This window comes from Vigna umbellata, chromosome 3 (genome assembly GCF_029865625.1).
Source record: "Vigna umbellata cultivar VRB3 chromosome 3, Vumbellata_1.0, whole genome shotgun sequence".
Taxonomy (NCBI): domain Eukaryota; kingdom Viridiplantae; phylum Streptophyta; class Magnoliopsida; order Fabales; family Fabaceae; genus Vigna; species Vigna umbellata.
Genome location: NC_142167.1, coordinates 4,224,262 through 4,278,075, shown reverse-complemented (window position 1 = coordinate 4,278,075; position 53,814 = coordinate 4,224,262). Strand labels below are relative to the sequence as shown.

The 53,814-nt window shown below is 35.6% G+C and overlaps 3 protein-coding genes, 1 long non-coding RNA gene and 1 pseudogene across 4 annotated transcripts; 3 read left to right on the top strand and 2 right to left on the bottom strand.

Annotated features, from left to right (window-relative positions):
- Positions 1-3,811: 3,811 nt before the first annotated feature.
- On the bottom strand, positions 3,812-7,768 carry LOC124848710 (S-adenosyl-L-methionine-dependent methyltransferases superfamily protein). The gene is made up of 6 exons (XM_047326468.2): positions 7,492-7,768; positions 7,319-7,382; positions 6,183-6,375; positions 5,887-5,960; positions 4,810-4,965; positions 3,812-4,057 (listed from the first exon to the last, which is right to left on the bottom strand). Exons 1-6 carry the CDS (start codon positions 7,724-7,726, stop codon positions 3,934-3,936), a joined length of 846 nt encoding a protein of 281 aa, XP_047182424.1. The 5' UTR covers positions 7,727-7,768; the 3' UTR covers positions 3,812-3,933.
- Positions 7,769-13,891: 6,123 nt separating this feature from the next.
- Positions 13,892-27,171, top strand: LOC124848712 (RAF-like serine/threonine-protein kinase 20). The gene is made up of 9 exons (XM_047326472.2): positions 13,892-14,147; positions 15,011-17,987; positions 18,064-18,144; positions 22,211-22,363; positions 22,845-23,008; positions 23,255-23,402; positions 23,500-23,622; positions 26,353-26,440; positions 26,820-27,171. The coding sequence occupies exons 2-9, from the start codon at positions 15,237-15,239 to the stop codon at positions 27,002-27,004; spliced, it is 3,693 nt and encodes a 1,230-aa protein (XP_047182428.1). The 5' UTR covers positions 13,892-14,147; positions 15,011-15,236; the 3' UTR covers positions 27,005-27,171.
- A 3,437-nt stretch (positions 27,172-30,608) lies between these two features.
- LOC148201445 (uncharacterized) lies at positions 30,609-33,562 on the bottom strand. The gene is made up of 4 exons (XM_088108900.1): positions 33,508-33,562; positions 32,997-33,105; positions 31,234-31,513; positions 30,609-30,997 (listed from the first exon to the last, which is right to left on the bottom strand). The coding sequence occupies exons 1-4, from the start codon at positions 33,560-33,562 to the stop codon at positions 30,794-30,796; spliced, it is 648 nt and encodes a 215-aa protein (XP_087965026.1). The 3' UTR covers positions 30,609-30,793.
- LOC148201444 (pentatricopeptide repeat-containing protein At4g14820 pseudogene) lies at positions 33,375-36,297 on the top strand (annotated as a pseudogene).
- A 16,377-nt stretch (positions 36,298-52,674) lies between these two features.
- Positions 52,675-53,379, top strand: LOC148201443 (uncharacterized). Its single transcript, XR_015784725.1, has 3 exons — positions 52,675-52,954; positions 53,038-53,080; positions 53,298-53,379. It is a non-coding gene; the product is annotated as an uncharacterized LOC148201443 (long non-coding RNA).
- The last annotated feature ends 435 nt before the right edge of the window (positions 53,380-53,814 follow it).

Below are 53,814 nucleotides of genomic sequence, written 5' to 3'. Positions count from 1 at the left end.
ATATTTTAAATTTGTCTAATATGTTTCTGTTCACATCCAAATATAAAGACTACATATATATTTAACTTTTTTTTAAGCAAAACTCATATTAGATATGTACTTTGATATCTTAGATAGGCTCATGTCTTAAAATACATCTTATCATTTCTCATCACATAAAAGTTTATTAAAATGAAATAAAATAAGAAAATAAACATAAGCATGGGAACCAAACCATCCATGGTTAATAATTCATCATGAGTAACCAGTTCAACAAGCCAACTCGCCTCTAAAACAGCTATATAGTCAGCATTTCTGATTAGACGATGCCTACAAACAATTATTATCGTAGAGCGTCCAAACATAAGCAAATCCAGAGCCCAATGAACAGGGCATAAAATGGAGTGGAGTTTTATGCACATCCAGATTGAGCAATGTTCTTCCTCCTTTGCAATTTAATATACCGAATTACACGTTTTGAAACACTCCCTGGATTGATCAATCTGAAATATACTTATAGATTTGAAGATACATCCCATATTGAATATTCTGGAAAATATGTTAGTGTTCTAGAATGATCAATCCAAAATTTCTCACCAGATTTGGAAGTGCATTTCGGACTACTCAATTCGAAATGCATTCTTACAGAGAATGTTCCGAAATGTTTAATCTGAAGCATAGCTTTCAGATCCAATAACATTCAAAATTGTACCATCCGTAATTTATTTAAAACTCCCAAACACCGGAGACACATCGTACAACAGTGAAACAAAACGGAAATAAAGTTATGTACCTCTATTCAATCGGTGAAGAAGGTGTTGCCTATGGCCAAACCTTTAAAAGATTCAACGATGAACCACTAGAGAGGAGTGAAAATGACTGAAGGAATCCTGAAGGTGAAGAAAGGGGGGTTTGGGGACAATAATATGTGTGTATGTTTCAATTTTTATCCTAAGTTATAACCAATGAAATTCAAATGAGCTAAATAAACATAAAAATAATATTAACATTTAAATTAAATACAATATTAATATCTCTACTATATATTAATAAATATATCAAATTTAAATTTTTTTATGATGAAAATATCAGAAAAAAAACTAATGTTTAAGTTACTAAAAAAAATGTAGTAATTAATCATCTTATATGAATTTTAAAAACATTATTTTTTTTCTTCTATTTTAATAACTTTTGATGTCATCTTAAAATGATTTTCCTCTTCCACCTTTCTATAATTATAATAGTTTTCATTATCATTGGGATGCATTTAAACAATAATAACGAATGAATTTAAAAAGAAAATTGTACAATAAAAATATATTCAATTACATTATTTAAATCATTCTTAAGAAATTCATGCTTCATGTAAGATTCCTATTTTTAATAAAATATATTATTTTTTTATTTTTATTTAAAAAATAGAAAATCTTTTATTTTTATTAATGCTTAAAAGCCTCTTCGTTCATGTCTTTCATGTTTTTCATTTTCATCTTTCATGTTTGTGGGTGTGTGGTTGTAGCTATCCTCACATTAAACGCTTAAGGTTTTTTTCATGTTCCTAAAGTTGGCATACGAGTGTTTTACACAAAATCTTTGGTCAATTCCAAGAAACAGTTCGTGTAAAGCTGGAAGTAGGCCTTGTGATTTTAATACAATAAAGACCAGTTAGCGGTTCTAATTAATGAATGAATGTACAAAAATTACAAATTGTAGATCATTATTACCTTTTGTTAGTCTAACATAAAAGTAAATGATGAACATACTTCAACACCACCAAGGTCATCAATCAATAACTCCAGAAACTAGGTCCATGAATCCTTCGTTCTCCACTTCAACCACAACATATGCAATAGGCAACATTTGGTCATTGGCATCTTGTCCAACAACCGTTAACAACTTCCCACCATACTTCCCTTTCAAGAAAGCTTCGTCTAATCCAATTATTGGTCTGCATGACACAAAATTGTCTTTGCATGCCTTCCAACATGCATAAAATCTCTTAAAAATTTATGCACATTACTATCTTCTTCAATGATGGACCTCTTCCTGTATGCCAGGCTTACCTTCCACTTCACCATCACAATCACCTATCTCTTATGTTCCAGTATCACCTTCAAATTCACCACCAAATTTATCTACACACTAAATGGTCTCATGCGACACAGGTTCAAGTTCTCCTTCATCATCATGAACATATTCCAGCATGTGTATGACTTGGGGTTTAGAAACCGTGTGTACCACAAATACATGAACCTGACCATTAAGCATAACTAAGTTAACCATATACATGCCACCAATGTCATCACACAAAGGCTCCCACCTGTCTTCCAACACTGAATCCCCTCCTAGAGAGTACCATAGATCTTTAAAACTAACATATCTCAAACCTTTGACTACACTTACAACAACAAAGTAACTCCACATATCTAGGTCAAATGATAACGTAAAAGTCTCTCATTCATACTTCAACATCCCATCATTAACAAACTTCCCTTTGTGGAAAATAACCTTAATATTATCGTCCATTATGCACAACACTATAAATATTTCTACACCTATAATATAATCATATCTCAACAAAAAATAAACATATTAAAACCATAACCATAACACGCTCAAACAAACATTGTAAAACAACTTTAAACATGGGGGCCACCACATCGCAATCAACAATACAAAGCATTTCAATCATGGGAGACCACCATTCAATATTCAGCTTTCCCAAAACAAACACAATACAACATATAACCATAAAAAAGCATAACAAAAAGCACACTTACTGACCTTCGTTGCGATTGAGCTCCAATGACCACGTGATTCAGCCTCGCTGTTCCAACAAAACAAGGTCCCACAGATCACTAAAATTACCAAAGCCCTAAAATTGCTCAATTTGAAATTTGTATAAACCCTAAATTCCCAAAATCAATCTCTAATTTCTCTTATTGATTCCCATTTTTTTGCCAATGAACCCTAATTCAAAGAAAGAACTCTCACTCTCTTTTCACAATCCCTAATTCGAAAAAAGTACTAAGTTTAATTAACTTTTTTCCAATTTCTTTAATTAAAAAATAGATAAATACATGTCAGAATCACCTTTAGTGAATAAGTGAACCACGTTATTTAAAAAACCAACATCAGCATGTGTCTAACATCATTGGTCCAATTTAATAATAAGAGTCTAATTAGAATAATTTTACAAAAATTAAGACCAATTTTCCAACCCAAATAAGGACGTAGAGAATGAATAAACATTTTCTTAATTAAATCAACTTTATTTAACTCATCAATCTGTGCTAGATCAGATCGACTCAAATTCCTTAAATTCACAATAAATAAATTAGGTTAAGTTTGACTTACTAAGTGACTAATTCCTTTGATGGATCAATTAGATTGACTAACCCGTTTTAATAACTCTTAAGTACAAGAAACAATGATCCGAAAGATGAAACTAGGAAAAGAAAGAAAAACAAATTTGGACCTTGGCTGGACTCTAACAAAACCTCTCAAAGTTTATAATTTTTAATAAATTTCGGTCACTAATTAAAATTATTAAAATAATGTTGCTAACGTTCTCTCAATTTTAAAATGTTTTTATATATACGGTGTTATGAACAAAAGAAACTATATAATTAATAGCTTTGCTGATCTACGTGTAACCTCTTCTGAAAAATATTGAAACATTTTAAAAATAAGTTGTTCCTTTTCTGGAAATGAAAGTACATAGTTAACAGTTATTATAAACAAATTTAAATATTTTTTCTCAAGAAAATAAACAAACAAATCCACGAGCCACATTATTTTCCATAACTAATTACTTTATTTGGATAATAAGTAATAGATAAATTTCTAATTAGGAATATAAAAAAATAATAATTCAACCAGAAATAATTAGCATAATCATCATAATAGGGTGAATACAACTCAGAAACAAGAGCAGTATTAAATTAATTAGCATCATCTTCGGTACAAGAAAATTGGTATTGGACCAAATGGACGGTTTAACATCTGGAGCTTGCAGCAGATCCAATTCTCAACACACAATTTAGTAGCAAAAGATTCAACAGCTTCCAATTCTTCACTGGAAATAAACCATAAATATTAAATAATTAAACATGTGGATGAACACTATCTTTTTTTCAAGATAATATGTCTTATAATTAGGGAAGTAATTGAAATATTTTAACTAATTCACACATTAAAAAAATTTGGTTAATTTAGTTAATAGCAATAAACTTGTCTCTATTTATAATGCTTTTTCCTAAAATACCCTAAAGAGTTTTGGGATTATCCATATAATTTTTTAAAACTTAATTACTTTCACCTTTATAATTAATTAAAGAATAATAATAGTGGCTTATTCATCTGCTTCACTTTTCATGAGAATGAGAAGCAGGCAATTGACAGTATTCATTATTTTATACTAAAATAAGGGTATTTTGGTCAAAAATAATTATTACAGCACCCAATTAGAACAAAGTCTACTAAAAAGGGACTGTAGTTTCAAGACAGTCGTATCATTAGAAATGAAAAGAGTAATAGCAATACTCAAGTCTTCACTGAAGCAAGTGAAGCTTCAAAAAGTCATAGATTATTCAAAACATTGATGGAAAATTGTGAATTTGAATTTTCTGCTGAGTTTTTGGTGCTTTGGTGTTATTCTTTTGCTGTCTTCAAAATACATTGGTGGATACTGATTTTGATGCTGACATCAGTGTATTTTAAAGGCTCAACAGAAAACCAGCATCAAAAGACCAACAAAGAATCTGGACTTAAAATTAGCATATTTCAAAGATCTCTTAATGACACAAGGTAAAGGGTCAGAAATATCACCGTCCTCCAGGGTGCCCCACATACACCACTATGCTGATGAGACCACCTGGCATCAGAATTCTCTTGGCAGCTTCCAATGCCAGTGATGTTGTTTCTGATACTGTTATTATCTCTTTGTCACCTCCAGGAAGATAGCCCAAGTTGAATGCAACGAGCCTATACAGAATATTAAGATAGATAAGCATGTTTCATCGAAGTGTAAGAAGCAGCTCACCATGACATATAGTTTAATAATAAGAAATACATTAATGCAATCATTATTCAGGGTTGCAGCTAATATTGATTATCTTTAAAATGACGGTTGCATCAAAATTTATGAAATCTACATTCAAAATTAGTTATCTTAGGCTATCTTATTATTTGAAAATAGTTTTGATAGTATACATCCAAAAATCTCATATGGTTAAGGAGTTGAAGTAAATGCTAACTTTTATTTACTTTCTTTCCTTAACTCTATTGACACATTTTAAAGACAAAACCGTGATAAAACATTAGGAATTTCAAACAAGACAATATTTTAAGGAAAAATTGTGGCACTTGCGATTTTAGTGGACTTGAGACCAAGTCCTAAGTCTATAATCAAACCAGCCCTTGGTGCCTGACTGTGCATATGGAATGGCATGTTAATATATTGTTTTGAAATCTAGAGAAATTTCTCTTCAGCCTCATAAAAGATTCATGCAATGAGACCAAGTAGGAATAAAGACTGAAATTATAATTCTTTTTTCAAGAAATCTATAAAAATAAAGAATGAAACAGATTTCATTTCAGTGAATATAGTTAAATTACACCTCAATCCTATCTCCAACGTTATCAGTATTAATCAATCACAAAAGTAATTTTTTTAGTCCTTTTCTCACCTTTGCTTTCCACTTTTATTTCGTATAAGTAAAGATGTAAAGGGAATGATGCTTTGCAAAGTTAGGAACTAAAGCAATAATTTTATAAACTGAAGAGCTAAAGTGATGAACGGTTACAATTTCAAAGACGAGTTTACTATGAAAATAACTACACCAGTTATTTATTGTCATCAGCTTCTGAACAAGGAGTAGGAACAGGGGATCATGAAACAAGTACCTAACTGATGCATTCCTTGCAACAACATTCTCCATTTTACTATGGCAGATATTGAAGAGCTTGACAAGTTGTCGCTGCATGTATTTTGAAATTGTAGTTGGTGACATGAAAGTTCTTAATTGTTGTCAAATTAACTACACCAAAACTAAAAGGATCAAGGCCAGTTCAAATTCTCAGACTATAGCAGGATCTATCTATCATCCAAGAACTTTTTTCAGTGGCTACATAACATAGACTATTTTATGCAATATTTTGGCAATTCAAAGTTGAAACTATTTGGTCATATGTAGTCTAACCTCATTAGAACTAAGTGACTTTTCCAACAAGAGGGAAGTGTTATTCAAAGCATCTTCTTGAATGTCTAATGCATAGACATAACCGTCATGTGAATCATCAGCGACTAAATTAAGCATTGCTAAGGTGTCAAAACCATTGCCACAAGTAGCATCAATGACAATGTCTCCTTTCTGGACAACCTGTTTCCACACCCTGGTAAGTATAAGAAATATACTTAGTTATTATCAAGGCTTTACTACCATAACAATTTATATATAGTGTACTAGGACAAGTTTCACGAAAAGCACTTCTAAGGAAAAAATGAAATCAGTTTCTCCATTAACTAAAATTTACTTCTGCATAATGTATATGAATTTTCTAATATAATATTTCTAAATTCGTATTATTAACTTATGCATAAGCTAAATTTAGTTGATCTACAAGTTCATTTCATTTTTACCTTATTTTTCTATTTTAGAAAAAGTAAAAGGGTGCCAAATAGTCTTCTGTAACAAGCATAAAACATGTTCACTTTTAACTTGTTCTTTTAGAAGCATGGAAACTGAAATAAATATGTAAGAGAAGCTCCCCAAATTATCTGACAGAATCAGAGAATTTTGCTACAAATTATTAGGATTTAGGAGTTCCCAAAAAAATTAATAGCTTAGCCTTTGTCTGGGTGAAACAAATGTAGCATGGGATCAATTCCAAGTGTAACATCCATGTAAATAATATATCATATGCAATGTAATTTTCTACTATCGTAATCATAAAATATATGCCCATGCGTACCTTAAAAAAAACTGTCTCTGTTACTATTGGACGCAACAAATAAAGTTGACAAAACAGTTCTAGATTAGAATATCAGCATACATGAGAGAAAAACAGAATTTTGAAATTTCAATCTGCCATTTTATAAGACGAAACAATAGCAACTCAAAATTGAAAAGTTAAAGGCCGCAAACATGAGAGTACGTTTTTGTAGAGAATTAAAAGTAGAAGATTCAGTCACTGAGGTATTAAGAACACAAATCCTGCAGAAAAACTAAGTAATCCCTCAAATACTAAGCTAAAAATGGAAAAAGCAAGCAGAAATCTTGGAAACAGAAGTATTTTCATTTTCAGGACATAATATGATAAAACCAGTTGTACGTACATGTGAGCAATGTCGGTTGCCCTCTTCTTCCCAAAGAGATAACTTACCAAGGCATCCTCCAAACCTGAAAACAAAGGTAGGGGCATTTCAACATTCGTAATAGATTATGCACACAGGTTCACGATACTGTCACAAAGACAACATTATCGAGGCTGACAAAAGGGAAATGGTACCTGAAAAGGGGGAATCTTTCGGGCAGGAAGAAGAAGATTGGAGGTCACTGGCAACTGAGAAAAACCCATTTTTCTTATTAGGTTCCCCAGAGTAGCAACTAACATTTTTTTTGGAACTGTTGCATAGGGTGTTCTTGAGTATCAGAGGAGGAACCAAAAACAAGGTTATTCGGGAAGAACATGAAAGGCTGCTGTGAGTGGCTAAAGGAAAGAACCACCGCCTGAGAGACAACATTGCTAATCAGAATACTACAACATCATGGGTTGGAAAAAGGCATATACAAAGGTGTTTTTGTTGGGTAAGGCTTAATTAAATTTTGAAGGAAATGATAAATTTAGGTATTTTTAATTAGAATTTTATTAATTGGTTGATGTGGTTATAATATTGTTTTCTTATTTTTCTTATTTGTTAATTTATAATTTTATAATTTTGTAACTATAAGTTATTTTATATTTTATAATTTTGTAACCCTTATTTATTTTATATTTTTTTTGTCACTAATCTCAACTAAGATCTTTTCTTTTCTCTTTTATCTCTCATAAAAAGAATTATCAATTTGTATAATAGTTCTAAAGTTTATGCTTAATTAATTACTTGGTTAATGATCAACTATGATGAAGAGATCAATTGTCATGTGGACAACTCATTTAACATGTGCTAAAGATGTGTTAACATTGCAGTAGATTATTTTAGGTTGAGAACGTTGAGCGTTTAACCTAGCTTGCTTAGCGCATGGTTGTGAAGCGTTTTATGTTTTCCAAGTGAAAATGTTATGAGATAATCCTCTTATATTTGGTGTCTTCATATATTCATCTTTTCTTCATTATCATCATCTTCTTCTTTTTATCTTCTATTTATAGTGGTTTTGACGATGCTTGTCTTGAGACTTAATAATATGACCGTTTGACGAAGCTTGTCTCAAGATTTGATCTCTTTTGGCTATTGTTGTAGATGTTTATTAGGATGGAGCCTTTTTGTCAGAGCAGACGTGCTTTTCGGAATTTTATCAAAAACATATTTGACTTCTCATTTGACACAACTTTTGATGAACAGTTCATTCTTCTTTTATCTTCTTTCAACGTTCATTTTGATTCTTATAAGATGAAGCATATGAACGTTTGTAGTAATCATCCTACACAAGATAGAACAAAAGTTTGTATTGTATGTATGTCCTATTTACTGTTGGCTTTGATGTTTTCAAATGCTTTCAACGTTTGTTCAAGATTCTATGATTTCTTTTGTTTTGTTTGTAGTTGATATCGTTTAGTTTGTAAGAGACTCTTTCTTGGTTAGTGTTTTACTTGTTGTTTTCATGATTTATTTAGACGTAGGTACTGTGTCATGATTTCCTAAGACATGAACATTCCGTGAATGCCTTTCTTGTTACTGACACCTATTATTGGTTTGTTTAGGGTTTTGATGTATAGTTCATTCATCAGATGTTACTTTTGTTGTTTTTGAACGTTGAGCATTTAATATCATTTAATGTTTGCTCAGAACAACAAAGTGATTTTCATTTTCTACAGTTGAGGTAGCGTTTAACAAATGAGCTTTTCTTCTAAGGATACTGGGCGTTGAATAGGAACTTCATCATTGGACGAAGTAATAGTTTAGCTCATGGTATCATTTAGATTGATGCAAACACTTTTTATGATTTTTCCTTTTAAGAGTAATGGCGTTTAACATGTTATGTTTTCTTTGGTGTTTTAGATTTAGGCTTTTAAAATGTTTTCGTTGTCTTGACACTTTTTCTTCCCAAGAGTTCAACCGAATATCCTTTGGGTATAGTAAGCTTACATGTCTAGCTTAAACTCTCTTAGACGCTTTTGACTTAACAGTAGTTTAGCATTGCATTTGAGTGTTTTGTTTTAGGTGTTTTTATGTTTTCTTCAATCCTAAAGGTTTTCCTAAGTTGCCCTACTTCTAATGCTTTGTTCGTGTTTTTCTACAATCCTATTGTTTTTTAAGTGTTTTCTTAAACTTTTCTTTAGCTAGTCTAATTATGTTTTTCTTATGTTGTATCCAGCTAGTGTTTACGTTTTTGCTTATCCTATGTTTCTAGTGTCATAGCCTAGTTTGACCTTACTGTGATTTTATGTGTGTTAGACTTCTTTTTGAAAAGACCGTTTACATCTTTTCTTCTTGGTGATTTAGACTTGTTGTGTGGATACCTATTTTTTCTAACTTGGAGTTTCTGTCTGTCCTAGGGCTTAATATTTGTTTTCTATTCTATAAGACTTCCTATTGTGTGTATACACGTTCTTCCTAACTTTGAACTTTCGTCCTAGTGTTTGGTGTTGTTTTCCATTCTTCGAGACTTCTTTGTTTCATGTTGTTTAGTTAAACTTCAACAAGGGTTCTATAGACGAGCTTGTCTTGTTTTAACAATGATCAAGTATAAGAGCAACCCAGTGTTCCAAACACCAAGGTAGACAAACTTAATGTGCTGAGTATAAATAAACATGGCATCCAAGCGTCCAGATACAAGAATGAACTCGACAATTTGTTGCCTAAAGCACAATATCAACTCGACGTTCTAAGGCTAAGTACAAGAGGAATTTAGCAATTATAGACAAGAACCTGACTTTTCACTGTCCGAGAGTGAGTGACTTGGCGTTGTAGTACCGAATTGCAATAGCATATTATAATCCAGCATTGTAATACCCAGATTCAAGAAAGAGCGGTGTAGAAGGTACATATAGTCTAAGCCTGACTACAACGCTAATCTAAGTCATGTTAAGATAAGCCTCAAGCATAAGGACAAACCTCCACTAATAGAACACTTAAAGATGACACTATAATAACACATCCAAGAGATAAGCAAAAATCCGATTCCTACAACTTTTACTTGGAATTCCTTATGTTGTTCACTTAGTTGCTTTTGTCTTTTATGGTAATGATTACAGAAAAACTTTACTTTTGTCCTTTTGTTGTTTATTTTAGGATTTGTACTAACACTTATTCTTGTAATCATTACATAGTATATGTAGATGAATCGTGCCCACACTTTCATGCTGTGTTCGCATGAACGGAAAATACTGTTTATGCTGAAATGCGAGCGATGAATTCATTCAATTGTCATGTTCGTTTCAACTGATAAGGATGGATGAGCGAAGACGGATTTGTGGGATTCATCCGATTTTGGTCACTCGCATGAACGAGGAGATTTGCGTGGATTCTTACGGAAATGTCATGTATGCCCTCCACTTATTAGTTAAATTCCAGTCTGTACATCATGTATAACTTATTCTGTTTGTGTATTTAAGTTGCAAACGCGTAACCGGTTACTCAATATATATTTTTCAGTTTTTTTTATAATTATTTTAATATTATAATTTAAAAAGATGTACATTTTAATAAAATTAGATATATTATATTTTCTAATTTATTAAAAATAAGTTGATTATTTAATTTTTATAATTTTTAAACATTAATTTTATAAATTATTCATAATTTTTTTTTTCTTTATAAACATTTTTACAATTAAATATAACATTTTATATTATTTTTATAACTAGGGGCATTTTGGTAATCTTTAATTTCTACCAATTAAACTAATTTTTAAAATCTATCACATCAATCAAATCCTACACTAATTCTCACAAACTTTACTTCCAAATCCACTCTCAATTACCCACAAATCCACTCAAAAAAACAACTAAAAAATTACTCTCAAATCCACTCAAATCCATTCAAATCATCTCCCCCAAATCTACCCAAAAGAACACAGCCTCAAGGATGATTAATTGTGATCACAGGTTTAAAGGATCTTGTATATGAGAAAAAACTCAAATTGCACTTCAACTAGCTTATGAAATGATTAAGTAGTGTACAAAAGAAGGTCACATGTTGTACATGGATCAACTATCTAAATTTATTTAAATTGACATTTCAAGATATTTATTTATTTAATAGTTTTAGTTCCTTTCACGAGACACATGTAATAGTTTTAATTAAATTCATGATTTATTTAATTTGTGTGATAGGTTATCTCATTGGTTATTGTAAGTTTAACTTGCAATTGTTTCATTTTTAGGTTATAACTACAAGTAACAAATACAATTAACCAAAAAAATGTCATTGTTTACAATATTAATCCATAACCTGCTTTTTATAACAATTTCACCTATTTGTAAGACTAACATAATGATGTATAATCCCTGATGATTGTGAAAAAAAACTTGCATGCAATGGTCATGACTAACATCTAAATAATTGAGTACACTAAATAACGTTTGTAATAGGCACGACAAAACCATTTTTCATGTGTTTTAATATGAATATTGTGATAATACTAGTTGGTTAGTTTTATCCTCATGGTCTTCTTCTAGTTTTTCCTTGCTTTATTTTGAATCTCATATAGTATACAGTGTCTTATTTGGTTTAGATTTCTTTATTTACTTTTTCTAATTTGTTTTTAAATTCTTTATAGTTTTGTCATTTGCTTTGTCTCTTTACAATTGTCATAAGTGTTTGATGATTTTTTTCCTATTCACATTAAAGGATGCTCTTATGATTTAATATTTTGAAAGTTTTACATATTATTTTAGTGCTTGAGTGAATCAATCAACCCTTTTATAAATTTTGTGTTGTTTTTAAAGAAAAGTCTAAACACTTTTCGAGTGAAAAAACTTAGGCTGTGTTCACTTGGGAGAGAGGATTTTGAGGAGAGTGAGTGCATGAATTTGAGGGGATTTGAGAGTAAATTTTTTTGTTGTTTATTTGAGTGGATTTAGAGATAATTGAAAGTGAATTTAGAAGTAAAATTTGTAAGAATTAGCGTAGGATTTGATTGATGTGACAGATAAAAAAAATTTGTTTAATTGGTAGAAATTAAATATTACTAAAATGTTTCTAGTTATAAAAGTAATATAAAATTATAATTATTAATGTTGTATTTAATTAAAAATGTTTATAAAGAAAAAAAAATTAAAATTAATTTTTAAAATGTAAAAAAGAAATAATTTAGTAAAACAATTCAGATGTCGAACAAATGATAGTAAAAAAGTTTACACTGGTCATTCACAAAACTTTACGTCCTATCCCAATTTAAAATAAGAAAGCAAATGAAAAAAAAAAAAAAAGAGATTATACTCATAAATCATAAATGGACTTGTCTAATACAATATAACCAAGCACATTTTGCTTTAGGAGTCAGGTTAAAAGAATGGTGAGGGGGAACCGAATAAATGTGAGGGGGAATCGAATACATGTGAGGTGAAGCGAATAAAACCCAACGAGAATCGAATACAACCAAGAAGCACGTTTCTTCTCATAGTTGGAACCAAATACTTTACGTGTTATTTCTTCAAGGGCAAATATGAGATTTCAGACCAAATCACTCCAAATCTCAGCTTCTTGTGACCGAAAATGTGAATATCCTACAAATCCACTTGAATCAATCTTCGCATATCCACCCAAACGAACATATTTCATCTTGCAAATCCGTACTTTCCTTTTTTTCGTAAATAGTTAATTCATCTCAACTGAACATAGTGTTAATGAGAGAGTGATAAAAACTTTTTATCTAACCATATAATTAGATCAAATTTCAACAAACCTTATATTACCATATGTGTTTTTATAAGATAATATGAAACATAGAAAATACAGAAGGTTAGTATCATATCTCATTAGTCTAATAACCATCACTTATACACATAATTTTTTTCCTAACAGTGCATTACAATAAAATATATAATTTTCAACATTATATAATACAACAAGTAAAAACATATGAATATTTATACGTGCTATATTTTTATAGAAGATATTCTTTTGTCTTACCTCTTAAAAGATCTTACTAGAAACATATATGAAGAATTAATGATGTCAAATATAACCTAATGAATTATTGTTATGTTTAACTACAAAATAATATAAGAAAAATCTCAAATAATAAAATATTACAAATAATTCAATAAGAATTGAGGTTAGGAAAAGGCAAAAATGATAAAGTAAGAAGTTAGGAAAATAATTGTACAAATCTAATAAAAAGTGTTGGCAAAAGGAAAAACAAAATTTATAAAGTTAAATAACTTTATAATAAATAACTTTATTATATATTAATGTGATTAGAAATAACTCTATATACGTTTAAATATAATAACAAATTTTTTATTATATATATTATTATCATAAAAGAGAATGTACTACCACCAAGTATTATATATAAAAATCAATCCATTTTGAATCATGTAAGTCTAATATATTTTAGAACATCAACACACATGATTGAACAAAAAGAAGTTGGTTGCAGAGAATTGGTCACGTTGTCCCTTCTGTATTTATCTGTAAGGAAGGAGCTAGATTGGTCACGTTTTCTAGTTTGACTAAATGCAGAAATAAATATAAATCAATAAAAGAATAATTATAAAACTATTTCGGCATAAACGAAAACGGAAAGGACGGTGGGTGCAACTGGTAGAGAGAGAAAAGAAGTCTTTTTCTGCATAAAGGAGTTCAACAACTTGAAGTACAAGTTGGTTCACGCTCTGGTGTGAAACCAACGTTACTGCTGTGACATTCAGAGGAGAAAAATACAAGTGGTTTCATCTCATTTTGCTCTCAAACCTCTGTTTTCGAATGCAAATTTTGGTGTTTACTGTGATCCCTTCTTGGCCCGTAGCTGCATCTTTTGAGCTGAGAGCAATGGGTAAGATAAAGTTTTTGTTTTCTATTAGCTTTTTTTCTCGTCATTGGGTGTCTAGATTCAGTTTCATATCCTGTCTGTATTATGCTGCTTTTCAGATTCTCTTTGTTTGTTGTTTTTTTTTTCTAGTTGTTTTTTTTTGTGCCTCATTGTGAAGCTCAAGTATTGTAGGCAGAACCCTAGATTGGTTAACTTGGGTTTGGGGATTGAGATGGAGTTGAAGGGTTCTGACTGTGTTCCGTTGTTGTCTAGTTATGTTTTTGTTTATTAGTGTTTCATTTTCTTTTTTGATTGGTGATGGTGATGGGCTCTGGCTTAGCTGCTACATGCAACTGTGTTTGAATACTAGATGCTTTACACTCTGAATGCAATCGTTTTGCCAGTTTTTATGCTTACAAGATGACCAAAAGCTTAGGGGAATTCAGTACCTAAACATTTTATACTAGTTGACAGAAGAGCTTATATAAGATGTCAATGTCAGTGTCATCTTTGCAGTATATTTGAGAACTTACTGAGACATTTGCGAGCTTGCCTGGTCTCTTTAATTTGTAGTCATTGAAGTCATGCTCCAGTGACATAACAGCTTTCAGGCATGGAAATGCAGTTAAAGTTGTCCACTAAATTCATTCTCTTTTTATTGCCCTAAATTCATCATTAGTACCAAAGTTAGTTATTGCATCCGAATTTGTTAATGTTAATTTAGCAAAAGGTACGCCAATGTGCTGATCCTTTTTTATGGTTATTCTATTTTTTTGCTTAGCATATATTGTATGCAGGCAGGTCATGTATTTGTTTCCATATATTGTGACATCTTATTTCATGTTAATTAATTTCTGGAACTTGTCTTGATTCAATTTTGTTTTCAGGGAGTTTGCTTTATATTTAATTTGCGATTTGGGAGAAAAAGTACAACAGTTCTTGACAGTTTTCAAGATTGCAGATGCTTCAAATATTTATACGGTGTTTAAAACAGCCCAGTTACTAAAATTGTAGTGCCTCAATTTTCAACAATTTTGTAATGCATTTTTCTAGTATAAAGAGGAAAAAAATGGCGTGACTGAACAATTAAGATTTGATAATACGTACAGTAACATGGAATCTAGAGTTGATGAATGGCACCAGTCTCGATCACAGCCAGTGGTGCAGGACCATTTGGATGGCACACATACCCATAGAAGACTAGTTGACTTTAATACATCAGAAGTTAAACCTGTACTTAATTACTCTATACAGACAGGTGAAGAATTTGCTCTTGAGTTTATGAGAGATAAGGTGAATATGAGTAAGCCTGTATTATCAAATGTTAGTGATTCGAATTATACCCCAGGTTATATGGAACTAAAAGGCATTTTAGGTATCAAACATGCAGGATCTGAAAGTGGATCTGATATCTCTATGTTCTCAATGGCTGAGAAATATCCAAAAGAATTTGATACAACGAGTACATCTTTACCTGGAGACAGAATCAACTATGGGTCTATTCAATCAATGCCAAGAACTTCATTGAATCAGGATAATAGACAATTTGTGCCTGGGTATGGCTCTTTTGGAGCTTATGATAGATCAATGATCATTAAGTTTCTTTGCAGCTTTGGCGGTAAAATATTGCCACGACCATGCGATGGAAATCTAAGGTATGTTGGAGGCCAAACACGTATTCTTCGACTAAGAAAGGACATATCTTGGCTGGAGCTCATGCAGACAGCATTTCAAATCTATAGTCAGGTTTATGCAATCAAGTATCAGCTTCCTGGGGAAGATCTTGATGCTTTGGTATCTGTGTCATCTGATGAGGATTTGCAGAATATGATGGAGGAATGTAATCATCTACAAGATAGGGAAGGATCACAAAAACCTAGGATGTTTTTGTTCTCAATGAGTGATTTGGAGGATGCTCAATTTGGTCTCAGCAGTATGGGTGATGATTCTGAGATTCAGTATGTTGTTGCCGTTAATGGCATGGACTTGGGATCAAGAAAAAACACTACAATGATTGGTGTCAGCGTTTCTGCAAATGACATAAATGAATTGAACAGGCAAAGTATTGACAGGGAGACTAATAATAGAGTTGGTATAGAATGTATTGTACAAGGAAATCCTCCCCCAACTAACAATTTTGACTCATCATTGGCTTCTCAATTTTCACCATCAGTGCTACCAACTTCCTCAAATTCATATGAAAAGTATCCACTGTTTTATAGTGATCAAATGATGTGCCATGGCAAACTTAGTGATCAATACTTTATTAATGAAGGCCTTGATCTTTGTCATAAACCTGTTATTGGAGAGACCCCGATGATTATGCCTCCCCATATGCTTGTCAATCAACAAGGGATTTTAAATGAAGGCCTTCCTCCTCGAGGAATACAAGTACAAAATTCAGAAATACCAACAACATTGGCAAACAAGATGGTTACTAGTTCAATTCCACAAGTAAGTGACCCTGGGAAAGTTTTGGCATCAGAATTACCATCACCCGCTCCTGCTCAACTGCTTAATGGTTACATGAAAAATAATTTTCCTGAAGCATCTGTTGTAGTTACTGTGTCAGAGGGGTTTCCATTGCATCCACCAAGCGTGAACAAGGGCCAAGATTATGAAGAAACTTCTTCTACAAGCAGTGCATTTGGTCCTACTTATGTTGATTCCCACTCCAATGCTTCTGACTTGAGTTCCCTTCATCCTCCTCCTCTTCCTAAGAGAGTTTACTATTCAGAGAGAATTCCACGCGAACAAGTAGAGTTGCTGAACCGGTCCTCAAAATCTGATGATACACACAGCTCTCAGTTTCATGTTCCAGATTTACTCTCTGATATCAACCCACCACATTCAGTTACAGAATCTGTTGACAAGTTGCATGATGGAAATCTGTCTGATCTAAATGAGGAATTAAGCATCATAGGAAATCCGTTGCATGCAAATGTATTTGCAGTTGAAAATGGGATTGTCAATAATCAAATCTACAAACAGCCGCCTGATGCAAACACTCAGATAAAATCAAAGCTAACTGAGCATGTGAATCCTGAGCTGAGGCAGGTATTATTGGACAATGAAGGACACACAGATGTGTTAAATAAAGATAATGTTGTTGGGTTGGAAATGAAAATTAATGGTAACAATAGCTATAACAAACCCCTGATTGATGAGACAAAAGCCAGTAAACCTGACTTGCAGAATTTGCACCAGGTTTCTTCTGGTAAGATTCTTAATGATCCTGCATCCACTCTTCCAGAGGTTGACTGGGGTGATACCTCTGTGAAAGAGTCTAATGACAATGTTAATGTGCAAGCCTTACCTGTATCTCTAAATGGGAATATTGATGATGATTCTGAAGAATTTCCTTCTGATGTCATTATGAACCAAGCACATGGTGACATCCTTATTGATATTAATGATCGGTTTCCCCGTGAATTTTTCACTGATATATTCTCTAAAGCAGTACTTGAAGAAGACCCCTCTAGTTTCCATCAATTAACTTCAAATGGAGTGGGCTTAAGCGTAAACATGGAAAATTGTGATCCTAAACGATGGTCGTATTTTCAAAAATTGGCTCAAGCAGGCACTGATAATGTGTCTCTTATTGACCAAGATCATCTTGGGTTTGCACCTGCAATAGGAAAAGTGGTTGGAGATGATAGAGCTCAACATGTTACACCTTTAACAACTGATGAAGTTTCTCTGAACCATGCAGAGTCCCACCTTGATTTTGTTGAAGAAAATTTGCTTGGAAGAACTGGAGGAGAAAGAAAGTCTAACTATGATCATTCCCAAGTGAATGACATTGAAAGCATGCAATTTGATGCCATGATGGAAAACATAAGAGCTCAAGAGTCAGAATGCGAGGTATGATTTTAACTATTTTTGGTTTTGAAGTATTTATAAATATGTGTATATGCTTACAAAAGTTCTTATTACTTAGGTTGGGATGTTTGAAAAAAGGAATAACAATCTACATCCTCCTGATCCTTCTTTGGAAGAGATTGATACGAGTTCTTTGCAGGTAAGATGCTTATTCATGAGTGCATTCTTGTGTTTGCAATTGTGGGTACGGGAATTAAAGAGATTTTGCTGAAGAAAGTTCATCACTGGTTATCCGACATCTGTAGTTTATAAAATAGATGCTAATTAGAATAATATTGAGAATGCAAATTTTCCTGGTGTGGTTCTTAATTATTCATTTAATTATCAAGAGTTGATTAGGTTGTGGTTGAAAATTTTAGTTTGCACTTTGCAGTAGATTAGGAGGCTTGTATTTTATTCATAAACATGACCTGATCATGTTAATCCACTCACATCCTCGTATTTTCATTTAAATTCTCAGTGTCACAGAAATTGCAATAATAACAAAATCCCCCAATGTTTCTTTCTACTTCCAATCTCCTATATTTAGAAAAATGGCATTTAAATTCCTTACAGCTTGTATAAAATACTAATGTACGTTGGTACCACAAGGTTCCTCACTAGGTGATGGTATGGGAAGAAGATTGTTTATGCGTCGCCTGACCTTGCATATGTCATGAGGTTGATTTTATATTCAAACCCTTGACTAACCAGTCACCAATGATCATTGCCTTTCAGTTTCTCATTGCATCAGTAGTCGTTGATTCCTTCTTATTTTGGATGTTCAGAAATTTCCTGCTCAAAGCGTGTTAAAACAATGATTATTGCTGATTGTTGCTGATACATTTCAGGAAGTTTTATATGTTAGCCTTACTTCATTTCTATTCTATATCATTAGAGTATCTTGCTATTAATACTAGGATTGTTTATGTAGAAACAATCCCATAATCACAGGGATTTGTTGTCCAGTTGTATAAGTTTTTCCTATTAAAATTATCAGTAGGCTCCTGTGTACATGAAGCTGATGCATCTCATAAAATAAAATATCACGGATTATTCCTATACTTGAGAAAGGAGAAATCAGTTAAGATAGTTAAATATAAATAGGGGAAGAAGGATAGGAGTATAAGAGAGGGGGATACTCATTTTTTAGATTGAGCATTAGCTCCTTGTGAAAGGAGAAACCCTTCACTTCACAAAAGGTTTCTCTTTTCACAGAGAACTAATTGTCAATCTACAAAATGAATATCACCCTCTCGTATCCTGCTTCCCTTATATATCTAAGTAATGTCTCAAATAACTAATTAACTCATTAATATTCTAACTATCTTAACTGATTTCTCCTTCTCCTTATATCCTAACACAATGTGTGGAGAGTAAGACATTTCTTTATGTGGATTGCTGTTGCTTGATGTTTGTGTTACAACATTCTCAAGTGGAATTCACTCTAAGATTTCTTTATATTTTGTGTTGATGATGCAATACAGTGTAAATATGTCTTTTGAACTTAATGACCATAGATAGTTAGGCCTTCTTTGTCTTTCTTTAGTTGTTAAGTGCTACTTGATTGTACTCACTACTGAGGCTTCAAAAATATTTACAGTATGTTAATAATTTTAGTGGTTCTTCTTCGATGAAAAGGGGTGTGCTTTACTGGACCAAAAATTTGATGAAAAATAGGGTTGTACCTAGAGTAAATAATCAAATTATTTGTCTAGTGTCAACTACTGCTCGTACTGTTTTCCCTGTACTTCCTAATAGTTCATTCCAGCAGACTTTACCTTATGAAATTACTTCAAAAGAAAGCTTACAACACTTTACTTGGGGAGCTAATTTAAATTGTTCTTGTAACCACTGATATTGATAGCTTCTATTCAACAAGTTTTTGGTAGAATGTTTCTTTGACATGATCTATATCATGTAGACTATCAGTGCATTTTATGGAAAAGTCAATAACGTTCTTGGTTTTGGTATGTGTCTTGGACATTTTTTTCTTCCCTCATTTGCCCTTGTGAAGTGTAGGGGTGGGCAAAATGTACTATACTGTACTGCACTATAAAAATTTTTAGTTAACTACAAACCAGTTCAAAAAAACTGCACTGAACTAAAAAATAGTACAGAGTAATTGAACTGAACTATTTTTTAGTTCAGATTAACTAAACTGAACTAAAAAACTGTCCTTGAAATCATCATGAATCAGCAATCTGCAAAAACCACTCGTTGCTGTCAATAACATACTCCAGTGGATGCGGCTCTCCTCTTAAAAATGTTCGAGCATATAATTCACCTAGTTATATATTTCATCATAAAATTAAAAAATAAAGAAAAAATTGTACATTATATTAGAAGCAGATTCCATGTGGTTTTACCCGAGCTCTTATCTTCAAGTTTTATGATGCATTCTTCTCCCTTGCTAAGGACGTTTAATATCCCTTTCCATTTGTTGACATCCAATTCATCAGCTCTGAAATGAATCTCACTAAATAAAAATCCAGTAATCACACACTCCAGATTAGGAAAAAAAGTCACCAAATTTCCAAAATCAGAAAACCAATTTCTCCATAAAGAACATTAACAAAGCTAATGAAAGACCCAAAATAATTAAAAGCATAGCAGAAGTGATAACACAGATCTAACACCAAAGACAATATAATAAAGGATAATGAAAATGCCAAAAGGAGCTTCAAAAGGATAATGATAATTCACCTGAAGGATAATGGTTGGAGATTCAAAAGGAGCTTCATGAGGATCACAAGAAATCCCCTCACTTTCTGAGGGACTGTCATCCAGTGATGATGATGGTGACACATCCAGACCAATTCCACTATATATTACATCATTTTTGCGTGTTGATAAATTATCTGGATCCATTTTGATTTGAACCATGAACCTCTCGTTTCTCTGATGATAACTAAATCTTTCTTCTCAAGTTAGTGTTGGGTATGCCAATTTAATGTTTTATATGGTCAAAATCTTTCTTCCAACCCATCCTTACTATCTTATTAGTGTTTTCTTTAATCTTTGTCCCAATTAATTACACATCATCATTTACACAATTACATCTGATTATGAACATTAGCAACATTATTACCGCGTTTGGAATAAAATCTAAGGCCAGCAAATACAAACCAAAGCATACAACCACTTAATGATTCCCAAAATCCACACAAATTTCTCCTAAACTCTATCCTGCTTCAATCAAAATAAACTAATTATCCAATGTCACCCTTGAAAGCCTGTCTAAACAGGGAGTTAACATTAAAAACAAAGTTAACCAATGTACCCAATGGACAGAATGCAAAAAAGATCATATAACACCCTTCCAAAGCAACAATCTTTCATTAGTTTCCATCAAATTCCTCATAAAAAGTCTAAGCTTTGAACAACATACAACACTAAAACATACATAATTTTGAAAGAAACCTAAAATTAACAAAGAAAAAGACACAACACAGCAAAAGTCATTGACCTCTATCTTTATTAATCAATCTAGAACTTTATAGGGTAGAGAATCTACTCTTATCCAAAAGGGCAAATAAAATCAAATTTTCTTAAACAATTAAAACTCCCACAAAATCCAAAAGAAAATCAATTGTTCCTCCAGTGGATTCACCCTAATGTGCATCGCTTTCCAATTTTATTTATCCTTTTTAAAGGGAAAGGAAAAACAACTGTACTTTTGGGTTGCAGAGTGATATGCCTTTACTTCTCGCTAAGAGAGAAATGTTATGTAGAGCCTTCGACAGTTTGACGACGGCAGAGTGCGGCAAAGCCTTCAACGGCGACGAGCCTTCAACGGCTACAAGCTTGCGAACCTTCCACGGGAGCCTTTAACCATAGAAATACTGAGAAAAGAATGTAATGAGGCAGGAGAAATTTTTGATCGCAAACCTAAACCATAATACAGTTAACTGTATTAAAAATAAAATAAGTTCAGTATATTTAAACTGAATTGTTAAACAGTTAACTAGGTTTTAATAAAAATAGTTTAAGTTTTTTTTAAGTATAAAAGAGTACAGATAACTATAGTTTATAGTTTTTAAATAAACTGCGCCCAGCCCTAAAGTGCATGCTTCTAAACCAACTAGCTGATTTTTATGCCTTCACAAATATTCATGGGCTTCAGATTCATTGACTTGCTTTTTTCTTTTAGGGTTTAGGGTTGCTTGATCACCGGCCTTGAAATCTTTAATTCATTTTTTCCTTTATTTGAATGCAAATTGTAGGTCATAATGAATGATGATCTTGAAGAGCTGAAGGAACTGGGTTCAGGTACCTTTGGCACCGTGTATCATGGAAAATGGCGAGGAACAGATGTTGCCATCAAAAGAATAAAAAAAATCTGCTTCACTGGTCGATCATCTGAGCAAGAGAGACTGGTAAGTTAAAATTTAATTTATGTTTGATGGCATGCACTATGTGTTAGGTTTCTGGAAAAGAAACCTATCCAACTCACTCACAGATACTAACAAACAAGAACTCAGATGGAAAGAATAGTGTTTCTGTATTGCCAAATCAACAAATGTACAAGTATAGTGATCTATACGGGAGCCTAATCCCCCTCCACAGGCCAAATTCCTGTCTTTAACAAAAGAACATTAACTGCCCGAAACAGAAATGCAAGAGCTCTATTTATAGCAGCTCATTTCCGCCTCCTCCTAACTGTTATCACAGTTAGGCTTCTAACCAACCTTCCCCCCTACCTTTCTAACTTTCTCTACTCTTCCTCCTCCTCTCATAAACCTTCCAGCCTCTATCACTATGACTTTCCAGTTTAGCTATGTCCTAACTTTATTCTTTTTTTCCTTCTCCCTACATTTACATGAAAGGCCTTCTCACTAACAGACGTTACTTTTTCAGACTGTAGAATTCTGGCGGGAAGCTGATATTCTTTCCAAGCTTCATCATCCAAATGTGGTGGCATTTTATGGTGTAGTGGAGGATGGACCCGGAGGAACAATGGCTACTGTTACAGAGTACATGGTGGATGGTTCTCTTAGGCATGTGTTACTTCGCAAGGATAGGTAACACACCTAGAAAAACATTTTGGTTATTTAGTTTTATTAACCAATTTTGCCTAAAATGTTGTTTTTTATTTCTGATCATTGTATTAAGAAAATAATCAGTATGGTGCTATTATATCAGTTCAAGGCTTACTATTGCTTCTTATTTTAAGAGAAAGTCATGCCATAAAACAATAAAAGTCCCTTTTCTATACGAAATGGATGATAATTCATGTATTTTACTAAAGGATTTGAATTTTGTTGCAGGTATCTTGATTTTCGTAAGAGACTGATAATTGCGATGGACGCAGCTTTTGGAATGGAATATTTACACTCAAAAAATATTGTACACTTTGACCTAAAATGTGACAATTTGCTGGTGAACTTGAAAGATCCTATGCGGCCTATTTGCAAGGTAACTAACCTGTGAGACTTTTACTTCGGTTTTCTGTGAACATGAAATGTTATGCATTAATTAGAGGTTAAGAAGGCTAAGAAATTTTCTTTTCTAGGTTGGGGATTTTGGATTATCAAAAATTAAAAGAAATACCTTGGTTTCTGGTGGTGTGAGGGGGACTCTTCCTTGGATGGCGCCAGAGCTTCTGAATGGTAGCAGCAACAAGGTCTCAGAAAAGGTGGAATTTTTATCTGTTTGAATGAAATGCATCTTCTATGGTCACATTTATCTAAGGATCTGAGTTGTATTGGTCTCTGTTGTAGATTTTAAAATAGTGGCAAAAGTCTGTTTATTAGTTCACTGTATCTAGGATCACGTTCTTCCTCTCATGTTTCAGCTCTAGTTATTGCTTGAGTGCTATAGTGGGTGTCTATGAGACAATGCGGCCTTTAGCAGCACTAGAGCGAGGGGTTTCAGATAAAAGATATCTTTTTGCCCTCAAAATAGCATCACTTTGGGGTGTATTTTAGGGGCAAAGTTGAAGTTTCTCGGTCACTTTCTATAACGTAAAAAAAAATTGAAGTGTGAATACTGTTCCAAATTTTTTATTAGATTTTAATTTTCGAGCATTTATATATGTTGCATAAATTATTTAATTTGTCTGAAAAATATCTGGATATAGGCCATCTTGCTGTGCTGCTATCCAATATTGATAACTTTGCATTGGAATATAAATTTAAGTAAAATATTGGACTTTGAACATTTTAAACATACAATTTTTTCTGTTTATATTGTACTTTTGGAATCTTTTTGTAAGGGAATAGGAGATCTACAATGCTTTTATACCACCTCTATTTCTGTGTACATTCACATTTGTTTTTATCAGCAAAACTTGTCGTTTGGAATTATTGATTGCTGAAATTGAATTTTTATTGGTTTAATGTCTCCGTAGGTTCCTATTTTGGTCATGAATTTCAAATAGGTCCTCTTTCTTTTCGGCGTATCAATTGAGTCCTTGTTTTTGTAAAATTGAATCAATTAGAGGTCTGCCGTTAAATTGGACAAACGACCGTAACAGTATTGGTTACGTGGCATGGTCAGTGCAGTTACTAATCAGACGTGGCATTTAAAACGATTTTTGTATTAAATAATTGGTATGCACAAATGTATATTCACTTTTGGGTAAGGGCATACTAGGAAAACTTGAAGGGCAACCCCCTTTAATTGAGAAATGCAACTGAGATTGGGAAAAAATTGGGGGTTCTTACTATTAGGGTTCGCGTGAGGGAAAAAATCCCATTCTTTCTTCGATTTGAAGCGCCGGTGTTCGTGGGTGAAGATTATGTAGTTGGAAGTGGGAGGGTGCGCGTTCTTTCTTCGATTCGAAGTGATGGATAATGAAGTGCAGAAGTCTGGAAGACCTAAAAGGAAAAGAAGACTGGAGCAGTGGGAGATCAGAAAGGATGATTCACGAGTGACCAAGGGTGGTTTGCGGAAGAGATGCGGGCTATGTAGGGAGGTTGGGCACAACAGGATGATTCTCTCTCCCTTCTTGTTGGTGTTGGTCAGATACAACTCATATGGACGTACGTAACTTCAACCCATAGGGACGTACGTAACTTCAAACACAAACACAACACACATTCTCTCTCCCTTCTTGTTGGTGTTGGTCAGATACAACTCATATGGATGTACGTAACTTCAACCCATAGGGACGTACGTAACTTCAAACACAAACACAACACACATTCTCTCTCCCTTCTTGTTGGTGTTGGTCAGATACAACTCATAGGGACGTACGTAACTTCAACCCATAGTGACGTACGTAACTTCAAACACAAACACAACACAACACACATTCTCTCTCCCTTCTTGTTGGTGTTGGTCAGATACAACTCATATGGACGTACGTAACTTCAACCCATAGGGACGTACGTAACTTCAAACACAAACACAACACACATTCTCTCTCCCTTCTTGTTGGTGTTGGTCAGATACAACTCATAGGGGCGTACGTAACTTCAACCCATAGGGACGTACGTCCCTATGAGTTGTATCTGACCAACACCAACAAGAACGGAGAGAGAATGTGTGTTGTGTTTGTGTTTGAAGTTACGTACGTCCCTATGGGTTGAAGTTACGTACGTCCCTATGATAAAACCTGCAAAAATTTAGAAAGTCAAAGTTAAAGTTAAAGTTACGTACGTCCCTATGGGTTGAAGTTAAAGTTATGTACGTTCTTTTAACGCCTTTTAATGTTACTAAAGTGATAAACATTGTGAGTTCGTCATCTACATCACCGGACCTGCAAAGCAAAATCCAGAGAAGAACAGAAATGCCAGTCTCTCGCCGAACCTCCGCCGTGGCGCAACCATCTCCCTCACGTCTTCATCGTCAACCTGCAAGCAGAAAACCACAAGAGGCGCACCATCAGAAACCAACCCAGAATCTTCTCCACCATCACCAAGCATTATCGTCGCCGCTGTTGAAGCCACCATCGCACTGCCACTTTCTCCTTCGTCTCCATCAACCTGTGAATAAAAAACGCACAGAATCCAATTCGCGGTGCAGGCAGGAAAGCCTTCTTCCAACTTCCAAAGCTAATTTGTTCCTCACACGAACCCTACCCCTAATTTTTTCCCCAATCTCAATTATATTTGTTAATTAAAGGGGTCTGCACTTAAAGTTTTTTATTATTCTCACTTTACCCTTCTAAAAAGCTGATTACACCACTATGCATTCATAATTTTTAATACAAAATTAGTTTATAATGCCACGTCTCATTAATGTGAACTCTGACCATGCCACGTAACCAACATTTAAACGGCCGTTTGCCCAATTTGACGGCAGACCTTTAATTGCTCAAATTTTACATAAAAAAGGACCCAATTAAAAGAAAAGGGACCTATTTGAAATTCCTGACCAAAATGGGGACCTACCGAGAAATTAAACCAATTTTTATTTGTAGGTTGATGTTTTCTCCTTTGGCATAGTATTATGGGAGATTCTAACCGGTGAGGAGCCATATGCCAATATGCACTATGGTGCAATCATAGGTATGATCTTTTTCTTATGTTTTTCATTTCTGTGCAGTTTCATTTTTGCTGTATCCTTCTGAAATTGGCTTTTTCTTCTAATTGAAGTTAAAATATTAGGAAAGCTTCTTCTGTTGTTTCTTAAAACTGAGCAAACCAGCTTTTGTGACATTAGTGATCAAAGTTGAGAATTAAGGTTGGAGAACTGGGAAGGGTTGGGCTTTCAAAAGAACTACCACTTTCAAATGAAAATGTGTAAATATCAGTTATAGAAGTTGAAAAGGAGGAGAAATCCCAGGGTTTTACACCTAGGACTCTAGGCATCATACTAAAATGTGTCAGACAACTACGTGTAGTTAGTTATTTATCATACAGCTACAAATGCTTTCTTCTTAAACAGGTGGGATTGTGAATAACACATTAAGACCAACAATACCAAATCATTGTGATTCTGAATGGAGAACACTGATGGAGCAGTGTTGGGCACCCAATCCTGCGGCTAGGCCCTCCTTCACAGAAATAGCTCGTCGATTGCGCATAATGTCTGCAGCTGCTAAATCATCGGGCCAAAAAGCATCTAGATGATGCTCATGCTGATACCAATGTTGTCATTGATGATTTTTCTTGGATACTGCTGAATTTATTCATTGAATGGTACTCCAAAGTTGTATTTCATTACCAGGGGAAATGCTATCTGGTATACTAATATTTTTTCGATGATTCAATGGTTGTCTGATTAAATTTTTGTTGTACATTCGACTTACCGACTGAAAGGTAGGCTCTGATTGCTTTACTGAGACTGAAAGGTGCTGCAGTAAAGGTATAATGCTCATGGTCATACTAACCCCAATGAGAATCTGCTGTGACTATGACAGTATTACTAAAATATGTAGGACTCTTCCTGGCTATGCAACTCTAAAACAAGAAGTTAGACAATGACCCCCTCCCCCATGGCGGGGGAGGCCCTAGTAAAACAGTAGAAATAAAGATACGAGTAGTTTTTCTTACTGCCTGGAAGGTTGACTTGAAGTGCTTGTGCTTTACCGAGATTCTGAGTTGCTGCAATAAAGGTATAATGCTCATGGTCATACTAACCGCAATGATAATCTGCTGAGACTATGGTAAAATAATCAAAATATATAGGAATCTTCCTAGTATGCCGCTATAGAATAAGAAGTAAGACAATGACCCCCTCTCCCTCCATCAGGATGTTAAGGTAATAGAACAATGCTTTTTTTTTTTTTTTATATTTCTTAGCTTAGTTATCCTTAATATCACTACCAGTGCCTGGATTAGTCACCAGTCCAATTACTTTTAACACCTTAAACATACAATGTCTCAAAGCCTTCATATATTAAAACAATATTCATTAAATCATTATAAATTAGCACGAGAATAATCAAGGATGCTAAAATCACAAACCAGTCCATGCAGCTGCACCCCAGCAAGTGCACTAGCAGAGAAATGGCTCAGAAATCTAGTTTTCCACGAATGAAGAATATTAGCTTCCCGAGGTGTCAAATTTTCCTACAAAAGAAAAAGACAGATATTTGGTGATAAAGCCGATAGCATGGATTATATTAAGTCCATCATCAACGAACTTTCACAATGTGTGTACGAAACCTTTTCAATGATATTTGAAGGCAAAGAATCATGTCCTTTTATGACGATCACCAATTATAAAAAGCTGATTTTAACTAAATTTATTCCACATGTAAAAGCATTTATCTTGAAGTCCAAGTTGCACACCCAAATTAAAATTAAGTGAAGAAAACACCGAATCTCAGCTCTCAGACGCCGGAATCAAGAAATGACAGTGAAAAGTAGAGAGTATAACAGTAATACTCAGAATTAACCTGATCCGAGATATACATTGACACTGATTTGTAAAATTGACTTATTAATATAAATGTATATTATATAATAGTAATGTGATTTATTATATTAAAATTGGTGTTTTCGAAACAGATTAAATTGAAGATGTATATGAAATTTAATATCATTTTCATTGAACTTTATTTAGATTTTAACTGAATTCTTTTTTACTTTCATGAAATTGAAGAAAAAAAATATAATTAAGTTAGTCAATTTATTCAATTCACTAATTAATGATAAATTAGACTAAATTCAAAGTTTTAGACTTGTTAAATGTTTAGTTAGATTAACTTATCCGTAGTTAACAGAGTGACTTGAGAACACTAACTAAAATTATACATGAATAATATTTTAAAACTTAAGATTAATTTTAAATGATAGGCTTGCCATCTTTGGTGGAATGGTTGAAAACAAACAGGTCTTAGTCCACCAATATCAGGCCTATAGTGTTTCCACAATTCAGTGATTCTTCTCTTTAGCAACAACCTTCATGAAAAGCAAACAATGTGCATGGGAAGTTAAAAAATTTAACCTCTAATTATTTACGAAATTAAATCTAATAGGATTTTAGATTCCAATTAATAACTGTTCCTGTGAGATAGTAAATGATAGCATTAAAGGGTAGAGGTGTCATTTCAACTCCTGGCCCATGGGTTGATCCTAACCCCTTCTAAAATTAAGCCCCAATTTTCTAGCCCCCTTAATAAGGGGCTTTTTAAAAGCCCCAACCCCTAAAGCCCCACATAAAGTGGGCTGGGGTAGGGTTAGGATGGGGCTAGCCCCCAAACTAAATTCATTCACTTTTAATGTTTTTTTAGTTATTTCTTTTATTTACTTTACAAGTTCAATAATTTTCAAAATTTACATGATATTTAATATCTTTTTAATTAAATATAAATGTATAAATATTGATTTTATAAAAACTTATTTAAAATAATTTTTTAATTATAAGTATATTTTAAATATATAATTTTATTATTTTGGAAAGTTAAAAAAGAAAATTTTTATTATTATTTTTATTTAAAAGAAAATAAAAAAAATTTCAAAAAATAAATTATAAAAGTAACACAGTTGAAAATTTGATTTTTCAATAATCGAATTCTGATATCTATATAAATATTTGAAATATTAATTATGGATAGATTTTAAATTTAAATCTACTGATTGGATAAATTTTTAATATCGGTGTAAAATTTTTATTTTTTATAGTTTGTCATATAAAATTCTTTTGTTGAATGTTTTGTATAGATATATATATACATTAAAAAATTAAACTACAAACTTTGTAAAGTTTAAAATTAATTTCACGTAATAAAAGAACTAACTTTTTAGTGAAAATCCTTGTTAGACAAAATTCTTATAAATATCATATATGTCAGTATACAAGATTTAGATGTAATCCTAGTGGTTATAAAATCATATTTTTTTTCTAACCTTTTAGATTAAATTACTATTTTAAAATCATGCTTATCTTTATCCAACAAAGATCGTTTTTATTAAATTATTTATCATAATTGAGCTGATTGTAATAAAAAATAATTAAATAATAGATACAATATTTTTAAATAAATATAATGTTATAATTTATAATATTAAAATTCAAATTATTATTGTATTTAATTATTAACATATAAAATAAATAAAAATTATAATAATTATAATAATAAATAAATTACATCAATGTCTCTTAATAAGAAACTAATAAAAAAGACAAATAAATATAATATAAAATATATGAAAAAGACATAAAAATATATAAATTGATGTAAATAACTAAATAATACGTTTCATAAATTTTTTTTTAAAAGAATTATATAACTTTGTAAATAATAAATATTAATTTTATTAAATTTGGAAAATTAAAAAAGTTATTAAGTCAAACCAATTAAAAATAATGTAATTTTGATCACAAATCTTAATCGAATGATATTGATTTAAACTAGAAACAAAAAAGATTACCATCAATAAATAAATTCGTTAGTCCATCAAAATTTTACATATTAAATTAAATTTTTTAACTTTTAAACCTATTTTATGTGGATATCTCTGAATCGTCAAATTTACAAACCAAAATTAAGATGAAAAAATTATCAAAATAAAATTTGAAAATTAAGAATTTATTGTATAAAAGCATTATTATTAAACTAATTAATATAGAAACAGTTATGAAGTAGAAAATTAATTTTATTGGTAAAAAAATATAATTATACATGAATCAATTATGGTTATAAGTTATTATTAACAAAGATAAAATGAAAGCTGGATAAAAAATACATATGATTTGTGATTACTTGTATGATGATATTATGTTTCTAGACGTTAAATTTTGTAAAAAGGAAAGCTCATGGGCTGGCCCTGGCCTATAGGACTTTAGGGGTTTTTAGTCCTGTGGGCTTTTTTAATAAAGAATTTTTTTAGCCCTGTGGGCTTTTTTGGCCCCTACCCACGTGGGCTAGGCCAAATCTTATTAAAGGGGCTCATTTGACAGGGGTGATTGATCTAAACAGCTGCTGTAGGTTCAGAGTTGGAAAGGTCATCATGATTCCGCTTCCGACGCAAACGGCGAGATCTTCTTCGAACCCGATTTTGTGTTCCTGAAGGTTGTTTATTGGAGGAATCAGGATGAATAGTGTCTTCCAAAGGCTGAGTATAACCAAAAACACGATCCAGTGGGTCTGATTCCCACGTCGTACCTGCGTTTATCTGCAATAAAATGTATACCAAAAAATGTTATATTCAAAACAAAATCGATCGTTTTAATTATCATTTTCCAGAGGATACAGAATCTTTTTGTAATAGACACGATAACAAAAAATCCCACCCGTGTTCTCCAACACAGTCCATATCCTTCTATCCTTAAATTAGTTAGAAATTAGTATATTTAATTACACTAAAAGTTTTAATTAAAGAACAAGAAAAGGGAAACTAGGAATACTTACAAAAGTATGCTTCGTCTCAAGATTTGGATTTTTGTTGTTGGTGACATTTTCAGACCTGCCTTGGGATTTATCATTAGAATCATTACGAGAATGGTCTTGGGATTTACAATAAGAGGCTTGATCGTGTGTCCTATGACCATGGACTGCCTCGCTAAAGAAATTCCGGTCTCTCCATATTAATTTAGGATTATTACTCGAATCATTAAAAATCCTCTCCAAATAGAAATGCTTAGATAGAAGCTGCATCACGGAGGGATCATTCTGGTATTTTGTCACCATTCTGACATTTAACAATAATTAAAATGTGTAAATGAAATGAAAAGCAACTGAATCAAAATAACGATGAAATAGGAGAGATCACTGGAGATTGAAGCTGTTTTTTTTCTCTTTCCATGTCACCCCTCTTTAGTGACAAAGCAATCCGGAGATATACATAATTTCATGGGGGACATGGACAGTTCCAATTGCAAAGATGATAATTATATTTCAAGCAAAGTATCCACTTGGTAGGCATAAACCTTTAACTGGTTACAACAAATAAAACAGGTTTTAATTCTCAACTCATATTTCATAATTAACTTTCAATGATGCGGATTTTTTGTATGTTCTTATCAATCAAGTTAAAAGTGCTTCTGTGGATCCTGGTGTTTGCATTTGAAGCCACTCTTGCTCTTATTCTTTTTATAGGTTTAATTAATACAATTTAGACTTTGTACTGCCCTCTTATAGTAAGTTTTGCTTTTATAACCATATCTTATTTTAAATATGATGATGGAAAAATGGAAACAAATTTGACTTAAAATCTCAAACGAGGCTGTGTCACCGATGTAACATCTAAAATGACATTACATGTTTATTAAATTCAAATGGTAAAAAAAAAAAAACTGTTCTTTGATCAAGTGATACCAAAGACCAAAGCTATGTTTGTAAATGATAGAAGGAACTAAAACTAATAGAAGAACAGGAATGGCTAACAAGATATAACTAGAGTGTAAAAGAGAGATGAAAAACTTAAATGTGAAAAAATCTCTACATTATTTGGAACAACTTCAACTGTCATCAAATTCTTGTATATAAAATTTGACAACTACAACAATACAAGGTATCAATTAAATCCCATAGCAATTTCATTTGGATTAATAATAGTCGAGTCTTCAACCAATAAGTCAACTGGGGGACGGGGGATTTTGCAGTTAAAATGGAAATGAGTGTTCGGATTACAATATCAGGGTTCCAATCATTCATTTCCACTATCCAATTTACAAAATAGAGAAGTTAACACTGCTGGATTGAAAGAAAAAACACGGGTTACGATCATGTGAATTGTAACACTATAATAGTCACCTTATTTTCAACTTACCCAAAATACTCCTATACCAAGTAATAATAACCTTTCCTTGCTTTTAATAACTCTTCACCATCATTCCTATCAATCCTAGACTGTCTTTGATATCATTTGAAAAAGGTTGTCTATATCCCTCCTTCTAATAACGTACTTTCTACTTCTATTCAGAACGTGTAATTGACACTTCACATTGATCTTGTTACACAAAAAAAAAAAAAAAACCTTTGCAGTTTTAATCAACCACCCACCTATCTACACAGCTCGTCACAGTGGACGAAAGCTAAGCTGAATTGCTCTGCTTATGACAGCATTTATTTTATTGCCTACTAAAGAACACGAAAGAATGAGATGGTAATTGGAACTTATCGCACAAATAAAAAATGTTCACAGTCTGAGCAACTGAGAGGAGAAAACCTACATATTCGTGAACTCCTTCTGCAGTAAGCTACCATCCATTGTAAGAACCTGATCTGCAAACGAATAAAAGCTTCTTCGACCTTGGTAAACTCCAGAGTAAACACCAGCTACTGCAAAAGGATAAGACAACTTACAAGACTAACGTATGAAGGCCTTAGTAAAACTGTAGAAATAAAAATACAATAAGTGGTTTCTCTTACCAAATGAAACGTAGACTCGAATTAGTGTACTGAAATTCATAGTTACTGCAATAAAGGTATAATGCTTATGGTCATACTAACCCCAATGAGAGTCTGCTCTGTCAGTATAATTAAAATATGAAGGACTCTTTCTGGTTATGCAACTCTAAAACAAGAAGACAATGAGTAGTTTCTCTTACTGCCTGGAAGGTTGACTTGAAATATTTTTGCTTTACTGAGATTCCGAGTTACTGCAATAAAGGTATAATCTTATGGTCATTCTAACCCCAAATGATAATCTGCTGAGACTATGGAAGAATAATAAAAATATACAGGAATCTTCCTGATTAGAATAAGAAGTAAGACACTGACCCCTCTCTCTCTCCATCGTGATGTTAAGGTAATAGCTAAAAGAGAAAGAACAGCGCTTTTTGTATTTATTTCTTAGCTTCGTTATTCTTACAATCACTGCCACTGCTTGGATTAGTCACCGGTCCGATTACTTTTAACACATTAAACATACAATGACCCAAAGCCAAAAATTTCATATATTAAAGCAATATTCACTAAATCATTATAAATTAGCACCACAATAATTAAGATCCTAAAATCACAAACCAATACACGCAGCTGTACACCCAGCAAGTGCACAAGCAGTAAAATCCTTCACACATCCCCTGTGGAGCGAGTTAAGCATATTATTTTCCGCAGGTGTCAAATTTTCCTACAAAAGAAAAAGGCATATATTTAGTGATAAAGCCTATAGCACGGGCGTCTGTCAAGTCCATCATCAACGACCTTTCACAATGTGAGCATGAGCATTGGCGTGAGCATGAGCACGAGCATTTGCAGCACGAGGATGATTGGTATAGAGAAGGGAGTGTTGGAATCATGCAAGACGCTAAGACATGTGAAGCAAGTGCATGCTCAGATCCTCCGTTCAAAGGTGGACCACTCTAATTCTCTGCTTCTCGAACTCCTTCTTTGTTGTTGCACCCTTCCTTCTTCTTCTTCTCCTTCAGCCCTTCACTATGCGCTTTCTCTTTTCACCCAAATTCCAAATCCACACACTCGTTTCTCCAACCAACTCTTCCGTCGGTTCTCTCGTGGCCCCACACCGGAGGGGACCCTCCTCCTCTATCGCCTCGTCCGGAGAAACGGTACCCTTCTGGACAGGTTCAGCTTCCCCCCTCTGTTGAAGGCCGTTTCCAAACTTTCTGCCTTGAATCTGGGCTTGGAGGTTCACGGCCTGGTTTCCAAGTTGGGCTTCCATGACGACCCTTTTATTCAAACCGCCTTGATTGCCATGTACGCGGCATGTGGACGTATTATGGATGCCCGTTTGGTGTTTGACAAAATGTCTCACAGGGATGTCGTTACCTGGAATATTATGATTGATGGGTACTCCCAGAGTGGTCATTATGACCATGTTTTAAGGCTCTACGAAGAAATGAAGATTTCTGGTATGGAGCTTGATTCTATTATCCTTTGTACCGTGCTTTCTGCTTGTGGTCATGCGGGAAATTTAAGCTATGGCAAAGCAATTCATGAGTTCATTAAGGATAATGGTTTTCGTGTTGACTCACATCTACAGACTGCTCTTGTTAATATGTATGCGAGTTGTGGTGCTATGTATCTGGCTAGGGAAGTCTATGATCAACTTCCCTCAAAACATTTGGTTGTTTCTACTGCTATGCTTTCGGGGTATGCGAAGATTGGATTGGAGAAAGATGCGCGCTTCATATTTGACCAAATAGTTGAGAAGGACTTGGTGTGTTGGAGTGCCATGATATCTGGTTATGCTGAAAGTGATCAGCCTCAAGAGGCTCTTGAATTGTTTGATGAGATGCAGCGACGGAGAATAGTGCCTGATCAGATCACGATGCTGAGTGTCATTTCTGCTTGTGCTCATGTTGGTGCACTTGTTAAAGCCAGATGGGTTCATTCATATGCAGATAAAAATGGTTTCGGAAGGGCTCTTCCCATCAACAATGCCCTGGTTGATATGTATGCTAAATGTGGCAACTTGGTCAGAGCAAGAGAGGTATTTGAGAATATGCCAAGAAAAAATGTGATATCTTGGTCCAGCATGATCAATGCTTTCGCCATTCATGGGGATGCTGATAGTGCCATAGCTCTTTTCCATAGGATGAAAGTACAAAATATTGAGCCCAATGCGGTTACGTTTATAGGTATACTTTATGCATGCAGTCATGCAGGCTTGGTTGAGGAGGGCGAGAAATTCTTTTCCTCCATGATCAATGACCACAACATTTCTCCCCAACGTGAACATTATGGTTGCATGGTGGACCTATATTGCAGAGCCAAACTCTTGAGAAAAGCATCGGAGCTTATTGAGACTATTCCTTTTCCGCCAAATGTTATCATCTGGGGATCCCTAATGTCTGCTTGTCAAAATCACGGTGAGCTTGAATTAGGGGAATTTGCTGCAAAACGAGTACTTGAGTTAGAGCCTGATCATGATGGGGCCCTTGTAGTTTTGTCAAATATTTATGCCCAAGAAAAAAGGTGGGATAATGTCGGACTGGTCAGGAAATTAATGAGTCATAAAGGTATCTCAAAGGAGAAGGCATGTAGTAGGATTGAACTAAATAACGAGGTGCATGTGTTTATGATGGCAGATAGATATCATAAGCAATCAGATGAAATATATAAAAAGTTAGATGAGATAGTGAGCCAACTGAAACTTGTTGGTTACACACCAAGCTCTTCGGCAATTTTGGTTGATTTGGAAGAGGAAGAAAAAAAAGAAATAGTTCTCTGGCATAGCGAAAAATTAGCACTGTGCTACGGCCTAATTGGTGAGAGAAAAGAATCATCATGCATTCGTATAATTAAAAATCTTAGAATTTGTGACGATTGTCATTCCTTTATGAAACTGGTCTCAAAGGAGTACCGAATAGAGATTGTTATGAGAGACAGGACTAGGTTTCACCATTTTAGTGGTGGAATTTGTTCTTGTAGAGACTATTGGTGAACTATTCCAATCTGTAAATTGAATTAAACTGGCATATCCTCATTTTGGGCCTGCCCTGTATATGCCAGGGCATGTACTTCAGCTTGGCAAGGGTTAACTACTATAAAGTTGATCATCATTCCTAATTTTGTTTAAAATTACCATAAATTCATTTTCTTTTGGTTGAATACCGCTCATTTGGCAGTAAATAATTGAAAATTTTGACCATGTTACTTTACAGATACCATATCTATAGTAGTATTAGACTGACATCAAACTCGATCCAACTTGACACAGGCATAACAAGCTTACTTTCAAAATATGCATTAAGAAATTATATGGGATAAAAGGTGCTTCTAAACCTTCATTAAGCGGCTAGAATCTTCTTCCCTCAAGGTTCTACAAAATTTCCTTTACCAAACCCATTTCATATTGGAAATCTAAACAAGTTCGTATTTGACTCCGGAGAACTCTTTTTTTTCTATTATTTATGAACCTTATTTTGCTTAAAAGATTAGCATACAGATGTATTAAACGTATTTTTGTAACAAACTTAAGATTAGCATACATATGTAAAATAAAGTGGTAGAAACAGTCGAATTTAGATTCACTGGGGTTGAAATTCAAGTTCATCACTCAGGTAATTTTCTACTAACACAATTCCTTAAAATTAAGCATCGACATCCTAGGCGCATACAGCCTCTGATCCCTCAGATGACAGTTTCAGAATCATTCAAACTAAATTACTAATCCTTTAGCTAATTCAGTTCTCAGATTTGCCTTAAACACAATGTCACAGATGACTAAAAGTTCCAACCTATGTCTAGGAATTGAAATCCTTTAGTTGTTCTATCCTAGGTCTGCGGTCTCATACATTTCCCAATGATTTAACCGTTCAATTAGCTCAGATTTCCATCGTAGGCATGAATAATCAAGATAGAACACAAAATTCATACAAGATCATGCATTAAGTTGGTCTTAAGTTGGTATTCTTAGGCTTCAATCTCGAGCATTCGATTTTGGTGTAATAGTTATTGTAAGCGTTCGGTCTTAAGTTGGTATTCTTAGGCTTCAATCTCGAGCGTTCGGTTTTGGTGTAATAGTTATTGTAAGTGTTCGGTCTTAAGTTGGTATTCTTAGGTTTCAATATCGAGCGTTCGGTTTTGGTGTAATAGTGATTATAAGCGTTCGTCCTAATTTGGTATTCTCGGATAATCATCCTAAGCGTTCGGTCAATCTTGAGTGTTCGGTCTTAATTGATACTTTTAGGTTTCAATCTTGAGCGTTCAGTCTTTGTGACTTAGTGATTGTACTCAGAAAGTGATCTTGAGCGTTCGACCTTGGTTTAATTGTGATTGTGAGCGTTCGACCTTAAGATAGTATTCTTAGGTTTCAATCTTGAGCGTTCAGCCTTGGTTTAATTGTGATTGTGAACGTTCGGCCTTAAGTTGGTATTCTTAGGTTTGGATCTTGAGCGATCGGCCATGGTTTAGTTGTGATTGTGAGCGTTCGGCCTTAATTTGGATTCTTAGGTTTGGATCTTAAACGTTCGGTCTGAATTTAATAGTATTAGGTTTCAATCTTGAGCGTTCGGCCTTGGTGTATTAGTGAGTATAAGCGTTCGTTCTTAACTTGGTATTCTCAGGTAGCAATCTTGAGCGTTTGGTCTTAATTTGATAGTCTTAAGTTTGGATCTTGAGCGTTCAGTATTATTATGTGATTAGTGATTGATAGCGTTCGACCTGGATAAGGTATTCTGAGGTTTAGATTGTAAGTGTTCGGTCTTGGTGTATTAGTTATTGTTAGCGTTCGATCTTGATCTGATATTCTCAGGCTTCAATCTTAAGCGTTCGGTCTTGGTATATTAGTGACGGTTAGCGTTCGTTCTCGATGATGTTTATCCTCAGGTAGTACTCGTCATAGGCAGCGTTCGGTCTTGTTGAGGCTTGATCTTTGAACGATCGTCCAAACAGTATTCGATCTAAAATAGTGCTTAATCTCATAGCGTTCGGCCAAATAGTGTTGAGTCCAATATGGTGTTCAGTTTTAGCGTTCGGCCAAATAGTGTTGAATCCAATATGGTGTTCGGTGTTATAGCGTTCGGCCTATAGTTTAGAATCTCATAGCGTCCGTCCAAATAGTGTTCGGCCTAATAGTGTTTCGTAAATAGCGTTCGCGAATAGTGTTCGTCCAAATAGTGTTCTGCAAATAGTGTTGGGTTCTAAGTTCACTTTGCTCTTGTTCTGGGTTGAATTGAGTATGCACAATGTTTGGAATATATATACTGTGATGTGATTTATGTGAAAAGTATGTGAATGTATGAGATATGTTGGATTTACTGTGATAATATGGTGGTATCTGGTTATTCATGACTTGGGTTAAGTTTCAAAGTAACAGTATGATTCATGGACGTAATTCCATGATCCTCAAGGAGAGGATACATGGTGGTGATTTGGGGGTGTATAGAATGATTGCATGGTAGCTCAGTCTTAGGGGTTTTCCTGACGCTCCAATGATCTTTCATTCTCAAGTAAAGAGGATTGATCCATGTGGTGAGGAGTAGCAGGAGGTCCTAGTGTTGGAGGCTTCCAGTATGCTCCAGGGCACGGAACGGACTAACCTCGTGAGGGTGGTGTCGCAACCGGAATCGCGACGGGACGACGACCCGAAATAAAAACGCGATACTTGAAAAAAGAGATTTGGAGTCGTCACCATAGTTTATTCTGGAAAACTACGGAAAAACCATAAAATGATAAGACATGGTCTACGAACATGCGATTCTAAGTTTGGGAGTCGGTTACGTGTAGGGAAGGTATTAGCACCCTACGACGTCTGCCTTAAGGCAGTGCCTTTAACTAAATACGCAAATATGATGTGGTTTTCAAAATGTTTAACTATCCCCTAAAATAAAACTCTAAAGAAAAAAAATATATTTTTTAGTTTTTTGTGCCCGACAAGGATTGACCTTGCTCCTACGTATTCTCATTCAGAATGAGAAATCAGGGTTACGTAGTTCTTTTAGAAAACTGCTTGAAATTTTGTTTAGGAAATTGTTTGAGAATTTTGTTTGGAAATGATTTTGGATAAATTTGGATTTTTGGGAAAGTGAACCTGACAAGGTCTAGCCTTGCTCCTACGTATCTCCACTTTTGATGGAGAATCAAGGATCACGTAGTTTTGGCTAGGAAGATTGTTTGTTGTTTGAAAAAGTGTTGATTTTTTTTTAGTTTTTGAAGATTTTATATTTTTTTTGGTATTTTGACGTAATATTTAGATTTTTGCGTAATGAGCACTAGGCTGATGCGTACGATCGCACGAGCACTCACACGGCTTTTTCCTTTTATTGTTTGCGTAATGAGCACTAGGCTTATGCGTACGATCGCACGAGCACACACACGACTTTGTTTTGTTTATTTTTTATATTTGTTTGTAATTTTTTATGTAAAACAAAACAAACAAATCCAATAGATATAAATAAAACAAAGGGGTGGGGCCTATCATACAAAGGAGTTACATACAGTAAAATCTAATAGTAAAAAATATTAAAAGCATATAAAAAATAAAATAAAAGCAAAACAAAAAATAAAAGCATAAAAAATAAAATGGGTGCAGAGATAAAAACCAGGGGTGTGGAGAAAAAATGAATTTCCTTTGTTTGGGCCAATACCTTTTTTTTACTTGATCCGTCCAAGTGTGAGGATGAAATTTGGGGGTGCAATTGGGTATTTGCTTGTCAGGCCCGAGGCACCTTTCTTGTTATTTGCGGGAGTGTGAATAGGAGTTGCGCCTCAACAGAAAGAAAGGAGCAGCCCATGCCGAACCTAGGCTTAAGCCCAAAGAGAATGGGGTGCGAAACATAAAACCAGGGGTGCGAAGCATAAATCTTAGATTAAGATGCAAGCACAAATTCCATATATGAGAGCTTCAAAAGATTACATTGATTCCCCAACAAACATACAAGGTTTAGTTCACCATATTCATGGTGAACCTAGATGAACAATAATGAAAGAATGAAGGATAAAACCCTAGAAAGGTGAAGAGGTAGCCTGAGCATCCAAGATCCTCCTTCAAAGGGGTGGAAGAGAGAGTGTTTGCTTCGTTTCTGCCAAAGATACAAACCCTAGGACGTCCTAAAGCTTATATACTATTCTAAAATTACAAAAAATCTAGGTCCAAGCCCATAAGTGTGCCGCTCAGCGGTAAGTGCGTGAGTAGTTTCTTCCCCTTAGCGGCCATTTTGCCCCTCAACGGTCCTCCCGTGAGCTCCTGAGTGCCGCTCAGCGGTAAACTGCCGTTGAGCGGTACTTGCGACTTCTCCTTTTGCACTTTTTGATGTCTTTTCTGATTCCATCTCTCTCCTTCTTCACTTCTTTCACTAAATTCACCTTAAAACCTGCACAAAAACACTGAAATCAAGCATAAACCTGTCCAGCTCTCTTATTTCTGAAAATATGAATAAAAGCATGATTCCAAGCTAGTTTCTAAGTGTTAAAGGTTGCTTTTAGTATCAATTTAAGCATGAAAATAACAGTTTTTCAACTGTTATCAAAAAGCAAGAGCAAGACAGGAATTACTACAGGAAACAACACTAAAACTCTAACTCTTTCTTAACTCTAACCTTCAGAATTAAGAAAGGAAAATCATCTATGGTAAAAGTCACGAGTGTGCACCCTCATTACTCTTATCAAGATGTTTTCTGTTCTCAAAACTTCTAGTTAGATACACACCTTACTATATAGGCTCGAAGGAAATGGTAAATCATACCATTTACACTTAATTCTTCACAGAGAAGACATGGCAAACCCACAACACAGAGGTCATCCTAAGGATGAACTGCTCTGATACCATTAATGTAACATCCCAAAAATTCACCCTTTTAAAAAAAAATTCAAAGCTTAAATATTGTAATAATACATTTACGGTAACACCCCGTAACCTCATACTTAAATCTATATATAAGTTTTAAGCTCAGACTTAACTGCAAAGATAACATTGAATCCTTCTAATTCGTTCTTCCATCTCTTCCTTCATTTGCACAGGATCACGCGACAATCCTTCAACTGCTCCCGTATAACAAAACGTTATACGATCATCGCAAAATATGGTTTTTCCGATACATGCACAAAAAAAGTAAGGGTGAGCTAACATGCAACACATCATTTATAAAACGTGCATAATTATTTCAATACAAATGTCATATAATAATTAAGTCAAACACCCTCATACCATCGTACCATAATTCCTATTGGACACTCGTCCGGATACCATTAGGTCGAACACCAAAAGATCGAACGCTAAGTAAGATTAAGCACTTAGACTTCACGCTAAGACAGCGCACTCTACTAGAACAATTACTATTATTTCGAACACTATTCGAACGATCGCTTAACGATCAAATCTCGTCGAACACTCCCTCTAACGAACACTATCTGAGGGCTACATCATCGAGACCGGACGTTCCCTACGAACGACCACTAACTATTAACGATCCTTATCTGAGACAAGCGTCATCCAAACCGAGCACTACCTATGAATGATCACTGCCTGAATCATGTATCATCACGACTGATCACTACTTATTAATTGATCGCTACCTCAACTAATACCAAGGCCGGTCACTTCCCATAAACGATTGCTACCTCAGAGCAACATCACCAATAAAGATCATTCCTTATAAACGATCGCTATGAGACAGAACACTATAAGGACGGACGTTTTGAGTCTTGGTTAAACGCCTAGAGCACTTTGCCGAACACCTAAAGTACTGACCGAACGTATTCAAACTAAACCTCAGGGTACCAAATTAAGACCGGACACTATCTACCTGAGAACAACTATCATCAAGATCAAAAGCTACCTAATAACGCTCGCTACCTGAGAATAAATAACACCAAGACCGAACGTCACTAATAAGAACGCTCGCTACTACCTATAGACCCAACAAGTTTTATTTCTCGTCCCTCTTGAAGAACTATTCCAATCCAGCTTTATCTGCATTGTTATTGAGAACAGGTTATGACGACGAATTACAAGTAAACGACATTAGTTTACGAAAGACTAGTCTGCAATGTCATGTGTGTCGATTTATATTAAATCATGGAAATTATTATAGTTTATATGTAATGGATTTATGATGTGATATTTCTGGTTACTCACCCTGAAATGTTGTGGTTGTGGTTTTCACCTACGATGATCGTACTTGTACGGGAGTAGATGGTATTGCAGATAAAGCTGGATTGGAATAGCTCTTCGAGAGAGACGGGAAATAAAAATTGTTGGGATTTTTATAATGTTTTCTTATTTATGTTCGTTTGATTTTGTTATTTTAAGAAACAATTAAGATTTGGTTTGTTGTAATGTATGAACTTATGATGTGTGTATGGTTTGTTTATGTGTGGTATATTTAAAAAAAAAAAAATAAACACTTTCATAAGATTCATGCTTCAAGATTATTATTATTATTATTAGTAATATATCCTATAAGGGGTGTTACACGGATGACTTCTTAGACGTGAGCATGAAGATCACCTTAGTGCAGTACTTGGAGTACTGAGGGAAAGAAGATTGTATGCCAAGCTGTCTAAGTGTAAATCTTGGATGGTAGAATAAGCGACTCTACCTGGAAGTCAGAGGTCGAGATGAGAGAAACTTACCTCGACTTGTTCAGGTAAGCTTAATTTTCGAGGACGAAAATTTTTGTTGTTGGGGAGAATGTAAGGACCGTGCGTCCATTTTAAAAGAAGAAGTGGGGAAGAGGGCGGCTGCACGTTCGTGTAGTGGTGGTGTAAGAACCTGTATTTTTAGAAGTGGTGGGGACACGGTGGTCACCCACCTCTTGCATTATTAGGATGCAATTATTGGAGGTGCATAATTCAGGAAGCTTAGCAAAGGTGAGGGTTTCATTTTTGGCATGAGAGAGAGAGAGCAGCCAGAGGGAGGGAACCCTTTCTCCCGTTTCCAACTGTCCAAAGAGCACCCAAGGGAAGCAATACCAACTTTAGAAGGGCTGAGAGGAGGATCTGGGTTGGGCATCTGGTGAGAGTGGAGTTCTTGCAGCAAGATCTGGGAGAGGAAGTGGAGAGCTGCTGAAGTTGCTAGCTGCACGTCTGGGAGGAGTTAGATCACTAATTTTACGAAGGAAGTCTTCAAGAGGTAAGGGGAGTTTGATTTATTTCATTGATTGTTGAGATGTTATGGGTTTGCTGCAAATCTGGGCAAAATCTGGATAAAAAGGGGGTTTCTGGGTTTTCTGGATTCTGGTAAGATTCTGCAGAACGCGCGTACGTCCAATTTTGGTGAGTCAAAATTGGACGTTCGTCCCAACAGTGCTCGACCAATTAGTGGTCGACCAAACTAATATGAGCGTTCGGTTCTGTATTCTCATGTAACGAGCGTCAGCGTTCGTCCTTGAGTTAGTTAAATACTAGACGTTCGTCAATATATTATCCAGTGATTTAGATATGTTAAGCGTTCGATCTAAATTTGATATTTTTAGGTTTGAATCCTGAACGTTCGGTTTTTGGATATAAGTGAGCGTTCGATTTTAAGTTGCTTATTCTTAAGTTTTGAATCTCGAACGATCGGCTTTGGGGAATTAGTGACTAATGAGCGTTCGGTCGTTAGTTTCTGCCGATCGGTTAAGTTTTGATTTTTGCACCGTTCGGTTAGCTGCTGATTTATATCGTTCGGTCATGCTTCCTTTTAATACCGTTCGGTTTATACCTGAATTGATAGTGTCCGGTTAACTGTGAATTTAATACTGTTCGATTAAGTTGTGATCATTCAGCCAGGATTCTAGACGATCGTCTAGTACTTTAGGTGTTCGGCAAAGTGACCTAGGGGTTCGACCAAGAATAAAAACGTTCGTTCTAATCGTGTCCGGATTAATAGTGTTTGATTTGAGTGTTCGGTATTGAGATATTAGTGAGTATAAGCGTTCGTTTTTATCTTGGAATTCTTGGGTAGCAATCTTGAGCGATCGGCTTTAAGTTGGTATTCTTAGGTTTAGATCTTGGACGTTCGACCTTGGTTTAATTGTGATTGTGAGTGTTCGTTCTCGAGGATGTTAATCCTCAGGAAGTACTCGTCAGAGGTATTGTTACGACTACGCTTGATCTTGAGCGTTCGTCCTTTGGGGTTCGGTTTAATAACGTTTGGTGTCCATAGGCAGCGTTCGGTCCTTGATGATGATTGATCCCAGAACGTTCGTCTAGACAGTATCCGAGTTGAAAATAGCGTTCGGCGATAATGTATGAATCCGTGGGAGTATTTTGAAACAATTATTGAGAATTGTTGGTTATTTCCTTGATCTAATATTGGTTTATTTATACATGTTATTGAGAATATGTATGAATTCGTGATTGAGCACGTTTATTCTGTTGGAGGTGGTGCATACACTATGTTATTTACTTGTAACTTCGTTTGTCTTTTGAGCATTTTTGCTAGTCTCCCGCGAGGAGGTGAATGTCTCACCCAATGACTTCGGCTCGTGTTGAGTATAGTGCATCGTTACGCGTAGTATCGATGTTTTTACTCGTTAGTCCTTGAGGAGTCGGGGAGATAGGTCTGAAGTCGCGATGGAAGACGGCTCGGGTCGCCTGTTATTGAGAGCAGGTTATGACGACGAATTACAAGTAAACGACATTAGTTTATGAAAGACTAGTCTGCAATGTCATGGGTGTCGATTTATTATGGAAATTGTTATAGATTATATGTAATGGGTTTATGATGTGATGCTTCTGGTTATTCACCTTGCTTGTTGTGGCTGTGGTTTCCAACCGTGATGATCGTACTGGTACGAGAGAGATGGTAGTGCAGATAAGCTGGATTTGGAATAATTCTTCGAGAGAGACGGGAAGTAAAACTTGTTGGATCTATAGGTAGTAGCGAGCGTTCTTATTAGTGACGTTCGGTCTTGGTGTTATTTATTTTCAGGTAGCGAGCGTAATTAGGTAACTGTTGATCTTGATGATAGTTGTTCTCAGGTAGCTAGTGTCCGGTCTTAATTTGGTACCCTGAGGTTTAGTTTGATTTAGTTCAGTCAGTACCTTAGGTGTTCAGTAGAGTACTCTAGGCGTTTAACCCAGACTCAAACGTTCGTTATTATAGTGTTCTGTCTAGTAACGATCGTTCTTAGAGAATGATCTTTTTTGGTGATGTTGTTCTGAGGTTGCAATCATTTATGGGGAGTGACCGGCCTTGATATTCGTTGAGGTAGTGATCGATTAATAGGTAGTGATCAGTCGTGATGATGCATGATTCAGGCAGTGATCATTCATAGGTAGTGCTCGGTTTGGATGACGCTTGTCTCAGATAAGGATTGTTAACAGTTAGTGGTCGTACCTAGGGACGTCCGGTCTCAATGATGTTACCCTCAGATAGTGTTTAATCCAGTAAAGTGATCAATTAAGCGTTCGTCCAAATGGTACTTAATCTGTGGTGCGCGAGATTTGATCTTTGAGCGATCGTTTTAAATAGTGTTCGAAATAATAGTAATTGTTCTAGTAGAGTGCGCTGTCTCAGCGTGAAGTCTAAGTGCTTGATCTTACTTAGCGTTCGGTCTCTTGGTGTTCGACCTACTGGTATCCGGTCTAATAGCGTTTGGTGTCTAGTGTCGAGCCTAAGTGATCAATCTTAACATTCGTGCAAACAATATTCGATAAATAGGAAGTTCGTTGAGTTAGCATTCGTTTCTGTGACGTTTAAGCAAATAACGTTCGGCGTAATAGTGTTCGATCTGGCGTTCGGTTTTAGCATTCGGCTTAGTGTTTGATCTCGGTGTTCATTATGAGAGGGTTCGGTCATTATGGTTTTCTGAGTGTAGCGTTCGGCTCAGTAGTACATGATCACCTAGCGTTCGTCAAAATGGGTTCCAGCCAAATAGTATTCATTAGATAGCGTTCGGTGGATAGCGCTCGATAGATAGCGTCTGTCCAAATAGTATCCGGTCTTAGAATGTTTGGGGAATAGCTTTGTCCAGTAGCGTTCGTCCAGTATCGTCCGTCCAGATAGCGTTCGGCCAAATGGTTCTCGGCAAAGAGGGTTCGGTTCCAAAGTTTTTCCCTCTTGTTTAAGTGTGCAATGTGTTTTGATGATATATATATTTTGAGGTGGTTTATGGGAAAAATATATGAATACATGAAATATGATAAAATGACTGTGATGAATAAATTTTATGATGTTGTCATGGAATTATACATGTGATCATGATATGAGTATGGTATGAGTCTCAGGAAGAGATTCAGTAATGTCACGGTATCTGTATATATATCGATGTTGAGGGTACTGTAGTCGGATGTCTTGATTTGTGGGCCGATTTTGGATATATTGAGGGGACTAAGAATAGTATCACAAGTGGAGAACCTTCCGTTGAGTAGCTCATCAATGTATCATCCGTATGAGTGTCTAGTAGAAATTTTGGTATGATGGTATATGAGGATGTCTAACCTAAATATTATATGATGTTTATATCAAAGCAATTTTGCATATTTTATAAATGATATATTGCATGTTAGCTCACCCTTACTTATTTGTGCATGTATCGGAAAATCATATTTTTGCGATGATCGTATAACGTATTTGTTATACGGGAGCAGATGAAGGGATGTCGCGTGATCCGGTGCAAGTGCAGGAAGAGATGGAAGAACGTATTAGAAGGATTCAATGTTATCTTTACTGTTAAGTCTGAGCTTAAAAACTTTTGTATAGATTTGAGCTTGAGGTTCGGGGTGTTACCGTAATTGTATTATGGCAATACTCTTTTAAATTTTAAATTTTAAAAGGCAAATTTTTCTGGGATGTTACAGGTGGGAGAGGGGCTCCACGTCCAGCAAAGAAGTGGGCAGCAGCAGATGGTGGTGGGTCTCTCCACCTTGAGTGCTCCAGCCACCACCAGGAATCTCCATCATTACTTTCATAGTGGGCACTGCACTGAGGAGTGGAAGGGAACGATTGTTGGTTCGTTCAGCAGTGAAGTGCATAGTCTTCTTTCCTTTTAAGAGAAGAACCCATGGATTCCAGGGGGGTTAGGTTCTGAAATTCTGGAGCTGGAGGAGTGAAATTCTTGCTGCCATATCTGTGAGAGAGTGAAGTTGGGAGCTGCTGAAGTGTAAGGAGGCCTTGGATTTCAAGTCTTGGAGGAGATTGATTCAAGAGGGGTGTTCGGTGTTGAATCTGGAGGAGCGTAAGGCTTGCTGCAAATCTGAGAGAGGTGAAGTGGAGAACTTTTGGAGTTGCAAGAAGATCAAGACACTGCATTTCTATATCAAAGGAAGTCTTCAAGAGGTAAGGGGAGTTAAATCTTTTGTTTGATTGTTGAACTATACTGTATTAATGCAAATCTGGGAATTTGGGGATGAAAATTGGGAGTTTCTGGGTTTCTGGAAAGGAAAATGATACTTGAACAACCTTTTTTGACAACATTTAGACACGAGACAGGTGTCTGAATGGGAGTGGTCCACGTGGAAAATCAATTTGAAAATGAAATCTGACGTGTGAAAAGGGTGGGCAGGTTTTCAAGACATGCGTTTCAAATTTGAAATTCATTTTTGGAAGAATTGTAGAGAGAGAAGCACGAAGGTTGAGAGGGAGAGTGTGACCTAGAGAGAGGCTGAGAGAGTTGGAGAAAGGGCGTTCGAGAGAGAGAGAGGTCCGACGGAGTGCTTGCCGGAGTGCCGCTGGACAACGTTGAAGGCCGTGTCGGAGCTAGTCAACCCCTCCAGCCGGTTCCGATTGACGGCCGCCGCAGCTCTGACGTTGGCCAACGAAGCGAAGACGGGATCGTGTTTCGTCCGGCCCAGCGAAGTAGGGGCGCGTTCAAGGTCTCGCTTCATCCCACCTGCTTCCGTCCCTGTGTCGGAGCGCCGCCAGAGCGTCGCCGAAGCATCGCCGGAGCATCGCCGGAGTGTGGACTGTTCGGTGGACGAAAAAGAGGGGTTTTCCGGGTTGTTAGTCCCACCCACACATTTTTCCCACGTCTCTGTTCCAACCGGCACACCTTGTGTTCACTCAAGGTTCGTTTTTTTTTATTCGAGTGGATTGAGGCTTTAATATAATATATGCATGATGTTGTTTGTGGATGATTTTGGTTATGTATGATCCGTTGTGTGTAAGCTGTAATAATATGACTTGTTGGATAAATTAAATGTGTGGTGATTGATACTATGGACATGAGAACATAAACATTATTCCTTTGACGATACTAAAATGTTTACGAAAAAAGTGGGAAAATTTATGGAATAAATTTAACTTTTTGTGGAGTGTGTTGTTTTTCAGGCACATAATCTTGCACAAAAACAATGTAAGATTAACCAAACAACATCTATAAAAATCATTAACACAACAAAATCCATTACACTTCAATTATATTTGGATTTCTCTTAAAATTCTTATTCCAATCATTATATTTTAGGTTTAATAGGTTTGGAGGTCCCTATATTTGGGGGTTCATTTCAGTTGGGTCCTCTAATTTTGAAAGTGATCAATTAGGTCCCTAATTTGGTAAATGTGATTCAATAATAGGATCTCCGTTAAATGCAGTTAACTCCGTTAACTTTGTTATAAAGTGGCAAGCTGAGGCATCCAGGTGGCTGGCATCTATAGGCGGAGCAGTTCCTCGTCAACAACCTTTCTCTGAATGTGGAGGCCAACCTGACCTCCTTCGCCGTCTCCGCCGCCCCCTGCGGCTACTGCCGCCAATTCCTCCAGGAACTCTGACGCCCCCTCGTTGCTCCAGTTCCAACCATAATATTTAAACCACGACCTTCGAACCTATTAATCCTTAAATATGCAAGTGCAACCTTGGAAGCCAACTCCAGAAAACTAAAACACAATCTAAACAAAAAAAAAGCAAAAAAAATAAAGAGGGAAGAAGAATGGGATGAAGCTGGAAATCGAAATCTTGCAAGGCAAAGAGAAGGCATTGACATTTGAAAGATGGAGCAACGAAACCCTTCCCCGTCACCGTCACCCGTTCGAGTCCTCATTCGCCCTCCATCTTCTCCCTCGCCGTCGGCCACCGATCATCCTTCGCGGTCTCCGTCTCAAGCGCCGCTCCCACGCGCCTTCGATGGCGTGGTGGTTGTCGGCTTCATCGCTCGACGGCATGACGATTTCGCGCAGCTCCTCGACCGTGTCATCGACTCCAACGTCTTTGCCTCCGGAAATCTCGACGCCCCGCTCCTCGTCGACGATGAGGAGGCGAGGGAGTGGTTCGAGCGGAGGAGAATCAACTACTTTCACAACCATGACAGAGGGATTTTGTTCCTTCAGTTCTCTTCCACTCGCTGTCCCGCAATTCACACGGCTGCGGACGTTGTGACTCCGGGATTTGATTCTTCCGTCACGGGAAGAGTTAAGGCGTTGTGGTGGGTTTCCAAGAGATGGGGAGTGCCACGGGAGAGGAGGTCGTGGGGGCCAAATTGGTGAGGGAGGAAGTGAGAGAGAGGGGTGAATTGGCGGCAGTGGCCGCAGGGGGCGGTGGAGACGGAGAAGGAGGCCAGGTTGGCCTCCGCATTCAAAGAGAGGTTGCTGACGAGGAACTGCTCCGCCTATAGATGCCAGCCACCTGGATGCCTCAGCTTGCCACTTCATAACAAAGTTAACGGAGTTAACTGCATTTAACGGAGATCCTATTATTGAATCACATTTACCAAATTAGGGACCTAATTGATCACTTTCAAAATTAGAGGACCCAACTGAAACGAACCCCCAAATATAGGGACCTCCAAACCTATTAAACCTATATTTTACAATAAAAATGTCAATTTCTTTACAAAACCAATTGTCATCTAAAAATTCTTCATACAGAAACGCAATCGAGTTTTCAAACGTGAATAATACACACTTTAAATAAAGATAGCATCAACAAAGCAGGTGCACATGCAGTCATCCATGGTGCACCAGGCATAGGTAATTTATTATGGCCAGATACAACATTTTCCGAAATACTAAATAGTGTGCTAACAAACTAAATCATGTCCTTTTACTCTGAACTACAATGAATATCAGTGATGCATCAGTAAAATGTATGTGGAAAGGATTATTAATCTTGGAAAACTTTTTTACGAATCTTAATATGTATGGATGATAATTTAGACTTTTCAATTTACCTCATTAAAATTGAATACAGGCTAAAAATATACGGTATCATCTTGATAAGAACACGATAAGGACCATGCAGTTCAAAATTAGAATAAACTATCAAATGTTATTATATTGTTCAGCCTTGAAACATGCTTCAACAACATCTATAAAAATCATTAACACAAGAAAATCCATTACACTTCAATTATATGTCAATTTATAAAGGATAAACATGAAATGGACAACCACACACACAGTATCATTAATTATATCAAAGGACCTTCTAAAATCCCAAGTCATCCCACCACATTTATTTCATCTAATAACTTATCAAATATCTAGATTACGGGTAAAGCACAAAAATTTTCTCACTTCAGAGACACATTTTCATCTAAAAAGTGAAATTACATTACTTTTGGAGGTCTTGTATTCCATAAATTTTCCCACTTCGGAGACACATTTTCAGTATCGTCAAAGGAATAATGTTTATGTTCTCATGTCCATAGTATCAATCACCACACATTTAATTCATCCAACAAATACTATTAACAAACCACCTCCATCATACATAAACAACATTTCACCGCCATCAAACAAGTCATATTTTTACAGCTTACAAACAACGTATCATACATAACCAAAATCATCCACAAACAACATCATACATAGATTAAAGCTTCATTCCACTGAAATAAAAAAAAACGAACCTTCAATGAACACAACGTGTGCCGGTTCGAACACACAGGAAGAAAAATGTGTGGGTGGGACTAACAACTCGGAAAACCCCTCTTTTTCGTCCACCGAACAGTCCACACTTCGGTGATGCTCCGGCGACGCTCCGGCGGCGCTCCGACACAGGGACGGAAGCAGGTGGGACGAAGCGAGACCTTGAACACGCCCCTACTTCGCTGGGCCGGACGGAACACGATCCCGTCTTCGCTTCGTTGGCCAACGTCGGAGCTGCGGCGACCGTCAATCAGTACCGGCTGGAGGGCATGAATAGCTCCGACAGGCCTTCAACGTTGTCCGGCGGCACTCCGGCAAGCACTCCGCCGGACCTCTCTCTCTCGAACGCCCTTTCTCCAACTCTCTCGGCCTCTCTCTAGGTCACACTCTCCCTCTCAACCTTCGCGCTTCTCTCTCTACAATTCTTCCAAAAATGAATTTCAAATTTGAAAGGCACGTCTTGAAAACCTTGCCCACCCCCTTTCCACGTCAGATTTCATTTTGAAATTGATTTTCCACGTGGACCACTCCCATTTAGACACCTGTCCCGTGTCTAAATGTTGTCAAAAGAGGTTGTTCAAGTATCATTTTCCTTCTGGGATAATGATACTTGAACAACCTTTTTTGACAACATTTAGACACGGGACAGGTGTCTAAATGAGATTGGTCCACGTGGAAAATCAAAATGAAAATGAAATCTGACGTGGAAAGGGGGTGGGCAGGGTTTTCAAGATCTGCGTTTCAAATTTGAAATTGATTTTGGAAGAATTGTAGAGAGAGAAGCGCGAAGGTTGAGAGGGAGACTGTGACCTAGAGAGAGAGGCCGAGAGAGTTGGAGAAAGGGAGTTCGAGAGAGAGAGTGGTCCGACGGAGTGGTTGCCGGAGTGCCCGCCGGACAACGTTGAAGGGTACCGATTCACGGTCGCCGGTACCGATTGATGGCCGTTACCGATTCACGGTCGCCGGTACCGATTGATGGCCGTTACCGATTCACGGCCGCCGCAGCTCCGATGTTGGCCAACGAAGCGAAGACGGAATCGTGCTCCGTCCGGCCCAGCGAAGTAGGGGCGCGTTCAAGGTCTCGCTTCGTCCCACCTCCTTTCGTCCCTGTGCCGGAGTGCCGCCGGAGCATCGCCGGAGAATCGCCGGAGTGTGGACTGTTCGGTGGACGAAAAAGAGGGGTTTTCCGGGTTGTTAGTCCCACCCACACATTTTTCTTCGTGTGTGTTCCAACCGGCACACGTTGTGTTCACTCAAGGTTCGTATTTTTATTTGAGTGGAATGAATGTATAATATATGTATGATGTTGTATGTGGATGATTTCGGTTATGTATGACACCTTGTTATTCTAATATTTTTGGATCTTATTTGGTAGTGTAGGTATTGTTGCAATGGAGGAAGTTGATCACGAGGATGAAGTTTATTAAGACAAGAAAAAGGTATGTTGAGTTATATTATATTTTCATAAATTTAGGATTTTTATGTATTTAAATAGAAACCATATTTTTGAGCTTGATTACGGAAGAAATGGAGAATATGCATTGAGTGATGAACTTGAAAAAATGAGATTGGAAATCTCTTATAAACTTCCTTTGAGTATTAAGTTTGATCCGGATTTTGGGCCTCCATATTAGTTAAGTGTTGGATTTTGGGGCAGGTTATTAATTGTCAATTTTTCCTTGGCTTTTCTTTCTTCTTTCTATGATGTTGTCGATATTTAGGTTTATGAGAAGGAGTGAAGGGTGCCTGTTTCGTGGTATTAACTGCTTAATGCTTATGCCTTCTACATTCTCCCCTTTTCAGAAGGATATGAGAAGTTAGCCCGGGCAAAAGAAGGCCCATCAAATCAACATTTGGCTAGTGGAGAAGCCTCTAGCACTGGTGAAGGTGATTATGATATGTTTGCTGACGAGGATGATAACAGTAAGCCATCTACAGATGAAAATAATACAGTTAGTCAATCTTCATAGGACGCCATAAATTCTGGCACTGAGGGTAGGTAAATTGGCCTCCAAAGTCTTTGTTACTGATTTTTATTTGATTAGTATCTACTTAACATTGTTCTACTTTTCTTTCAGGTGGAGCATTGCAAAATGATTATGTGTATGATGAATCTTCTGGGTATGGCTCTTCTCTTCCATGTAAATTTAGGGAAATAGTCTGATATACATGACATTATTTATCTTTGTTGTAAATTTCAAAACCAAAAAAAAAAATCATTATGGTATTAAGGAGGTGGCAAAAGTTGAGGGTTTGTACCCACTTCTTCTTCTAATGAATTCTGTTACCAAAAAGAGCTGTTATAAGCTTGTTCTGACATCAATATTTGATGGTCCAGGTACTATTATAGCAGCAGTTTGGGCTATTATTATGATCCAAATACCGGGCTTTATTGCTCTGCAGCATCAGGATAATGGTACAGCACATTCCTTTATCATCTTTTAGTGTGGTTTGTCAATTTTTTTGCTGACATCTTTTACCCTTTGTTTACAGTAAGTGGTGCCGAACATAGATTTGGATTTGGATGTGTCTTTAGTTGTTTGTTAAAATTTAATCTTGATTTGTGATATTTTTTGTTGGAAACTATATCAAGAGATGTGATATGTGTACGTCAATTTATAGATCTTTGGTGGCATAAAAACATGCAGGGTGGTTAGTTGTATAATTAACACCTTTGGCTGAGAGGAGGGAAATAATATTGTATGTTTGTTGGGAGAGGTAAAGAGAAGAAATGGTGAGCGTTCGGTCTTAAGGTGGAAATTTTTAGGGTTCGATGATGAGCGTTCGGTATTAATATGATATTCCTAGGTTTGGAGTGTAAACGGTCGGTTTTGATGTAAATATGATAATAAGCG

Bases quoted from the DNA above. Each gene is read 5' to 3' on its own strand.
- LOC124848712 (XM_047326472.2), top strand. From the start codon at position 15,237: ATGGAATCTAGAGTTGATGAATGGCACCAGTCTCGATCACAGCCAGTG. The intron at 17,988-18,063 runs GTATGATTTTAA...CTTATTACTTAG, and splicing joins CTCAAGAGTCAGAATGCGAG to GTTGGGATGTTTGAAAAAAG. The intron at 23,403-23,499 runs GTAACTAACCTG...TTTCTTTTCTAG, and splicing joins CTATGCGGCCTATTTGCAAG to GTTGGGGATTTTGGATTATC.
- LOC124848710 (XM_047326468.2), bottom strand. From the start codon at position 7,726: ATGTTGTCTCTCAGGCGGTGGTTCTTTCCTTTAGCCACTCACAGCAGC. The intron at 7,383-7,491 runs GTACCATTTCCC...CTTTGTTTTCAG, and splicing joins GAAAGATTCCCCCTTTTCAG to GTTTGGAGGATGCCTTGGTA. The intron at 4,058-4,809 runs GTGATATTTCTG...GTTTATTTCCAG, and splicing joins GTGGGGCACCCTGGAGGACG to TGAAGAATTGGAAGCTGTTG.
- LOC148201445 (XM_088108900.1), bottom strand. From the start codon at position 33,562: ATGGAGAGAGAGAGGGGTCAGTGTCTTACTTCTTATTCTAATCAGGAA. The intron at 31,514-32,996 runs GTAGGTTTTCTC...GTTAAATGTCAG, and splicing joins CAGAAGGAGTTCACGAATAT to AATGGTGACAAAATACCAGA. The intron at 30,998-31,233 runs GTAAGTATTCCT...ATTTTATTGCAG, and splicing joins TTGAGACGAAGCATACTTTT to ATAAACGCAGGTACGACGTG.